Source organism: Ixodes scapularis, unplaced genomic scaffold, assembly GCF_016920785.2.
Source record: "Ixodes scapularis isolate PalLabHiFi unplaced genomic scaffold, ASM1692078v2 PGA_scaffold2__306_contigs__length_199485367, whole genome shotgun sequence".
Taxonomy (NCBI): domain Eukaryota; kingdom Metazoa; phylum Arthropoda; class Arachnida; order Ixodida; family Ixodidae; genus Ixodes; species Ixodes scapularis.
The window spans coordinates 54,949,672-55,021,077 of record NW_024609857.1 but is presented as its reverse complement, the minus strand read 5'-3'; the positions used below and the strand labels follow the sequence as shown (position 1 = coordinate 55,021,077).

Sequence of the window (71,406 nt, the reverse complement as noted above, 5' to 3'; positions counted from 1 at the left end):
TCCGGCTTGTGCATACAGTGCAACATCTTTTGCTATTCAGCCGATCATCACTTTACAGCCTGGGTATCTGTTCTTGTAAACGACATTAGTGCTACATGTTAAACGGCTCTAAAGCGATAAAGCAAACTCACATCTCATTATCTTTTAGCTGAATAAACTGTTTGTTTGGTTATGCTTGTTATCCAATTTTTGTTTTAAATTTAATTTTCTCATATAAACACCTTACATTATAGAAAAAAAATCTTTTTATAGTACGGAGGTGTCCATATTAAGAAGACATGACTGTATCATCTTTGAAACTAGTTTGCCACAGCCAGTGTTATAATATGTATTGATTTTTTATGCAGTGCCTGCCTTTCCTTGCCCCTTGTGAGGACGACTGAGAAAGCGACTTTGCGCCACAACGACGGATGGCAAGTGTCCCAAGTGTCGTCACCTATAGTGGTCATGTGCTATGTGTTCGCAGCATTGTAAGCCGACCGTGGAGCACTTTCAAAAGGGAACTTTCGCCATGTGCACAGTATGGCCGTGTACAATACGGGGCACGTACAGTCAGAAGAATTATGAGAGGGAACATGCGGGCGCGTGTCACTTGGTACAGGCAGAGCAGCCTAGCAAATGTCATGCTTGTGCACTGAGGGGCCCTGGTTTGAAGAGCCGAGGCAGAAGTTTCAGCGGCGGTGTCACCGCCCTGGCGGCTTGTCGCCGAAGCAGAAACGGGGTTAGCTAGCTTTGCTCGTGGCTGGCTTTGTGTAGTGTGTGTAGACCGGGAACGTAGGCTTATGAACTTCGGCAACAAGAATACTACACGGCTTTGGTGTTTTGGTACGAGCAACAAACGTGACACTATCTGCTACGACTAGCTACGACCACCCACCGCAGCGGTGAAGGCATCCAAGAAGCAGAACCTGTGTATTACGCCGTTGCCGTAACCCAACAGTGCTCATTTGTCATGGAGGGCTTTCCGCCCAGAGACTTTGCTCGTCACTGAGTGTTATTTCCCGTGTTTCTCTTTGTGTGCGCAGTGGCTGGACGGGCCTCATACAGCAGTTCTTCAGCCTCAAAGGTGACTAAAAGTTGAGGGTGGATGGACTTGCAGCAATCCCCTCGGTTGGTGCGTGTGACAGAACCTTTGTACGGCATCATCGGGAGGATGCTGTTGTGAGTTAGCAAGTTGTCCAATTGTATGTTCATTATGCTAATATTTGAAAAAAGCTTGTTTAAAAGGATGCTGGACCAAAATTTGGATTTCATAAAATAAGGCCGCGGAAGCTTTCGGAAACTCCGAAACATCACTCATACATTAATATCTCAAACGGATGGCCGTATTCTTGGAAAGGAAAGGGCACAATCAAACAAGAAATGTGACATCATACTTCTCCTGGTACACTTTAGAATGAGGGGAAGCGGCCTCGCTTCTCTCATTCCCGCTTCGGTTCAGCTGCTTAAGGGGATGAAGCCTAAAGGAGAGGGAATGAGAATCGCGACATCACATGTCTCGTCGGCCTTGTTGAATCCCACATGTTTCCAAAAATATGGCCATCCGTTAGCAATAATGCTGTATGTGTGATGTTTTGGGGGTTTTGCAGCGTCCCGCCTACCGCCCCAGTGTTGTTTTGCAAAATTCGATTTTCGGTTAAGCATACCTTTTAATATGAATAATTATGTCATCAGAATGTTAGAACATGTCAGTTCCACACAGCTACTCTCAAACATTTTCGAGTGGTCTCGCCTGCCAGATTCAAAGGGGGGGGGGCAACATGTACATGTTTTTATGTCTACAGCACAAATAGTTCCTATCATGCACTCTAAATAGCTGTCAATCGACAGACTGGGTAAAAGAGTGAGCACAAACAAGTCCAACTACCAACAATGCTGTCCATGGCGAATCTTGGACACCATGTCTTACGTTATGTGGCCTCAGCGGTCTTTCTATAGTTCTTTTCATTGTTGCCGGTAGAGCAGCTACCGATAAAGGGGGTTGCGAGGACGTCAACTTTGAAATGCAGTTTCTTCACATAATGTTTGCACTTTGGGAAGTTTCTACACATATACCTTGAAGTCGCTATTGTACGGATGAAACAACTTTGTAAGAGTGTCTATGAAAACTTGGGCAGGGTTCTCTTTAACGTGCCTGACTTACAACAAGGCTGTCCAACTTGAGAAATTTCACTGGTGGGAAGCTTATTTTCATATAAGAATGGTGTACTTCTTCACAGCACTGTATGTATCCAACAGAAACTCCAGATGTGTTCAATAAAAGTAGCATTTGCTAATATTGTGTTTTCTGTGTATCTGATGCACTAGGTTGTATTTGTTTTGAACGCTTGCTACGTTTAGGCTATAAAAAATAGTCTAAATTTTATGCCGACAAGCTTATTGAAAAAGAAGTGTTCGGTCTGAATAAAAGATTCCAGAAATTACACTAAAATAAATTGCTACTTGGGGTAGCAAAAATGGTGTTTTACAGTCGGCTCTCATTATTTCAAACTCCAGGGCCTGTTTGCTCGAAGTGCTAACCGTGGCTGAAGTTAGCCGCAGTACCTAGGAGAGGGACTTTCAAATCACGTGACTGGCTCAGTAGGGATGCGGGGAAGCGTGGCGGTGCCCCGCTGAGTGAGCACCGCACGCTTTGGAACTAATATGTCGTTGTAGCTGCAATACCGGGCGCGTTAGTCAGCAACGAATGGTGCAGGAGGCTTTCGCTTTGCCTTACCTCACTTCATCACAAAGCATGAGCAAGGCTCTTGCCGCATTTTTTAGATAGTCTTTCGACTCTGGCCATTCCTAAGCCTAAATGAATGTGGTAATTGTCGGCTTAGCAACATCTTTGGAAAGCGGATTGTCTTGACTCTATCGGTCGAGTATTGATTGCACACAAAAGCAAACAGCATCCCTATAGACCTTTTTCTAAATTACCGAAGCATCGAGAAGAACGCTGGAAGTATAATTCTGGCCTTCCTCTTATAAAAGGCACTCGCCTTATAAAAGCCACTGGCCTTATAAAAGGCACTGGCCTTCCTCTTATAAAAGATTCGAAGTAAATAATCATAATAAATATTTGACCAACGCACGTGCAAGACAACATTTGTTTTAGACTTTTTGCTTTAGAACAGTTACTACTTCAGACGCCAGCACGTGCAACGCGTGTAACTACACTTGTAGCATGCACCTCGGTGCTTGGGAAATTTAGAGAAAGGTCTAATATGGTCTATTGGGACGCTGTCTGCTTTTGTGTGCTATTAATACCCGGCCGACTGAGTCAAGGCAATCCACTTTCCAAAGACGTTGCCATGCTAACATTTATCGCGTTCATTTAGGCTTAGGAATGGCCAGAATCGAAAGACTATCTAAAAAATGCGGCGAGGTCATATGCTCATGCTTTGCGATTTAAATGAGGTAAGGCAAAGCGAAAGCCTCTGGCACCATTCATTGCTGACTAACGCGCCCAATATTGCAGCTACAACGACATATTAGTTTCAAAGCGAGCGGCGCTCACTCACCGGGGCACCGCCATGTTTCCCTGCATTCCTGCCGAGCCAGTCACGTGATTTCAAAATCCCTCCCCTAGGTACTGCGGTTAACTTTAGCCGCGGTTAGCGCTTGAGCAAACGGGCCCTGGAAGCCACACACTTTAGTTTGAAATATCAGAAGATTGAATTATCAAAATTCATCTAAATATTGTCACAAATAAAAACATACTTCTTTATTAAACTTAAAATCAGTGTGTAATGCGCCGAACTTGTGTTGAGAAACATAAATTAACAAAGACTTTTGATGGTGTCGAAAAGACAACTGCCTCAAGCAGCCAAGCGAAGGTACTTTTGTAAGCGCTTGGGTATCTAGAAGTTTCTGAGCTCGAACAAAAAAAATTTAGAGTCGTCTCATCATTCCAGTCACGCAAACAAAAGAAAGAAGGACATGCGCTGGCGGGGTCAGCGGCATGCGAGTCGATCACGCTGCTGACTCGGCTATTTGCACGTGGCATTACTCCCCTCTTGTGAAAGACTCATCGTCTTTATGCAACACAAAATTAAATTAACAGCTTAAACAAGACTAGGTCAAAATACAGAGTCTCGTAAATAGCAGATTTTCACAGTCCTACCGAGCATACCTAGTTCAGTTGAGTCGGAAGACGTGAATCGCCTACGGGTCGCAGAGGGCAGCGTGACAATGTTGATGTGCCATTGGCCAACGACTTACAACTTAGGTCTCATGTAGCAAATGACCTTGAGGTCGAAGCACCACTTTAACAGTTCCTTGCTGCGACGATGAATTGGTGTTTAGATTCACGGTGGGTAGCCAGGCTGAAACTGGGCGTCGTGGTGACAAAGATTGTAGCAGTCATCGTCAGGAAGTTGTGGCTTGCATCAAAATGCGACCAAGCTGGCAAACTTCCTCCGTTCGTTGAGTGACATACCAGGCGTCGTCGTCCTGTTCGTCTTCGTGACAGATACCACACTTGCCGTAGGTATTTTCATCGGGTTCATCATCAAGGTCGCCGTCAAGTTTGTAGTCGTGGTTGTCGTTAAAGGGCAACTCCGGACCATACTTTCAATTTTGGGATTATGACTGTTTTTAGTGCAGTCAGCGTCCCTGAATTGCAAGGTGTAATTTTTTCCTCGTTATTGTGCGTAGTTTTAAAGATGTGGACGCCTCAAAGTTTTGTTTGGGGCACGGCCAACAAAACCGAAACTAGCCGCTCGAGGCCCTGGCAGCACTAGAAATCAGCCGCTATGTGAACGTGACGTCAGGATCGTTCTTGTTCAACGAGTACGCAAGTTGATCAGCAGCTACTTCTGTTGCGCTAGCCGTCTAAAGGTAGGAGGTAAGCTGATTTTATTTTAATTCTGTATATGTGGTAGTTATCCAGCACATGTAGGAAGAGTTAGTGCGTATACCCAAAAGCTAGTGACTGGAAAACCCGTAAACTCGTACAGTGCCGTACTCGGCGGCCGCTGCCGCCGTGCGTGTGCCATGCTGTACTTGTCACTAGTATACCCAAAAGGTAGCGACTGGAAAACGAGTGAACTCGTTCAGTACCGTACTCAGCGGCTGTCGCCGTGTGTGCAGTCTTCCGTACTCTGTCGCTAGGCCTAAATTGTCATCGGGGCTCCGTGGATGGAGCGGCGTTGCTCTACGACGCGCTGCCAGTGAAGTACAGTACTGGGGGCCCTCTCGCTTTCGCGCTGCGGGTCAGTAACAGACACGAAGCTTTGAGGCTTTCCGGCACGGGCTGCTGCGTTAGGGCTGTACATGTCTGTTTTTGCATTCTTTTTTCCTTGGGCGCGTAAAAGCCAAAGTCCACTCGTCGAACAGCGTTTACCCACACCTTCTTCAATTTCTGGTACGTTGGAAACTTGTGAAAAAGCACCTCCGGGTTGTGCAGCGGGTTGTTTTGAGCAGCCCACAGCACTACAAGTTCTACTCGGCATCCTTCGAGGAACAGCTGGGCAGTCTTGGGCGCTACGAGTTGCTCGCTAAAACCAGTCTTTGAGTCCTCACAAGCAAATAAACAAAAGGCTATACCGAAGCTACACGGGCTACAGATAAAAGCAATGGCTAAACATGACAATCACAAGTCCAAGTAGCGGTGGTAGCGGCTCAAAGAAGCGCACTCCGCGTAACGCTTGGAGGAAAAAAAGAACGATACTGACGTCACGGCCGAATGTTGCTTTAGTGATCGGCAACCCGCTAGCCGACCGCTAAGGTGCAGCGGCTCGCGGCGGGTCACATTTTTATTATCGGCATTAGTTGAGAATGCGGCATCCCACGGACGTAATATTTTGGCTGGGGTCGTATTTTGTGTCACTACAGCGATACCAGTAGTTTCTTTAATTTCGAGTTTTGGCCGGAGTTGCCCTTTAAAGTCATCGTCCGGATTGTCCTTGGATAACTGTCAAAGCCGTAGTCGGGATCGTCTTCCATGAAATTGTTTGAGTCTTCGCCTGGGTCATCATCAGTGTCGTCATCAGTCTCGTCACCATGGTTGAAAACTGTTTGTCATCGAGGCCGTTGTCAGGTTGGTTGTTGACATTGTACCTGGGTTTGGTCTTTGGAGTTGTCGTCCGTTTCATCATCAGCGTAGAAGTCGTCATGATGTTTTCATCTAAGTGTGGTAGCCAGGGGCTTTGTCAAGTTCATTGTCCGGGTCGCTTCCGAGGCCATAGTTGAGGTCATCGTTGGTGTGAGAGTTGGAGTCGTCCTCGGATGATTTCAAGGACGTCGCCTTCACGATCGTCGTCTTCAGAGTTATCGTGTTCACAGATGGTACGCTTTATGGGCATAGACTGCGTTACCCTGCACATCCACCAATATGTCATGAACAAAAACAAACTTGATTAATAAAACTTCAGATCAATGTTAAATGCAGCGAACTTGTGCCGAGAAACATAAAGTAACAAAGGCCGCACATACTTTGACAGCGACAAAAGGACGACTGACTCGAGCAGCCATGCGAAGCTCTTTTTGTAAGCCCGTAGGTATCTAGAAGGTTCCGAGCTCGAACAAACAAGATTCTCGAGTCATCTCAAACATTCTAGGCATGCAAACAAACAAAAGATTCCACCCAACTCCATTGCAGAGACTTGGAATTTTCTAATACTAATTCCATTCCTTTGAACTCCTGGAAAGGAAAAACTGGGCCCATTCCCACTCCTGGAATAACTGAACTGCTGCATTCCATTCCTCTCAATCCCTCCCAATTGTGAAAAAGGCACTTGACAGCTAGTACTAAGTTACCGGAAAATAACGTCGGCGTAAAGCTGGCGTTGTGAAATGCGTAGACAACTGCAAATTCAAAACCCTACCCGCAATCATTGATTTTACCAAGTTGAGCTTTGGTCGCACATAGCACTAGTGGCAATTGGTATGGGGGCACTGCAGATATTGATCGCACCACCAGGTGTAAAAGCCTCGTAACAGAGAGGAAAACTAAGTCGCCCATCTTTTCCACAAAAGAACCGTATATGTCCTCCACTTTTACGAGATACATAATAAGTGAGGATCGAGTCACGTGTATTAACGAAGTGCGGGCGGTGTGACATTGTCCCTGCCTGGTGGCCTGCAACTGGTGCTGTAATCACACATGGTCCCAACAGCCTTATGGTTGCATCTCGCAGCACCAGGAACGACACTTTGGCTGTGTTCCAAATCTTACCCAAATAGATCCGAGTTACTCCCTTGGGTCGTGTCACGTGACAACACAGATTGAAAAGTGCTGGGCACGGGTAGTTTTTGGAACGCTGAGGTACAAAACCCTTACCCTGGATTAAGATCGAGTAAATTGCCCTTGTCAGCCTACAACTCTACAGTTTGGGTTGCTTCACTGGGGTTGCCACTTTCAACCTCGAAGGAACATAAGCAGTCAGATAACCAAACCGTCAGTTACCTAAGTGCAATAATGCCGTTTCGAAAGCCCCTTTGACGGCATCTAAGCAGCTCGCATTAGAACAAAGCCTATTCCATTCCTACTCTATTCTGGGCAAAATGTAACTACTAATTTCATTCCCATTCCATTCCAGTGCTGCCACCATTTTATTTGCATTCGATTCCAGGGTTGTGGAAGTGCGGAATCGTTCCAACTCTGGAGTGGCAACTCCTCAACACTGGTGATAGTCACCAAGGCATTCAGTTCAGTGTGAATGCTGTCCTCACAGCCCATCCAAAGCTGCTATTACTGTAACAAACTCCAGTATGACGAAGTAGTTGAATTCGGAAGCCTGTTGTGCAGATTTGTACCTTGCATTGTTTCCGGTATTTTTTATTTCTTTTGTATTTTATAATGGACAACAACCGTTGTAATCTCGGTATTGTTGCCAAACCTGAAGGTTTTATCATCGGTGCACTTTTAAATAAATACATATATGCCACAGCCGCAGCTCAGCGATGAGCACTTACACTGCGAATTAGGTGTTTCGTAAGTATTCATTTTGATTGCGCGATAATGATGTTTGTCTTCTGTTAGAATTAAAAAAACCAAAACAATATTCAACATGATGGATAATTTTGGACACCCGCGGCATGTGTGATCTGAGCATTTGTTCTTTTCATCTGAAGTGTGTCTCTTGCTTACTACCTATAGTGTATACGATGTTGTGGACGGAAAAGATGCTGCGACCGACTCCGAGCAATAAAAACATTCTGTTTATTCTCATGTCGTTGAGCTCGTGGTGACGAGTATGAGTAGCACTGTCATCTTTGGCGATGCCAAGGCTGAACCGATAGACTGCCGCAGAGCTATCGCCCTCAGCTCTGCACTGTGAGGAATGGCACGATTTTGTTGAAGTGATTGCGGCTCCAGAGAGGTGTCGTTGCTGTTGACATGTACTGCAAGCAGGATGACATACTAGAGAGCAGGAAAGAGAGTGTTTGGAAGCCGTGCATGGTAGTTGACGCCGAGGTCAGGAAATGAGGCAGCAGACGGGGGAAATCGACCCTGTCGTGCTTTCAGTCCGGCTCAATCAGTTTGGAGTGTACAGCCTCGGACTGAAAGGGGGATGCCGGCCGACTGCGGGGCCGATGCAACATCCCCTAAGATGAGGAACCGAACTGAGAGCGAATGCCTGACATGGCAACGATGAGGAGACCCTGGTCGGCTAGCAACATGCCTTGTGAACAGTGTGAAGATGTCGATGAATATTCACTTGCCAAGCCGGTGGGGCAAGCAAGGTGGTCGCAGCCCATTGCTGGGAGATGCCGGTGCTAGATGCGACAGAGCAGAGGTGGTTGCGGAGGCGCTGCAGATGTGGAGGCTGAGAAAGTTGAATATGTGCCTATTGCATTTTCATCCGAAAAGGCAGAGCCATTGCCGTGCCCTTGGCCACGAAGAACATTCCCCTGGATAGCAGGTGCTCGGAGTCAATCATCATGTCCAGGTCACCAATCTGTAGCACTTTCGATCTTGAGGACGGAAGAGACGGTGCAACAGACTCTGAGTTTAACTGTGAAAACATTCTCTTTATTCTCGTACCGTCAAGCTCGTTCCGACGAGTAGCTTGCTTTTATACACTGCAGTCATTAGTATTATAGTTGATCTAAGTATTTTGCAACACTATTAATACGGCAGATTGGGCGAGTTGGTACGGCATAATTACGAACCAGCGCACAGGTAGACCAGTTACTCAAAATCCAAATACACAAAAATATACACTCGCACAGCGCTGATGTGAGTTTTTTGTGTTTGGATTTTTGGTAACTGTCTACCTGTGCGCTGGTTCGTAATATTGCAACACTGCCGTCTTTAGGCGGTGTGGAGGCTGAACCGATGGACCGCCAGAGGCCCGTATCTGTTTCATATACTGAATGCCTTTTTGCACGGCTCTGTGTTTACTTTTGTCGTCCAGATTTTTACTGCTCACTTGTGTTTTTCATTTTATTTAGAGGATACTACTGGCCATTGTAGGCCCAAGTAGGAGTGGGGTACAACATATGCATTCACACACCTACAACAACAAACAAATAACACGACATTAAGAGGTTTACAACAACCAACCCGCAAATATGCAGGATATATATATTTAAAAGGGGGGGGGGGGGGGGCACAGCATGCATCAAGCAGCATGTAATGCAATCATTTGTAATAATAGATGTGAAATTTAAAACTCATATTTAAGATTGAACATTATCAAACAAATGTGAATTTAATTAAGCTATAAATTTTATATAGACTGTTACTTTTTATACAATTTTGTCTAGATTTGTCAGGATACAATCTGCAAGTACGCATAAAGTAACTGGAAAGTTGAAAGAAGCAAATTAGAGATTGCAAAACCTACTTCTCAATAGATATTTTTTTCCCAAAGTATTTACGTGATAGTGCAGCTGAAATAAGGCTCCTTTTTCAGTTTTTTTTATTTGAAACACCTTAAAAATACATTGTTTTCTAAGATTTTTTTTTATTATTATGCTTGGAAAATTAAGTTACCGATTGTGTTCAGTTTATTCTAAACTATTTATATGAAATTCCAGAGTGCTTTTGTGCATAACAGTGGCTAGATAAGGTTTTTATAATTTCTGATAAAACAAACTGACTAGTTTCTCTTTAGTGACCGTTTCGCCAAGGTGACAGCAGAACAAGTAACGGATCCCGACGTCAAACTGTAGGAATTTGAGATATATGTTTTCTTAGCGAATGCAATCCACTGTTGTGACATATTTGAATATCCTTATCGCTTGCTTTAGCGAGCGACGGCGATAGCGACGAGTCAGCGACGTATTACGAAGATTTCTTACTATCGCTCGTCGCGTCACTCGGTTTTTGGATTTCTAGAAAACATCGTTCCGCTTTCACGCGGCTTGCGTCGTCGCGCGAGTGACCGAGCGTCAGCGAAGCGGGTCGCCGTCGCTGTTCTCGTCGCTCGCAAAATCGTTTACATTCGGTTTATACTTCACGCTGTCAATAATATCGACTCGAGCGCGCATAATTCCATTTCCACGGAGCGCGTGTAAATCAAACCCTAAACCAAGACGGGGGCTGCAGCCAGCAGCTTTGAGAGCGTCATACAATGGATTATAGTTTGACAGAAGCAAGCACACACTTCGCTAGCGCATTCCAGCCTTGAGCGCTCGAACTTCCGAAAACGAAACCAGATTTTGCTACATTTTGGCTAGCTCGAAACATTTTCTTTTTTAATATAGGGTGTCTTTTAGCTATAATCTAGACTAAGAGAAATGTGTACCTTCCCAAATTATATTTATGTCGCCGTACTATATAAGTAATAATTGTGTAATATCGTTACGTTCATATAAAATACGGGGGGTGTCACCGGACCTTCGTCTGAAACAAAAAGTCTGCTATATATACCGAGCGGGTTTCTATAGACCTTTTCTGCAAGTGCGCCGCCATGTTGAATTGACGTCACTTCCAGTATGGGCGAAAACATTGTTTTGCCTTTGCCACGCCAAGAGAAAGCATTTAGGATATAAGCGTAACCGTCACACATTATCGTTTTGCTTCCCCCTTATTTTTTTACTAGTTACAGGTTGAAACGTTTTAGTATTTTTTCATCGCCCATACCGGATACGCCTATTAGGTGGCTGGGGACGAGAGTACACAGAAAAGGTCTATTGCGATTGAGAAGGGAGGAAGTGGCCGAGTGGGCTAACGCGTCTCAGCTCGGAGCGTGGAGCGAAAGCTTGCGCTGGGAACCTCCTGGGTTCGATCCCCGCCGCCCCCGCCCGTTTCGATCTGGATGAGTTTCGTACCGGCACGCGTTCGTGTGATCACTACTGCGTGATGCACGTTAAAAATCCCAGGTTAGCGGTTGTACCGCACTGGCTAAATTTCTCATCTACAGCTAAGAGACCGATTACCCGTTGAGGCGCATCTCCATCAAGGCTGTATAAACATAAAGAGCAAGCCAAATTTATATTGCGATTGAGTAGGAGTGTCGGGTTGTTAGTGCCTCTGTTCGTTGTTTGTGTATGTAGATGCTTGTATGTTGATCTTGTGGTATGTGCTGTGCTGTGATGTGTGTGTTGGTATGCTGCCGTCCGTGTTCGAGCGTGTCACTTCCCCAAATGCCGAAATGTCCTTCATTTTTGTAGTTTTCCGCATACTCACTAGGTGGCGCAAGCAGCCGCCCAATTTTATTTTAGCTTTGTTTGTACGTAGTCCATTTATGTGTAAGGAACCACACCACATAGCTACAGTCTAGTAGAAAAGTAACCGCGTGTTTAAATGGCGCATAGCGCCGGCGTTCAGTTCGTCTTCGTTCGCTGGCCGTTTCGGTAGCCGACTCGTACCCGGAAAGCCGCAAAATTTGCGTACACACGAGATATGAGTGGATACGTCGAAACGTCGCGTACAACTTTGCTCGCGGTAAAGAGGTGAGCGGGACGTCGGTAACGCCGGTCGGGTAGGGTCGGGTCGGTGTCGGAGCTATTCGTCGTCGCTCGCGGCAAACGGGCTTTTTCAATAAAGTTCATGTCTGTGGTCGCGAAAAGATAACTGCTGTGGAAATTACCCGGCGTCGGTGACAATGCAACCGGCTTGAGGCCTCGGCGATCGGCTGAACCGCCACGCGAACGAGACCTGCTCGATGGGGAAGCACGCTGCTGGATGCAGTCGATGGTCGCTCCCACTGTCGCGTAATCGCCGTAATGGATACGGCGTCGGCGCTTGGGGGTGAATGCTTGCAGTAGTTCAGCACGTATGGACGATTACGAACGAACACGTGCAAACTACGCTTTCGCTGCGGCGAAAAGCCGTGTAAAGCGCTGGGCCTCGCTCGTCGAACCCGTCTTGCGTCAAACGGCCGCCATTGTAAAAAAACACCCCTAGACGTGTGATCGCAGAACGAAGTACACGTTCAAAGATGTTCATTTTACACGAGACCTCGGGTGCAAAAGAAATACACCGAGCCTCGCGTGTAAAACGAACACCATTTGGGGAGTCCGCCCTGGGACAACGGTTTACACGTCCAGGGGTGTACTTTTTCGCTGTGTGTGTAGGTCACAGCGGCTCAATGAGCAAACAGGATGTAGCTGACGCTTTGGGCGCCGAACGGGTGGGAGAGGTCTTGCGCGTGCCTGAAGCGCCCGGTCGCATACCAAAAACGAGAGCACAATAAAGTACAATTATGAAAATATGGCAACAAATTGACCGATTCCTAAACATGTAGGAGCCCTACGTTTCGAACCGACTTGGTCCTTCGTCAGGGGCGACTGTGGCCGTTGAGGAGCGGCGTTTTTCGGTCCTCTTTTTCTTCTCTCAGCGATGTGGCGCATTTCCCGGTCTTCTTTCACGAATGTGGCGAAGCCCGTTCACGTACAGGGTGTCACAAAAGAAAATTTACACGGTCTTTTTTACCGCAAAAATAAACTAGGCATCGCCGAACGCTCATTCTCCGCCCAAAGGTAGAGCTAGAGGTCACAACCAGATGCCAAAGTTTCAGCCCGATCCGATAACTTAATCAAAAGTTATAAGTGATTTTCTGAAAATTTCAATGGGAAAATGGAGCCCGTTTTTGCCCGTTTTCGGTTTCTGGGGCCATAGAGCCCCATGTATTTGAAAACTCGGTCGGCCGCCATTTTCCCATTGCAATTTTTAGAAAATCCCTTATAACTTTTGATTAAGTTATCGGATCGGGCTGAAACTTTGTCATCTGGTTGTGACCTCTAGCGCTACCTTTGGGCGGAGAATGAGCGTTCGGCGATGCCCAGTTTATTTTTGCGGTAAAAAAGACCGTGTAAATTTTCTTTTGTGACGCCCTGTACATTGTTGGTAAAGCACCAAGTCACCTATTTTTGTTGCCTGGCGTCGTTTGAATGTGATAGGACTCGATGAAAAGCTTATGTCGGTTGTTAGTCTCTGCGTCGATAATGCTGGTGTTGTCGAAATCAATCCGGTGGTCTTTGACTTCGCAGTGCTCAGCGACTGCGCTGCGCTCGTGGTCGAGCTTGCGAACGTCGTTTTAGGGGTGAAGCTAGCCATGTCCGCATGTCCGTCCGCCGTCGGGTGCACGTGCTCCTGCTCGTGAGCTCACGCACTCACGAGCACGTGAGCACGTGCTCCCGTGCTCGTGTAGGGTAAAAAACAAACAAACCGCATCTCCACGTGGTGAATGATGTTGATTGGGGCGAAGCTCTGGTGGTGCTTGTCTGCGTAGACGGTGAGCTGCAGCATGCCGAGCCTTTCGTTCGTTTTCATCCATGTCAGAAAGAGAATGTGTGTTTTAAAACGTTGTTATATACGCATTTGAGCATTTGACCGCAGCGTGACGTGGATGAAAACGAACGAAAGGCTTGGCATGCTGCGGCTCACGGTCTACGCAGACAAACACCACCAGAGCTTCGCCCCAATCAAAATCATTCAACACGTGGAGATGCATTTTCTTTTTTGTGTGTGTGTTGGCGTATTTTTTCCTTAAAGACAATCTGCACAATCTGCACAAGGGATCTTATAAACCACGCCCTGCGTTTTTTCTTTCGGAGGACGATCTTTTGGGCGGGGCATGAGTAACCCAAGCGTGGACATCGGCTTGCGGGCCACGCTGATTCCTTCTTTGGCTAACACGCGTGGAAGCGCCCCACTTGTTCCTTTGATGTAGGGTACGCAGATACGCGAGGTTGAGCGTAGCTGTGTAGAGGCTTGTGGTTGCTGGTGTCTGTGATCTCGAGCTTGACGACGGGCAACGCACTGGATAAAGGTGCTCGTTTATCCGTTCTTTTTAAAATCAGCACAAACGGTTTTTTCCTTCTTTCTTCTGTCAGCCTCAGACGAGAATGTAATCTTCGCCCTAGACAGCAGTGTGCTAACCACCGATGCTTTGTGGCAGGCTGGGTGATTGGAATCAAACTGGAGATAACGTCCAGTATACAAGAAACGTCTACACGCTTCCTGTAGACTGAAAACTTCAACTCTTCCTTTTCTCTTCTCACGAGCACGTCGAGAAAAGGCAAGGAATTGTCTTTTTCAAGTTCCGCTGTGAATTGGATAGCCGGTTCGATGGGGTTGAGATGTGAAAGGAATTTGTCCGCTTCAGATCTTTGAAGAATGCAGAAGCAGTCGTCTACATGCCGCACAAATATTTTGGGTGCAGTGTCGAATGACTGCAGGGCGTCTTCCTCAGTGGCTTCCATGCACAGGTTAGCTGTGGTAACGGAGACGGATGCGCCCATGGCGGAAGGGCGGTCCTGTTGCGCAGATCTTTGTCTTTATCGAGAGCCTTCCTGGCAGCTGTAACTGCCAGGGGAACCGGCACACTTGTGAAAAGTGAGATTACGTCGAAAGAGACTAGGCTTTCCTCAGCGCTTACCTTCAATTTCGAGATGCGCTCCGCGAAGTCGCTGGAGTTGCTGATGTAAGTCGCCGTTTTTCCCACGAGAGGAGAGAGGGTGTGGTGAAGATAGCGCGACACGGCTCGAAGTGGTGAGGCTCTAAAGTCCACAATGGGGCCGGGGAGCAAGACTAGGCTTGTGGATCTTGGGAAGGCCGTAGAAACCGGGCGCAGATCCATTCCTACAAAGGAGGGCAGGTGGAGGCCCCTCGAGTCTGGATTTTTTTTTTTTTAGTTTAAATTAGGATTTTGTTCAGCGTTGCCTGGATTCGCGGTGTCGGATCCTTTTTTAGTTTTTCATAAGCAGAGGGTCAAGCAGGTCTTGTATCTTCTGGTCGTAGACATCCCGGTCAAGGACAACGGTCGAATTGCCCTTATCTGCAGGAAGAAGCACGATCTTTTTATCATCGTAAAGCGCCCGGAGCGCACTTTCTTCTATAAAGCACAGAAAGTGGCCTTGTTCCCACCCAAGCCGACATTGGCGTGCGGGCTCCCAGCAAGACCAGCTTGACCAGCACGATTTGAAGTTTTACCATCTTAACCAGCTTGTCTCCCACCTTGACTACATTGGCTCCATGGAAGACCAGTTTGACTAGTTAGGACCAGGTTGGTTCCCAGCTACACCAGATTGAATCTTGTGGGAGACAACGAGCCACGCTGAACGTGGATGGACGGCCCCGTGAGCGGCGAGGAAGAAGAGAAAGGGACGCTCGTGGTAGGTGCGCGTGGACAGAGTTCGAGGGGCCGTGACGAACGAAAGAGGCGGTGCGGAACGAGCCCAGGGAAGACCCGGACCACAAGGCAGCCTTAGCCTCCGCAGCACAACTTAAGTATCGATAAAGTGTTTGTCTATCATAGCGCTCCTTGTGTGACTTCCTCGGAGCGAGTAGAACTCGGCCTGATCGGGAATTGTCAGGTGACCCACATAACTGGCGCCTAACGTGGGGCACGAACCCACGACCCTGAGATTAAGAGTCTCATGCTCTACCGACTGAGCTAGCCGGGCTGACCACCACAGTTATGTGGGTCGCCTGACAATTCCCGATCAGGCCGAGTTCTACTCGCTCCGAGGAAGTCACACAAGGAGCGCTATGATAGACAAACACTTTATCGATACTTCAGTTGTGCTGCGGAGGCCAAGGCTGCCTTGTGGTCCGGGTCTTCCCTGGGCTCGTTCCGCACCACCTCTTTCGTTCGTCACGGCCCCTCGAACTCTGTCCACGCGCACCTACCACGAGCGTCCCTTTCTCTTCTTCCTCGCCGCTCACGGGGCCGTCCATCCACGTTCAGCGTGGCTCGTTGTCTCCCACACTCCCCACTCCTCAAGCCTCAAACTCCGGGGGGGTCCGGAGCATCCGGAGTCCCTGGACCGAGTCACTGGACTCCAAGTCGCCCATCTCCGCCTTGCTGGTGGCGGTGGACGTGCATCAGGTGATTGGTGAGCTCCTGGTGGGGGGACTTGATGAGCTCTCGCTCCCGCAACAGGTCCGGGGTCAGGCAGCTGTACGTCTGCTGGATGGCCAGGTAGGTGGTCTCGGCAAAGTTGCCCAGCGTGGCCGTCGAGACGCGGGCCGAGGTGTAGCAGACCTCGATGCCCGCCATGTGCAGCAGCTTCTTGGGCACTGGGGCGGACACGATGCTTGTGCCGCGGGGCGCCGGATTAGCCGCATCAGCACGCACCTTGCAGGGTACGGTGTGGCGCTTTCCACTCTTGTTTCCCCAATAGCCGTTACGGACGGGGATGACGCACAGCTAGGCCAGGATGATGGCTTGAAGGATGGCCGTGGCCACCTCTTTGGAGCACTTGGCAGGACTGGCACCTCTTTGGAGCTCTTGGAGCACTGGCCGTTGAAGTCCACAATGGCCACAAAGGCCTTGAAGCGGGTGCGCTGGCCGGCACGCGTCTGCTTCTGCACCGGCATAATCTTCAGCACCTCGTCCTTCGGCGACGATGCGGGAACGACTCTTTCCCTAATCGGCGACAGAGTCTACGAAGACTGTCGCCGACGAGCACTTCACGTGCGGGAAGTTTCCACCACGCTGCGTTTAGCAGCAGGATCTGCTAGGGCACAAAGCGCTATACGCCTTCACCTTAGCCTCGACGGCAGTCGAAGGAGGCAGCGTTTTCTGTATCTGCCAGGCATGCAAATCCCTGTGATCTTAGGACAGGACTTCGTCTGCCGGGAGGGGATTATCATAGACTTGAAGAATAACGGGTACCACTATAATCCGTTGACTCCCCTTATCCCCTTTGCCGTCCCACCGAGTTTCGGCCAGGACACAGAAAGCTCACTCGTCGGATCACGAGAGGAGCAAACATTAGCTGCGCGAGTCGTATCGGGAAACGTTGAAGCGATTGTCGCTTCTTGCAACGGGCCGGGCGCCGTCCATCCACGTTCAGCGTGGCTCGTTGTCTCCCACAATCTAAAACCAGATTCTAGTTAGACCATGCTGGGTTTTACTTAAACCAGACTGACCACCTCAAATTCTAGCTTGCCCAGCTTAAACCAGCTTGATTGCCAGTTAAACCAGTTTATTTACCACACTGACAGTTTGACCAGCTTAATAGACTACTTCCATAAAGCCCTGCATGCAACACGGCGCGCGTTGCACTCTGGGAACTAGTTGGCGAGGGAAAAGAGTGCCACGGTTTCGGTTTCGATCGACACGTCGACAAGATATTATACACAGAGCGTGGACTATAAACGGCCGTTATTTTATGTTTTCTGGTCCCGCGAGCGTCATTTTTGGTCTCTAAACTAACCTAAATGGCCAGACCTCAAAGCTTTAGCACAAGCCCGAGACGTATCGTTTGTCTTAACGCATGCTTGTTGTATTTTTGTACTTGAGCCTTTCTGTTAGCGTTTCGAAGTATGTGAACTAGCCAGTGCTGGGAATCTCAACGCTGCGAAGCTCGGGGACCTTGCTTGTGTACGAATCAACAAGCTGTAGACTCCAGTAAGTATGCATACATCGAGCTCGCGCCTTTACATTAGTGTTGTTGATCAGGAAGTTAGTTTGTTTCGTGCGTCCATGGACGAAATATAACTTTTTGCAATTACTGTTTTTCTTCATACACATACGCGAGGTAAAACTCGGAGACGCCATTGAAAAGCTCCATTTGAACACACTTCTCATCGCTTATCTGTACTGCCCCGCAGCACCGCACGAATTAGTGAAGTTTCCACCCGCTTGCATTTCACTAATATTCAATATCGCGTATACGCATAAAGTAATCCTGCAATTATATAGGCACATTCGCACATAGAAACCGTTTAAAGAAAGCAAAAGTCGAGCACTTGTGTGAAGAATGTCGCACCATTCAGTGGAAGCTCGCCGGACCGGCATGAACCCCGGTGCGCCAAACGAACGAAATTATACAAAGCGCATTTGACAGTTGCTAATAGCCATAATATTTGTTATGTGTTTGCTTTCCGTTCAGGCACAGACCTTGGGCGTCAGTAAAAGGTCGTCCAAAAAGGCTTAGCGAGGAGTAGGGGACGCATCTTAGGGCCTCCGTCGTAGTTAACCGATCTCAGCGTTTACGAAAACTTAATCTTATATCTGCGTAGAATTTTAGTGTAAGATATGTGATGACGCGAGGAAGACATCATAGTAACTTTTGTGCAGTAGTGAGGTCGAATTTATGGCGTTTCCTCAAAGGGTAACTGCAAAGAAAAAAAGTGTATATATAAACAGCCTAATTGGGGCCAGCATGCCACAAAACAATTTTTCCAACAAAAACAAATTTTTTTACTGCAATATTTATCGCGCGGGACTGATTTTAGTTTGCTGCTATTTCGTTCGTTTTAAAATGCGCGCCACAAAGTTGGTATTTACGTCACGGAGTGGCTGCTCTACGTGACGGAGTGACGTATTCCAGCCACTCCGCGCGCGTCGAAAGAGCGGGAGTTTCAAATGTGGATAGGTTGTGACTCCGACTAAATTACGTCCTGTGGCGTAAATATTGCTAAAAAAATTGTTTTTTTCGCGGAAGATTTGTTTTGTGACATGCTTGTCCCAATTAGGCTGTTTACAAAAACACTTTTTTTTTCCTTTGCAGTTAGCCTTTAAAAGTTAATGCGCCAACGCTGGCTCAACGTTGATACTCCTGTGAGGATGCGGCTTGCTCTTCGCCCAATGAAGTAACAAGAAGCGGACGTTTGTCAAACAAAATACGTGTAGGGCTCAAGGTGACCAAATTTCATTTGTAGTTCACTGGTACTAGACGGTATTACTGACACGAGCTCAAAGATGCACTGGTGGGTGAGGTGACTAAGTCACGTCATACTGCGTTTCCATACGCACGCACAATATCCGGTGTTTCGGAAACCAAGGAAAGTGCCGCGGTCTTCGTTTTTGTATCGCTCGAGACTGAGTGTATTGTACATTCGTGAAAAGTCAGGTAGTCGAAAACGCAAGCAGCGCGTTCGGTCGCGGCGTGATAGCATGAGATCAGGGATGGGCAGTATTTCAAATAGAAGTATTTGAAATACGTATTTCAAATACTTTGTGTATTTTGCATTTGTATTTAATTACAAATTGGGTAATGTATTTGACGTGTGTATTTAAATACTAAAACGTGGGTATTTCAAATACAATTGTAATTAAATACAATTTTGTGGTGGAAAATACATCCCTCAAATTTATTGTCACTGTCCAGAGCAGGAAGAAAACTACGTTCTGCACCGAATGCAGTGTCTCTCAATCAAGCACAAGCGTTTAGTGACTTTGTGGTTACGGTGCTAGTCCAGGGCAAAAATAGTGACGAAATCGACGTTCTCAGGCAGACTGGCTAAATAAGTGCCTGTGACAACTCGTTATGCTTTCCAGCCTGATTTCCATCCATATTTTTGCTTGGAACATTCTAAAGGCGGGGGTCGTCCAGATTTTCGTAACTGGTGCGAGTTGCAACAATAAAAAATTCTCTAGCTATTGCTGCGCGTCTTGGTCATCTCGGTTCTTTGTTGGTCTATACCAAAATGTTATCGACAAAAAAAGCTGCTTGAAGCTCTGTACTTTTTTTTACCTACTGCGTCCAAGCTGATCACATTTTTTTTAAAATTATATTTCTATTACGTTACTAGAGCCTCGCACACTAACTCCCGAGTGTGCGATGCAAGATTAAAATGAGATATCCAGAAACCCGTTGCAGGTGCCCTGAAGTCGCTGACGCAAATTTTGAGGAATGGATTTGAAAAAGTATTTGGGAGGAGACCAAATACATTTGGTTGTATTTGTATCTTGCACTTAAATACTTTTTTGGAAATGTAATTAGATTTGTAATTAAATACATTTTTGACGAAGTATTTTGTATTTGTATTTCGATACATATTTGCATGTATTTTGCCCATCCCTGCATGAGATGAAGCTGCTCAGTCGAAACCGAAACTGAGTGGCCAACTAGTTCCCAGAGTGCACTGCGTGCGTGGTATTTCGCCGCGATGGGGCGCGTCGGTTTTGGAAGAAGTCTATTGCCAGCTTGACCAGTTAGATTTTCTTGCTGGTTTTTTCAATTGGTTTGCGAGCATATAAGATAAGAGTCAGGCGAGCAATCAGCCGCCTCCCTTTTATCACCTGACCGGCTCTCCGCGAGTGGCTATGGCCGGGAGCGTGATGACGTCGCGCTCTACTTGTCTAAAAAGCTCATAAGCTTCTACTGCAGTTTCAGCTTATGAGGGGACGGAGCATATACATGGCCGCGGCCTCAGCGTTTCGTCACGCTTTAACTTCGTGGCGCTGCACAAAGTTTTTTTTTTTTCTAGGATATTCGCATATCAATCGAAGGCGCGCAAGGCGCGGCGGCCTTATCTGGTTCTGACCTGCTTGCCTAGCGGACCTCGCGGGATCTCGTCCTCATTCGTCACGAGAGGCGCCGGCTGCCAGCAGTGGCTATTTATGGGAGATCCGAGAACGCGCCTTATTTCGACGATGGCGCAAGAACATTCGGGACTAAAAAACGCCCTTGCGCTTCCATGCCTGAGAAACGCGCTCTTTTGGTCCAAGCAAACATGCGAGCGATGCATCCTGTTGCGTGCTGCTGCTGAAGCCTGCTGGCGCCACGCTACGGTCGGTACCTGTTCCCGAAGAACATAAGAAAAGATATCACCAGCCGCGCGCCGTGCGGTCCGTGCGGACCATTCGCTAGACAGTCTGTCAACCGTGTTTGGGTCGCAGAAAAGATAAAACCCCTTTATCCTGGGGAAAAAAAAACAAAAAAAAAACAACAACAACAACAGCAAAACAACAACCGCATCTCCACGTGGTGAATGATGTTGATTGGGGCGAAGCTCTGGTGGTGCTTGTCTGCGTAGACGCTGAGCCGCAGCATGCCGAGCCTTTCGTTCCTTTTCATCCATGTCACGCTGCGGTCAAATGCTCAAATGCGTATATAACCACGTTCCATACCACACATTCTCTTTCTGACATGGATGAAAACGAACGAAAGGCTCGGCATGCTGCGGCTCACTGTCTACGCAGGCAAGCACCACCAGAGCTTCGCCCCAATCAACATCATTCACCACGTGGAGATGCGGTTATTTCTTGTTTTTTTTAGGGGCGAAGCTAGGAACACTGTAGGGGCTAGCTAGAGCCACTCTATATGGCAGCGTAGCTGCCAGAGTAGCGACACGGCGCATAATTCTCTAGATACACGACGTCAGAAGCGTCTATCGCCATTTTGGGCCTGAGAGGTTTCTATGGTAACCGTACTGCTAGCGACACCGGGCGGCAACCTTTATCTAGTTGATATCTCTATTCGTTAATTGAAAAGTGGTAAAAGACCTAAAAGACGCTTTGCATGGCGGTACGGCACGGGCCTCTGGAGGAGCGGTGTCTCTTTCTTCTGTGAAATGAGACGATTTGCAGCGTGCACGGACAAGGCGAGTGGTTTTCCGCGCCGCCGGGATGGCGGCGGCTTCGTGGGATGAACGTACCGTCCCTGTGCTTTCGGACTTCGCTCCAATGGAACAAAATCCGATTACGCCGGCCACCACAGGACGATTGCCTTGACACATGACTGCTGCTCGACTGCCCCATAATAAGAGAATGTGTGCTTAGCACCATACTTCTTCAAGACCCAATCATTCATTCAAGATGAGATTATCTCACCGACTGGCGGGGAGCGACGTCGACGACGGTATCACCCTCGTTTTGGGCGATGAACAGTCAACGGGGTTAAACCAAGCAGGACAGCACGGTGGTCTACAGAGGATTGTTAACGCCATCAAAAGAGACGGACGCCGGATATGAGGTGTTCTTGCCGACAGGCCAAGTGGTCGTCCGGAAGTTTACCGGCATGCAAAATGTCAATATCTTTATCTGATGTAGCGCGCATACAAGTGTTAAAGGGGCGATGAAATGATGGTCATGAAATGATTCTTTAACTTCTTCTTCCTTAGCTTTAATCCTCAACTCAAAAGAGAACAGTGGAATCACGCGGTCGTGACATGCTAGGGCACTGGTGCGATGACCCCAAGCTTCCACCGTGCTTTTTAAGCACACCATAGAACTTGTCATTCGCAAGTGCACCCATGTGCACTCATTCGCCACGAACGCGAATCCAAATATTCATCGACGAACTGATTGTTGACGAGCGCATACGTCTGAGTAACGCAGTTTTCGTGCCAAATGCGGGACCTGGGTTCGGCTGACGTCATTTTTTTTCTTTTGTAGGCATTGCAAAGAGGATATTTAGAACCATACACGCATGATGATAGCATCGTGGCACACGGACATTAATGAGTACAAAACGGGCCCAGCTACAGAAAATAAATATTACAGTCGTAAAAAATAATTGTCTGTAAATTGTTAATTACAAAGACGAACACACCACTGAGCATATAAATTTAATAGTGTGTTAATGCATTCTTATAGAGCAGGTCATTTCGTATACGTCATTCGAGCAAACGCCAGCTTGTCACTTGAAAAAAAAAAAAAAAAACACTGCGATCAAATGCAAGCTACTGCAACGCAAGGACGTTCATCAAAGTCTTTAGAACTGTCAATTCGTAAAATCGTCGATTATTACAAAAGGTTAAAGGTCGCAGGCGCTTCCTCGCTTAAAGTGGCTGTGATTATTCGGTGACCCAGGGCTGAAACAACTTCCCCTAGGCTCTACGCACGACGTATACCTCTCGCTTCGGCGCTCAGAAATTTCCAACATTCAAAGGAAGCTAGAAAATACGAAAATATTATCCTAAAAGCTATGTCGCAAGATCGTTGATTAGTACAAGACGTAAAGATCGCAGGAGCTTCCTCGCTAAAAGTTTCTGATTACGCGGTTACCTGGGGCTGAAACAACTTCCCCAAGGTCCAACATGCGACGCATACAATTCGCATTGATTCTCAGACATTCCAACGTTCAAACAAGGCTAGGAGTATGCGAAAATTACATGCAAAATGTCTTATCGATCCTCGAACACATCCAGGAATACGAGCACCGCTACGGCGATATGACTGATGCTGTCGCACAGGTGCTAATATTCAGAGCGATCTTACACAGAAAAGGTATAAAGTCACATTCTTTCAGATCTTCACGTTATACCTGCGTCAGAGAGCACGAAGAAGTCCGTAATCGTCGGCAAGCAGCGGCACATTACGACTACCGCGCACCGAACAAACTCGTATCCACCAGCTCTGGGCGCTGCCATCTTACCGGTGACATCACGGCTCTTGCGAGGTCACGTGACGAGTAGTCACTTGGTTGCTAAGGAAACAGAGCCAGCTCAGCTCGTTGCTATAGTACCGCGTGTGACCAATCACGGTGAGAGGCGGCACAGGGAAAAGCGTGGCGCTACTCTGGCAGCTACGCTGCCATATCGAGTGGCTCTAGGGCTAGCCATGCCTGTATGTCCGTCCGCCGTCCGGCGTGCCCCAGCTCGTGAGCTCACGGGCAGGAGCTCACGTGCTCCTGCTCGTGAGTTTAGCAGCGAGAGCAAGAAAAAAAAAAAAAAGTCCGGCGTGCCCCTGCTCGTGAGCTCACGAGCAGGAGCTCACGAGCTCCTGCTCATGAGTTCAGCAACGAGAGCAAAAAAAAAAAAGAAGAAAAAAAAAAAATAGGGGGCTCTGAGATGCCATCCTATCTTTCTTCTTAAAAAAAGAAAGAGAAGAAAACCACACATTTTTCTACTGACATGAATGAAAACGGCACCATCAGCACTACCTATGACCAAAATCAGTATCAAGAAAAAAAAAAAAAAAAAAGAGTAGGGGGTTCTGAGTTGCCATCCCATCTGTCTCCTTACAAAAAGAAAAAGAAGAAAACCACACATTATTTTGCTGACATTAGTGGCTGACATGAATGAAAACGGCACCATCAGCACCACCTATGACCAAAATCAGTATCAAGATAAGAAGAAAAAAAAAAAAAGAGTGAGGGGTTCTGAGTTGCCATCCCATCTGTCTTCTTAAAAAAAGAAAAAGAAGAAAACCACACATTCTCCTACTGACATGAATGAAAACGGCACCATCAGCACTACCTATGACCAAAATCAGTATCATCAGCACCACCCGAGCTTCGCCCCAATCAACATCATTTACCACGTGGAGATGCGGTAATTTTTTGCCCTACACGAGCACGGGAGCACGTGCTCACGTGTTCGCGACGGCGGACGAACATACGGACATGGCTAGACCTAGTGCCACTAAATAAGCTACGCTTCAGAGTAACTAGAGCCACTAAATAAGCTGCGCTTAGAGTATCGGCACTCCTTTCCCCGACATTGTTGTGGGCGCCGCCATTTTGGCTCGTATGCAGAACAGACGCAACGGCCGATCGTCATGATTCAAAAGTGCGACTTCCTCAGCATTAGATTCGGTGTTAGGAAGGTCATGTAATATTGCTTTGCTCTGTCGCGAACGGTTTAAACATTTGTGGAGGGCGGAAAAGCATTTCCTGTGATTTCAGATAAAGCTTCAGATAACTGGCAACCATGATTTTAAGCCACAATTTGGCCAAGTGTCGTTACTCTGAAGCGTAGCTTATTTAGTGGCACTAAGAGTAACGACACTTGGCCATATTGTGGCTTAAAATCATGGTTGCCAGTTATCTGAAGCTTTATCTGAAATCACAGGAAATGCTTTTCCGCCCTCCACAAATGTTTAAACCGTTCGCGACAGAGCAAAGCAACATTACATGACCTTCCTAACACCGAATCTAATGCTGAGGAAGTCGCACTTTTGAATCATGACGATCGGCCGTTGCGTCTGTTCTGCATACGAGCCAAAATGGCGGCGCCCACAACAATGTCGGGGAACGGAGTGCCGATACTCTAAGCGCAGCTTATTTAGTGGCTCTAGCTAGGCCCTAAAGGGGTATTCACACGAGGGAGAAATCCCGGGGATTTCTCCCGGCACGCGCATCCCACGACGAAAACGTCAGGCTTTGCGATGTGCAAAAGCCTCGCGTTTTTATCTCGTGATTCGTGCGTGCCGGGGAGAGTCCCCGGGATTTCTCCCTCGTGTGGATACCCCTTAAGGAGCTTCGCCCCTAAAAGTGGCACCATTCATTGATGTGGAAATGCTCGAGACACGTGCCGCGCGCTACTTCTGGGAAAAACATAGCGTCTGAAATCTAGCTCAGTGCTGCGCTGTGCCGCCATGATTTTCCTAAGGGCTGCGCGTTGCACGTGCCTCTTGCATCGACGCACCTTGTGCAACTTTTAAAACATGAAGGGGCTTTAAAAAATCCTTTACTGAGCGTTCAATTGGCAAAGCGAGGTGCACCTTCATCGGTGACAACGTCTTCTATAGGGAGCCGTTCTGTGGGCAGGTCACGATTGCAGTAGCTCGTGTTTTTGACAACGGGTGCTTTCGTGCACCACCCCTTTGAGCTATGGGTGCACTAACATTCGGGAACCAATCCTGAAGAGTCGCCAAAACACCGAACGCCTGTGTATATTGTCTGCAAGGTAACGAGGAAGAAGATGTTTTAATGAGTTTTCGGCCGCCATTTGCTGTGGCCTATGCGCTACACCAACCACCGAGAAAAGAACGGAGAATGAATTCCCTTACACCTCGTCCACCGATGCGCTTACCTACCGGAAACGTCATCAGGGGCGGTCAGCGCCTTCAGAGGCTTGTCGCACCTTTCAACCCGAACCATCCCACGGTAACTATCAGCCCACGCTCTTTAACTGGCCGTTCAGCAACCAGCTTTTCGCCGACTCAAAGGCATCCTGCGAACATGCCTACCGGATACTTAAAACGTGATCTACCTGCCCGAGATAGAAGAAACAAGCCATTGGAAACGTTGATGCCAGTGGCAAAGCCGTCTGTCTCATCGAGGTCATACCTTTCCTCACCGGCACCATCCCTCACGACGACCAAACCATCTAACCTTAGCCTTGCATTCAAACTACCGTACGTCGCAAGACCAATTCAGCAGGGAGATCCGTCGCCGCCGGCCGAAGAGCTACCCGGGAGCCGCAAAGATATACTTCTTTCAAGTGCTTCGCTTAGGCGTAACTTTTTAGACAAACAGATAGTTGCCACGGTTCGAGGGCGGAAGGCTTACTCGGCGCCTGCAAGCTTCATTTGTGCCATTTGCTCAATGGTGATTGTGTTCTGCGTGATTTTCGCTGCGATCTACGTCTTAAAGTCCACCGAAGAAGGAAGAGCTGTTGTCAGGAAGGCTAGATGGTTCCTGTTTCAAGGTACCACGAGTCATCGACGTTCCGCTAACTCTACAGAAGACGACGCGGTAAGGGTTGGAGTGGAGCTTCTCACATACTCTACGGACGGTTCTTTGGAACGTCACGGAAATGCAAGCGGCCGACGGCTTAAAATTGGGGAAACCAGGCCATCAACCGCAAGGACTGTGTCGCCATGCAAACGGGTCCTTTGCTCATATCAGACATCGAGGTGGAGGCTCAACCCTGCAGTCCATCCATGCGACGACTTCTACTCATACGTCTGCGGCAGCTGGTCAGAGAGGAGTTCCAACGATTCAGCCTCGTTTGAAGCCGACCAACACAAGGAAACTGAGGCGATCCTTCAGGCCCTATTGCAACCGGGAACAATAGCGCACGACGATATTGCTTCATCTCTCTTTGAAACCTGTCAAGAGCGTGTTTCGTACATAGACTCCAAGTTGTTTCTTGGTTCCCTGCTTCAGAGAGTGGGTCTCGCCAAGTGGCCCTATCGAGACAACGTTCTCAGCAAGATGCAGATGTGGCATATCCACGCTCGTATATTCAGGACGCTAGGCGTTTCTCCTCTTGTCGCTGTGTCTCTCGTTAAAGATCCGCAGAATGCTTCACGGTCCGTGATCACACTCGGCGCTCCGCAGCTCTTCGTGAAAACCGTTAACCAAGTTCGCCTCCCTCGCTGGTACCTCCCGTCGCTGTATCGCGCGACCAGCATATTCGATCCTGAGTTTTACGAAGACGTCTCCCAAAGGGTCCTGCAGTTCGTCGGTAAGTTAGCGGGCCTTTTATCGCAGTATAAAGATAGGCCTCGCACATCCAGCGTCGGAAGTCACCCATTCTACGCGGCTCTCCTCAAGTACAGCTTTGAAGGAATATTCCAAATACTCACAGACACACGGATTATACTCAGGAACCAGGCGTACTTAAAAGCTCTGAAGTCTCTCATCGGTAGCACGAAAAGCTCTAACGTGTACAATTACCTCGGCTTTCGCGTCCTGATTCACATGTCCCCTCTACTTTCTGAAGAGTTTTCTGTCATGGGCCGCGCCAAGATGGCTTGGTTAACTGGACGCTGGCAGTCCGACTGGCCTCTATGGCAGAAGTGTCTCTGGTTTATAGACGACATGGATTCAACGCTGCTATTATCGGCCTACCTCAAGTTTGCTTCGCCTCATCTCACACCAGTCAACATCCCTTCTCAGCTGGAGAAGATAATGAACGCCTTTCGGGAACACGTGAGCGAGATCGAATGGTGCGCGGCAAATAAGCTTTCTCATTGCTCGGGCTTCGTAAACAAAATGTCTATCAGCATCGTGAACTCCACCGCGATGCATCTGACGCCTCTTTTTGGGAACCTCACTTCTGGCTACTTCTTGGAAGAGTACATCACCTTCAAGCGACGAATGATGGAAGTCAACCTCGCTCGACCCCAAGCTGGTTGGAAGTCGGTGCTTTCTCCGTTTAGTCGATCGCCAAGTTTCCACGTCCCAACCAAGACGCTTTACTTGCCCATCGTTCCGCTCTTCACCATATATCACGACAGCGATGACGACTTGTTTGTTCGGAATGTCAACCTACTTCACGACACGTACTGGGCACTCCTAGAAGCTCTTCGTGTTTTTCTCTTTTCTCCGACGGGACATACGTCTTTGCCGCCGAAGTGTGACATCCGTCGGATACTGAACAAGGACGGAAAAACAATCGAAGAATTGGTGCAAGAGACTGCGGCCTGGGAGCTCACATTTAAGCACTTTAAGAAAGAGAACTGGACAGCTCACAGCCTAATAGACGATCTAAGCGCCGAGAAAAGCATGTTCGTGCTTTCGGCTATAGGGAAGTGCCAGAACGACGCTGCAGCATCGTTGTCGGCTCAAATGGCGATATCCTCTCATTCAACTGCCCAGGAACTGATCAACGTACCTATCTCAAACTCATTGTCGTTTGGTCGTGTTTGGCCCTGTCGTAGTGGCACAGTCATGAACACGGTGAAGAAATGCACCCTCTGGCGATCATCATAATAGACCGAATTCGGCAACGATATATTGGGTGCAGTGATCATGGCCATGGTCGTGGGAATCCTGTGGAACACGGGAAGCAACAGAGTTTCTAAAGGTCATAGACTTGGATAAGAAACCTGGTCTACGTAAATCTACCCCAATCGTTCTAGAACTTAATTTGTACGTATAATTGTGCTGTTATATAGCAACTCGACCTCTTTGTTGTATATAGTATTGTAATCGGCGTCGTCGAAACGTTAATGTTAGCTGTATGCGATGAGGGAGCCACGAAACAGACTTAAATGTACATGAACTCGGTCAGTTTTTTGTCGCTCATGTTCATTGTTTAATGTCACTATAACAGTAACGACAAGGGTTAGGTATAAGTGCAGCATAATGTTTTTTACTGATTGATAAATTGAATGGAAACGAAGTGAAAAAAGGTAAACGTTCATGCTGAGAAACTTATGTGTCTCGGAACATTTTCTCGGAAGTATAGATCACTGGCGGCCATAGCCGTGTGCGCGACTGCTGAGCGCGTGCTCATGGCGAGCTTCCACAGTTCTTTTGCAACTTGCATTCCACACCATCTAGATTGCCGGTCTTAGCAACCTAGTAATGTGAGTTCGTTCTGGGCATGCGCTCTAAACAGCACCCACAAATATGGCGTCCAGTAAATACTCCTTATAGCAAGGAACTGCATATTCTTGGACATCAATGCCTCGGTGCACGCACTAAAATGGGAATTTCAACTGAACAACACAAACACCGCAATGTTCCCCTGGAATATATTAGATGCCAGTCATAAAATATCAATAAGCAGTAATTAAACTATTGGGCGCGTGTATTTTATTCCAAGGCTTTACAATTTTGTTTTGCATTGAATCCTGTGGGTCATTTTTTGACAAAATTGGCGATTTCTGCTTTTCTTTAACAAAACATTGTAGTGTTACTGAGGTCTGTAATTGCCCGGGTATCATACAACGGAAATCAGTTAGAATTTGTATATTTTCTTGAAAAAGTTTTATTCCACAGAATGTCCCAGAATGTTGGCCATGTACGTCCTTAAGCCTTGACACTTTCACAGGCGTCGTAAAAGGCCATTCAGCTTTCTATTTGTTATGTCATTGCTATATACACTGGTCCCAACGTTGCTAGAACCCTCAGTTGGGAAACGCACCGTCGAAACTTGGGCCGCTGGCGTCCACCTAGACCGAGCTAAATACGACAACAGCGCCACTCTCCATCGCCATTCTCCAACCATCAATAAGTACAGATGCAACATTCGTGTGATTCAAAATACCGAAAACAACCTGATGTGATACAGGGTCAAAAGCTTTCGCGAGGTCTAGCTGCAGCATTGCAACTCGACCTGTGAAGGTGTCACAGCATTGAAGAATACTTTTGGCAACGTTTATATTGGTACAAATAGAGCGTCTCTTTATACCGCATGTTTGGTGCGGCCTGACTAGAGATTAAATGACATTCTGCAAACGCCTGGCCAAAACCTTCATGAATATTTTATAGTCAACATTTGTCAAACTAATGTGTTTGTAGTTAGTAACGTACTGAAGTTTTATTTAATCATCAGACTTCGGGATAAGAACAATGTGGCTTTTCAGTAAGGACAACGGCAACCTACAGTGCTTATACGCCTCGATAAGCACCTCGTTTAGGGCACCGGCTGCCTCCCTTTTAAACTTTATAAAGAAATCTGCTCCTAGACCGACCGGCCCCGGCGTCTTGCCTGGGCTCAGTTCATCATTAGCTCTTTCTGTTTCGTTGACAGTAATCGGCGCTTCTAGCCCTACCAGGAAGTCCTCCTCTAGCGTGGGCATCAGCGATACAAACTCTCTTTTAAAATCAATACTCAGGAATGCTTTGTCCTAGCAGATCGCTATAGGAAGTATTCACAGGCGGCCATAGCAGTGCGTGCCAGAGCCGTTTATACTGAGAGAGTTTGGCCTTCTTAAGGAGATTTTGGCAGTCTGACAACCACAGCAGCGTAGTCTGACAACCGGGGGATGACTACTTCCGTCCGCCATATTGTGGATCTGACTCATAGGAACTCTACGCGATTTCACAGGAATGAACAAGACAAAGAAGTAACGCCATATTGTGTTATCGCGAAATCCGCTGGTTCTAGCGGCCAACAAGCTCCGCCCATCGGCCAAACTCTCTCAGTATAAACGGCTCTGGTGCGTGCGATTGCAAAGCGCGCGCTGACGGTGAGCTTCCATAGTTCTTTTGCAACGTGCTTTCCGTACCACCAACAGCGCCGGTGTTAGCAGCCTATTAATGTGAGCTCGTTCTGAGCATGCGTACTAGACATCGCCCTCAAATATGGCGTCCAATGAATACCCCCTATAGTACTCAAAGAAGGCGCGCTCGATTATTTTCTTATAAAATGTCACAATGTTTTGTAGCATATCTCCTTCATCTCATATCGTTGAGCGTATCTGTTTTTCATTGCCCAGCGCGCTCTTCGTTGGCATTTCACTTGTCCGAAGCTTTTCCGCTCGCGCCGGTATATTGGCCCCTTTGTATCTTTCTGCAGTCAGCATTTTCAATTAGTTCTTAATGTCTGTTATTTCCTCCTTGGACTCGCCGAGTCTTAGGCTTTCCTCAGTTAAAATGCTGTTCAATTGGTGCCGCACATACTTCTCTTTCGTCTGTTTCTGATAGCTTATAATGCTACTTCTTTCTATCGCGTTCATGTTCAGCTGTTTGGGAAGTTCCCATCCTGCTCCCCACATTATTTGTTCGTTTTCATAAAATGTTTTAAAAGAATCGCTATTTAACGAATAGTAGATAAAGTGTACGGATTCACGCAATAGAAATAACGGATATCAAAACTAGATACCCGAAGTGTACGGACTCGAACAATAGAAGTATCGGGTGTCAGAAACTTGCTACCCGGATTTCGGCAAGATATCGCAGATAGGATTGATGTCAGGAACCGGATACCTCTGAAACATGTTTCTTATAAGAATCTATGTTTCTAATATCGATATGTTTCCGATATCCGGGTATCTAGTTTCTGACATCGATCCTATATAATTGGCTAACTGGCCGCACGCAGCTAGGTCTGACGTAGGAGCGCGCGACCAATTAGCCAATCCTATTCTATCCTATTCAGATATCAGGCATATGTTTCTGATATCTAAAAAAATGATTTTTGATAATCGATATTTGATAATCGATCAATAAATTTATCATCGACCGATGATCGATCATCAGTCGATGATAAATATATTGATCGATTATCAATTATCGAATATTAAAAATCAGAATTTTTGTCAGACATCAGAAACCTCTGTTTCTGTTATTTGAATAGGTTAGGAGCCCTGCATATCCGCGGGTTATCCGCGGATATCCGCAGTAAACGGGCGGATGCAGATAAAAATTAGACAAATTTTGGCGAGTGTCGGATCGGATGTGGATGTCAGCGGCTGCCGGATGAGGATATCCGCGAATCCGGATCTAAATTTTTGCCCGGTGGCATTCGGTTCGTCGACTGACGTTTCATCTACCGATCGTTTCGTCGACATGCGACGTTTGATCGAAAGGCTTGTCGTGTTCGTTTCATCGAAAAAACCTGAGACGTTTCGTCGCGCACAACCCTGCTATTTTCGTAACAAACTTTTTGCGCCTCGCCTGGATTACTGGTTGGAGGGGGGTATGGTTTTGTTAAGCTCGCTTAGTGAATCGCGAGCTAGCTTTTAGCAGCTTAGAGTAAAGAAATGCGCTGTCAACAGAACGTCGCAGGGGCATGTGCCCACAAAACGTACAGCGTCGACGCAGCGTGTGTCTATGAAATGTATGTCCATGAAAAGTTGTCTACGAAACGTATTTCCACAAAATGCGTTTCGAAGGAACAATAGGGATCCTAAGAAAGATCTGATTCTCACTGAAGATCGCTTCAGTTAGAGCGTTGCCTCTCGTCGAAAATGCCATCTCTAGAAAAAAGTGGAGATTGCAGGGCATCAATCGTCCCGAGAAAGCTAGTACATTGGCAGGGAAAGAGCGGAAACTTTTTCCGAGCAAGGAAAACCTCAAACGTACAAGTCACAAGAAAGTAGAAGAAACGACCCCCTCTCCCCGCAAAGAGTAGTGTGGTCATAATTCCAAAAGCAAAACAAGTGCCTCGACATTCTTTTGGTGCACTTCTTCTGAGCAGAGTGTCGAGGACTCCTAGGACGATCTCATAACTGAGGTAATTTTTCCTTCGAGGCGCAGTGTCTCGGGAAGGCTGATCGCTTTTAATATAAATACGATGAAACAGATAATGATAAAATGGCATCCCCTTTGAATGGTGACCGAAGATCTCTTTGTATAAAGGTAAGCAAACTTAAAAATGCTATTTGTATATTTTTTTTTTCATTCTCGCTTGATGTTATGATATACAACGAATGCCTGGATTGTGAGTCGGATCTGGTTCCACATTTTGCGGATGTGGTTCGGATACGGATACAAAGTATGCGGGTCGGATACGGATACGATAATGTAAAAAGTAGTGATGGACCGAATCTGCCGAACCTCAGATTCGGCAAAGTTCGGGAAATGCGGAAATTTTGCAGGAAAGTTCGGCAAAGATTCGGCAAAAATTCGGCAAATGTCTGCGTACGCGCGAGAACGCGACACGGAGCCTTGGATTGCAAATGGACGCCGTGCAGTCGTGCGGTTACCATCGTGCAGTGTAGTAGAACCAGCGGTTACGGCGCGGTGTGGGGTAGGCAACACGGTAACTCTGCGTTTGTGAGAGAGTGTGGTTCTCTTCAATATTTTCTGCTTCAAGAATAGAAGATCGACCAGTAATTTACGCAGTCTACTGTGCAAGTGACAAATGATGCGGTGCTATCTGAAACATTGGCCGACAATTACTTTAAGCCACTCCTCGCAATTATAACAATTCTGTTTTCGGCTCAGGAGTAGTGTGTTCCAAAACAAAATAATATTGTTTTTTCAATTAGTATTATTTCGCGATTTTCATGTATCTGCATAAAACTGAATACAGAACTATAATGCTCGACGTTGCATATCCGACATTCACTCCCCCTATCTTCCGAAACGTTCGTGTGTGTCCTAATACCAGAAACAGGCATTTTAAAGGTTAAAAACGAGACGTTCCGAATATGGGACGCACACTTTCATGCAAAGCTGACGTCAAGTGACTCAAATCGAAGAACATATTTTCAATATTATTATTCTCTTTTCTGGTGAAGGCTGAGCAACCGTTGCATTCGTTTTCGCGCATAAATCGGGGACTCCAAAAGGAAGCAAGAACGCAGCGTTATTGCCTTCATTTTAGCAATGTGCATACACACACATGCAGGATTGCGCTGATGGTGACTCAAAACCGAAACTGTCGTAGCGCTATTCGTGATTGCGCCACGCTCGCTTCTACCCAACCTTGTTGTCACGCCACTTCTGCAAGGAGTCACTAAAACCGCCAGTAAACTCACAAAAACGACACCGATACAATTATCTTGTAGAATATCACCTTATTTAGTGAGCATGTTGCATTTAAGTTAAGAAAAAAGAAACATAAAACCTTTTTTTCGCCAGAAAAAAACAAAACAAAATATCAACGAGTCTGGTAACAATGTATTTTTGCCAAATCTTTGCCGAATCTTTAGAAAAGTTCGGCAAGAGTTCGTCTTTGCCGAATCTCAAGATTCGGCACCGAACTTTCGATTCGGCAAAAGTTCGGCCCATCACTATTAAAAAGTTTGTGGATGCAGTTCGGGTGCGGATACAAAGCCTGCGGATGCTGATCTGATGCGGATAATCAAACTGTTCCCCGCGCAGGGCTCTAAGGATAGGATTGGCTAATTGGTCGCGCACTCCTACGTCAGACCTATAGCTGCGCGCGACCAGTTATCCAATTAGTGATCCGAATAGATAGGATCGATGTCAGAAACTAGATACCCGGATATCGGAAACATATCGATATCAGAGACATATGTTCTTATCGGAAACACATGTTTCAGAGGTATTCAGTTTCTGGCATCGATCTTATCTGCGATATGTTTCTGATATCCGGGTATCAGGTTTCTGACATCCCATACTTCTATTGTTCGAATCCGTACACTTCCGGATATCTAGTTTTGACATCCGATACTTCTATTGTGTGAATCTGTACACTTCCGGGTATCTAGTTTTGACATCCGGTACTTCTTTTGTGTGAATCCGTACACTTTATCTACTACTATCCAAAGATATCAGAAACATGTTTCGATTATCGGGGTGTCTATAGTTTCTGGGGTGCTATATTGGCGCTTTTTGGACTCCCAGGAGACTAGGGAGAAGGAAGTGACGTCAACGATACAGCAAACGCAGATTGGATGTTGACAGAAGAAAACAAAATCAACATCCAATCTGCATTCGCTGCGTTGCTGACGTCACTTCCTTCTCCCTAGCCTCCTGGGAGTCCTAAAAGCGCAACATAGCACCCCTGGCATTCATTCTATCTATTCGGATATCTAATTGGCTAACTGGTCGCGCGCTGCTAGGTCTGACGTAGGAGCGCGCGACCAATTAGCCAATCCTATCTTAACCTATTCAGATATCAGGAACATCTGTTCCTAATATTTGGAAAAAAATTAGTATTTCGATAGTCGATCAGTAAATTAATCATCGACATGTCGCGTGACATGACGTCACAAAGATTGGCAACTACCAAATGATCTATCCTTTGAGTGATGCTCGACTATCGTCCGATGATCGACTATCGTCCGATGATCGATCATCGGTCGATGATAAATTTATTGATCAATAGTCAATTATCGATTATCAATAATTGGTCGCGCGCTCCTACGTCAGATTAGCGGACGTTAGCCAATTAGATATCCGAATAGATAGGATCGATGTCGGAAACTATAGATATCCGGATATTGGAAATATCAGAAGCATGTGTTCTCATCGGAAACACGTTTCAGTGGTATCCGGTTTTTAGACATCGATCCTATCTACGATACGTTTCCGATATCTGGGTATCAGGTTCCTGACATCCGATACTTCTATTGTGTGAATACGTACACTTGCTCTACAACTCTAACGCTTGAAAAACTTCATCCTTAACTAGGCTATTGTTCAATTCCATAGAGGCCGATTTCAATTTTGTGTTTTAACCTTGTTACCAAGGGTGAATATAACTAAGGCGTTGTCACTGAAAGACACTGGCTGCACCGCATAGTGACGGCATAATGGGACAAGGTCAAGTGAAATGTACACCCTATCAAGTCGCGCATGGCTACGCCCCTGAAAAGGAGTGCACTGTACATTCCCTTTAAACATTACGCAAGCCACATCCTCTAGTGCGTTTTGCGCTATAAGATCATTTAAATAAAAGGAACATTGATCCCGAAGACGAGCTTGACCTGAACGATCCTCTGGCAAGCAAACACAATTAAAGTTTCCAAGAAAAATAATAGCTCTTTCATATACAAGGTACTTAAACTTTGAAAGAGCTCTCTTCGCCCTCTCTCGCAAACTGGCGCGTATATACAAATCACATGCCAGTTAACATTTGAAAATGAAAAATCGCAAATCAAAAAGCGGCCAGCGGCACAAAAACTGACAACGGTCTCGACGATACCCACTGATTTGCGGATAAACAAGCAACAGCCCCCCCGACATCCCATCTGAGTGAGAAACACAAATATTAATGAGTTCAAAAAGGATACACCATGCGGTCCGCCGGTTCTTGACTTTTTTTTTTTTGTTTCTTGTACGCCAATAATGTCAAGCTCATTATCTGCCAACAACCGACTAATTTGTACTGCCGGCGTCTCCCCGCTAGCCCACGCACCTTAATTGAGGCAACACGTAGGGCTGGTTCTAGCGTTATAGTCATACTGGGAAAGAAAAACCGCATGGTGTTTACCTTCGGTCACATGACCGTCTGTTTCGCGTCGAAGGGCTCTCGACCGTTCTTCGCACGCACACACAGGTGGCCCAGAGGCTCCTCCCGGCCCCTTCACAGCAGTGTCCGCAGTGGCGTCGTCCCTACATCTCTTTGAGGCAGGGCCACCCGCAAGAACCTCGGCATCACCCATGGGCAAGTCTTCGTCCTCTTTAGAAACATCGACGTGGGCCTTGGTTTCCGTAATGCTCTGCGCAGGACTTTCTGCTGGTGGAGGATCGCGCACCTCCGCGATCCGCTCCTCATCTGCCTTTGGCACCTCAACGCCTGAGCTCGACACCGCGGCGCCTCCGAGCACACCTGTGGTGGTCTTCGCACGACTGGCATTGTCGTTGTTCAAACCCCTCGCGGCCTACTCGGCTTCCGCCTTGTCCATGAGATGCTCTACTTTCTCGTCGTCGCATACAAGGGCCGCAGCCAGCGCGTACGTCCGAACGCATTCTGCGCTCTAGTGGCCGAACCGTCGGCACTCCTTTCGAATGGGACCCGTCCGATTGCAGCGTAAACAGAAAGGCGACCTGCCAGGCACCATGACGAGGGCCATCTCGCCTGCAATTCCCAGCTGGTACAATATATCGTCTACGATGGCACCCCTCTTCAACCTCAGGACCGCCGTATGCGTCACGGTGCCGATGCTGGTGCAACCGTCGACACGCCACTTTTCCTTAGCCACTTCAGTGACAGTCCCGTATGGCACCACGGCCGCTTTGACGTCGTCGCCACGTTTAATAGCAGCCAGTGGAGCTTGACCCTGACATCCTGGTTGCTCGGGTCAACGACGATGCACCGTCGGCCTTTGCCTTGGCATTCTTGAAGGTCGCTCCCCTCTATGATTCATTTGATGTGCCCCTAAAGCAATGACATCGGCCAGCAGGGGCTGGCGACGCAGTTCGTCTCGAAAATCTTCGACGCGATATGGCCTCACCTTCACGTCAGCATGCAGAAAGACAGTATTTAAAAAGACTGACCCGGTTGGCAGTGATGGCAGCATTATGGTGTAATCCTGTGACTCCTCCTCAGACCTTTTACCGCGGCCCCTGAGGGCCGCTGAAGCCGCTCCTGTGCAGCCTAGACATTCCACATGAGTTCACCTCAGCGTTCGAAAAGAGAATGCTCCGGCCACCAATCCTTCAATGCGTCACATCACTAAGTTTCTGTGAAGCGACCCGTAGCGTTGCAGCAGAAGCTGGCTTGCTACATTATAGTGTCCCATGGCGGCGAATCGAAACAGTGACGATGATAGTGACGGCACACGTATCACGTGACAGCAGCCGTCCAATCCTGCTGTAGAAAATCAAAACATACTTGGCTAGAGTAAGAATTTTGTTGGGAAAGCATTAAAGAATGGGAACGCGGTACTCTGACACAGTATTCAGTGCTACTTGTTTCATCTATTCAGGAGAGCAGGTTGGAACACAACGTCAGCTCTTCGTACAGCGTGCAGGTAACGATTCTTCAGCAAGCTTTCTGTGTCTTGCCATACGTCATGGAAAGTCAAGCTTACAGCCCGGAAACGACAGACAGTATGGAGTAAGTATATCCCGCCTGGGCAGGACATGCTGCTTCACTGATATTTCGTATTTCACGTGGCATCGTTCCACTAGGCATACTGGACTGCGCAGTTTTCGTTTGGCGAAGTAACAGTGATTCTACTGCCTGTCCTCCCTAATATGTATTTACTGTTCGCCACGGCTGTGTTTGTTGAAACCTGTAATGCGTGCTCAGTCAAAAGCATTGTTCACTGTGAATTTGACTGCGTTAGGTTTACCGTTTTTGACACGACAAAAAGAAACGCACAAGCAGCACGAGCTCACCAGAAAAAAACACATACAAAAGCCACATATTAACTGATATATGTCATTTAGTTGGGCACAAGAAAACTAACACATCTATGTAGGGAGTAAAAATAGGCATCTCGCTTTGAAAAACCCTTCGCCAAACTACCAAACAACAAGGAGAATGTTGGAAACGTAAGTATACGCGTGGCAGCACGCGCTTGCCCTTTCTGCATAAAAATATTAATGTAAAGAACCAAGATAGGGCGTTAAGAAAGGCACGTGCAAAGTGCCATTTGTTTTAGATTTCTGCTTTAGAACTCTTACTGCTTCAGAAGCCAGCACGTGTAGCGGATGTAACTATAACCTGTTTGTAACTAAAAAAAGTAAAAGATTTATTTGCCATTAATCATGGCGGGAGCTGAAGAAAAAAGCTGTACAAGCAGCTTGACGGGTCTTCTGTCCCCTCAGAGGCACAGGAGATAAACAAAAATGCACAATAAATTATATAAATCTAATACTTAACTAAACGCGCCCACAAAATCTACTGGGCGATGTTTAGAACGTATGCTCAGAACGAGCTCACATCAAAGGGGTCATGAAACGATATCGGGTTGGAATGTTCATGACTTTGCAGAGGCGTACTGCAGGTAACTAGTCTGGCCCAGGTATACTCGCCCAGACCGCCACTGATTCAGAAGCTTCTTTGTCGCGGTGAGATTGCGAAGATAAAAGGGGACTATTTCTTTCAGTCTTTCCTTCACAGAAGCTTGATGATATAATTCTGGGATTGAAACTTGGACTGAAACCACCCGCCTGATGAGAGTCGAGCGCGGCTTATGGACTGGATACAAGAAATGCGTGAGCACTCGACTTCGGCTCGTAACAATTAATGCCTCGGCGGACACTCGGGGAATGGCTCGTGTCCAACCATGCACTGCGGTGATAAAAGTAGTCAAACTCTAACAATAGACCGATCTCACAGCTAGTTTGAGTACGCCACCGCTGCCGCCAAGCATCGTAGGAGCTGTAGTCTTTCTGCACGCGCGACAACCCTGCTGGAGGTGTGCGCGAGAAGAGCACGAGGCGGCATGAGCTCTCTCGTAAACTGGCGTCTGCCTCCTATGAACTACAGTTATGGCGGCGTCACGCATGTGTGGAACGCTTGGTGAGATCGGTCTATTCCTGGAGCTCAGCACGTGTTTTCTCTTTGCCAACCCTAGCGCGTAGCTATGATTAACGTTAACGGCATAGAATAGGCACCAGGCCACGTGGCCGCCTGTTCTGGCTCCGGGTTGAGGGGGTGAACAGATAAACGATGCTCACATTTCTGTACTCTTTTTCCTTGGCGACTGTTATTGCCTAGAAAGAAAAACTAAGGCAAGTTTATGCAGTTATTAAGGTTAGGGAGTGATTCTAAGTAGTATTTAGCGAAAGTAGAAAAATCGCTTCATGGTTCCTTAAATAGCCTGCTAAGACTGCCAACCTTGGTTGTGCGGAATGGAGGTTGCAAAAGAACCACGGGAGATCGCCGTCGGCACGAGCTCAGCAGCCGCACACAGCTATGGCCGCCGGCGAATACTTTCTATAGGGAGTATTCACTGGCAGCCATAGCTGTGCGCGCGACTGCTGAGCGCGTGCTGATGACGAGCTTCCACAGTTACTTTGCAACGTGCATTCCACACCGTCGAGAGTGACGGTCTTAGCAGCCTACTAGTGTGAGCTTGCTCTGAGCATGGCACTACACAGGCTCCAGACTCGGACTACGGTGACTCCCTTTTGGAGTTCTACAAGTCAACAGATGTGAATGACACAGGTCCTGACCCTGGATGTCCACACTGCGGTGTTTCTGCGACTTGCTGCCATCTTTTATGGTCGTGTGAAGGGACGTAACTCGAACGGATAGCGGCAATTAACACCTTACCACCGCACCTTAGACCAATGACCCCTCGGGAATGAACGCATCCGAGAGCCTCAGCACCCGCAGAACGAGATCTCATCTTCACATCAATGACCTCCTACCTCCGGTCCTCCGGGATCGGACGGTACGTCTAATCCATCACCATCATCACTACCCCTCTCCCACTCCCCCTTCCCCCATGCCACATGAGGTTCCATAGACCAGAGGCATGGAAATTAAATAAACGTTTCAATCAATCATGCGCTCTAAACTGCACCCACAAATATGGCGTCCAGTGAATACTCCCTATATCAAAATGAAAGCGTATATAAAAGGGTTCGATAATGTTGGTAGTGTTCTTGCGATCGTTTCAAGCCTATAATATGTTCACACTTAGTGTACAACGCTGTCAAAGCTGCTGGCGCGAGCATGAAGATTGCTCTTACAGATCATTTGCACGCGTTCTTGTGCAAACGAAACCATAGACGAAGTCACGCGCTGGCGCCAGTAGCTTTGCCAGCGTTGTATGCTAAGCATGAAACGGAGTGTATAGGTACACCCTTTTACTGGTCACGATAATGACCCACTGTTCGCGTCCTAAGCGATTTCCGGTCTCTCACTCTTTGCAAGCCTTTCGAACTCGCTTATGTCACCAGTGATATAACGCATAAATGCTACACGCCGCTGGGATAACAAGGTTGGATATCGAGCGAGGGCCTTCGGCTATGCGATTTTACTTCTTGGAGGAGACAAGTTCATCATCATCATCATCATCATAAACTTTATTAATTGATAAAGTGAAAGGACCTTGCGGTCTCTGGTCGGTGCCCTTTGTCCAGGGCTCCGTTGGCCGCCCAGATTCGGCGGGCTCGCTCAACCAGTCGCTGCTGGTCATGGAGCTCTGTGCCGGAAAGGGCCGCCTCCCAGGAGGAAAAGGTGGGGGAAGGAATGGGGGTGATACCCTCACCGAGGGGGTGACGGCATTCCCAGATGGAGTGGTTGGTTTACAAAAATATTCGAAAAATTCGAACAGATCTCGGACTTCTTGGTTCTTTTTTTCGTTCGCCTAAAGAATTGGTAGTTCAATGTCTCATTTACGTTTCGAGCACATCTGTTAAGGTAGGCTTTGTTCATTATTTTTGTGCTGGGATATCAAAGACTGGAGCGCAGCCTGGTGGCGTTTGGAAAGAGAAGGGTCTGTGTATACATTGGCAGCATGCTCCTTGGTGCTTGAGTAGCTTAGAAAGAAATGAAAGACGTTTACAAATGTCTGTAATGTGAAACTAGAGCGCAGCTCTTGAGGAGGAGGAGGGGAGGGTATGCCCTCCTCTTCCTCCGTACCCTCTCCTCCTCTCCTCCTGCCACTGAATTTGTTCATCGATGATGTGACACAAAGTTGTGACGTCATTTTCCCCACTAAATTCAGCGGGGAAACTGATTTGATGCTAACGTCAGGTGACGTCAATTTTCCCGCTAAATTTAGCGGGTAAACGTCCCATAATGCAACGTGCGTGAATTCGAATATTCGTCAACTTTGAGTCTACCCAGTAATCATTCCAGTTAGAGCTCGGTCCCCCACCTTCCCCGCGAGCTCTCGTCTCCTCCATCTTCCTCCCGAAGAGGAGATAACTGAACAGGAGCGGCGACGTGCTGAAGTATGGCCGTATGACTGCTCGACTGGCTCCACGTGCCAAAGAGATGCTGGAGAGAAGCAAGCCTTCTTGGAAGACTACCAACGTCATTGCTACCGCATTTGGACGGAGTATGCGGCGAAGCACCGCACAAACACAGCACCGCTTTTTCTTCTGCACAGCACATTGAAACGAAAACAGATTCGTTTTGTAGTTTCTATGAAAGTTGAGAATCTATTAATGAGTATAACGTAAGGGCGCAAGTGAGCTGGTGTATATTAAACATTCTCTTCCTTGTCGTCGTCTGTTTTACCTCAGTCTCGGGTTTTTCACTAAAATGTTTGAGAATCTATTACTTGGCCACCATTTAGCGAAAATGTATATATCTTTAACACCGCGGAAGGTCTCAAAAACTGACATCTGGAGACATAAAAAAAAAAATAATAATAAAAAAATGCCTACGTTTTTTTGTTTTTTTTTGTTTTGTTTTTGGGACATCCCTCCTTGATCATGTGGACCTTTTTGGTTTTTGATTTCCGAAATCTCTGTTACAGAAGCCTGGAGGAGGAACAAAGTGAAACGGAAAGTGAGGCAGAAAGCGGGAGAACGGTTCCGAAATGGTACGTGTGTGCGAAATCTACGTGTGCTCTAAGACTATCGCAACTTGGTTGTTAATATGAACAATTACAAAGTAAATGATGATTTATCAGGATTCGATAGGATTAATTATTGCCAAGTATGCTTTCTATGTTTTGTCATGGTCGGCTGTGGGAGCTGTGAATGCTCTACGTTTCATTGGCCTGCGTGTAATTTTCGATAAACTCGATACGTATAACGCGATATTTGCACGAAATCCGGCCAATAAACAGATTTCGTGTAAAAAAAAATCCCATGCAGAGGTGTCGCCTAATAAAACGCTGTAATCTTTCTCGCCAAAGAGCAACAATAAAATATAGATAAAAAAACAACAACAGCAACAACCCAACAACAACAGGAGGTTTAAAGAAGTCAGTGAGGTTTCTTAAGCATTTTCTTCTTATCCATGAACTTTGCGGTTGCCGGGGGTTCGGGAATAAGGGCGTGTTTATATAAAAACTTGAACAAGTGTTCCTTTTCTGTTGCTAAAAGTTGTTTTCAAAGACTAAACCGAGAATTGAAATGTCTATATTCTTCCTGTCTTTATGACTAGTCGCATGATTTTGGATCACTCACTCGGCTGAAGAAACACCGCTGAATAATTGTTGTAAAATGTTTTCCAGGCGGCTGTAAGTAGGATACAGCACGTGCTCCGCGAAATCATGTTTCTGACGTCACGCCAGAACGCAGGCTATTGGATAGAAGTCGCTAGCTGCAGCGCTAGCCACTTGGCGAGTTTGTTCTGTCCGATAGCTGATAGCCACTCAGTCAGCTTTTTCTCGAAGTAAAAATACAAGCTCGCGCATATCTTTTTCTATGTATTGCTGCAGTCAAACTAGATTTATTATATAACCAAATAAGAATCTAGATTTTTAGATTATATATTTTTTCTCTCAGCGGACCTAAGTTCTCTATTGACGCCCCGAAAGATTTTTTTTGTTAGGCAATTTAATGCGTCAGAAGACTACCCAATCGATATTTTGCTTCAGAGTTGCGTATATTTCTAATAAAGTCAAAATAACTCAACGTCGAAACCGAAACACGAGTACGGAAGCTCATGGCCGGAAGTCACGTGGCTATACCCGACCACGTTTTTCTTTCTCCGCTTTTTCGGTATTTGAAGCAGACGACGACGAATACGAGTTGCCTTCATCATTTGTTGTGCAATTCTTTCGCACTGACAGTTATGGCTCCGTGTTTTCGAATAAATCTGAAAAAAAAAAAAAAAATCCGAAAAACACTTGCCGCTAAATTCTCCTTCGATTCGTATTTATCCTAAAACTCCAAATTTCAAAGTCATAAAAAAAAAACAACACAAATGGTGTTTTACAGATAAAATTTAAAAGAGGACAAGGTCCGTGGTCCTGAGGTGGGGACATTTTAGTTTCCTTTAAAATCTCTAGCTCCTGACAAGAGGAGTTTGCCTTTTTAGTACCTCAAGTTTTTTTTTTTTTGTACAATGGGTCATTGTCCCCGGACCTCATTGATTTTGTTTTTGAAGTTTTAAAAATTGGGAACACCGTAAGCTTCAATTTCAAATTCTAGAAAACTGGGAATTAAAAAAAAAACAAAAAAACTCGATAACCTTAAATTTGTAGTGAAAAATAAACTCCGAACAACACCTTTCGAATTACACGAGAAATAAACTCCGAAAACACGAAATCCGTACTTATGTCCCTTCCGCTCGATGTACTGCGCTTGAAGACCGAATGGCCGGTGCCACGCACGACAGTTCCGATGTAACGGTATGGTGCCTGGATCGCGTCTTCGACTGGTGTGTTTAGCGTCCTATCCCGCCCATACATCAAAAGTGGTCCCAATGTGGCAACAAATGACGTGAGTGTCATGCTGTTGCCTGTCGCGATCCTGGCGGTTGGCCGTAGAAATGCTGGCGAAAAGCACGAGCGAACGCGAGTGTCGCTTTCGTCATGGCGTCCCTTTAGGCGTCCCAACTTCCGGCTGCTCCAGCTTCCGTGAACTGTCACAGTGGAAAGCGACCTGCAGCAGAACAGGCGTCTGCCACTTATACCACAACTGTTGGGGCGCCGCCAGGGTCGCAACAGGCGACAACATGACACTTCTATGACGTCATCAGGTGGAAATCGAGGGACCACTTTTTTGAACCCGGTAAACACACCAGTCGGAGACGCGTTCCAGGCACCATAGTAACGGTCCCACATCCGTCGCAAATTTGGTCCGTCGTGCGCCGCCGTCGCGTCACCCAGCCCACAGTACGTCGCCATATTGGGGAGGACGTCTACATGTACTTGTAATCTGTGTAACTTTTGTTTTTTCGATCAACGTATTTGCAGTTTTTTGGGGACCACCAAAGTGGTGGTTCATATCGTTTTTCATTTTTAATATTGAATGTGTGCCTTAGAAGATCGACGACTTTGAATATATTTAGTACGCATCGCTTGAACGCCACGTGACCATGGAAAAGAGAGCAAGCGGGAATGAAACCGGCCCACTCCCGACCAGCTCTTTTCGGGCGGAAAAAAAAAAAAAAAAAACGAATTTCGAGCCAAAAATTGTGTTTTGGGCAGTTGGGCTCTAATTGGGCATGTACAAATAAAAGCCTCGGCAAGCGTAAATACCCTGTCAGTGTAACACAGACTTGTACAAGACACACAAACAAAAGTATTTAAGATAAGTTTCTGAATACCAGCCTAAAAAGTAACTGAGTAGAGTACTAAATACACAAATTTAAAGAAATATTTGAGTTTAGTACTAAATACTTAGGAAAGTAACTCGTTACTTCCAAGTTACTCTCAAGTTATAAATGGTTAGGACAATCAGTCACAGAGCTGTTTGAAAATAAAATAAAATAGAAAAAACGCCTTTACCAAAAAGGTTTATTCACTCGAAGGAACAGCTGATTCTTGAAGTTTTCGTCGGACAGCCTGCTCCCGCCCCTGCTTTCGTCGGAGGATTATCTTTGGTGTAATGAATAAAATCATGAGCCATTCCACTTTGTAAGGGGGATGACCAGCGAAGCTGTTTAGCACACGACACAGACGTGACACAGAATTTTGAACAAAGGTACGAACAGATTTATTGTCTTGATTGGTGGTCATCGATCACGTGCAAGTGGTGACCGACAACACTTGCAGCGCACGAGTCCGCTTTGCAGGATTCCGCAGATTGCCGATGTTGGTCAAGTCGCCGTCGAACCACAGCCGATCACACACCCTACAACTACACATAAAACTGTCTGCCCAGAGAGTCCCTTTTGAATTTAGCGTATGCTCCAATAAAGTTGTCCAGTTTAGCAGCATGGTACCCGCGTCTCCGCCCCGCGACTTTCGTCGTCTTGTCTGGTTTGCCGCATGCGCTTGGCGTTTTGTTCACGATCTTCATCGGTGGTCCGCCTGCCGCCGCCGCTAACATTCTCGTTGCCGTTCCCGCCGTTGCTCTTCGTAGGCGCGCTGCTCTTCGGGAGTCCGGACTATACGCGGCCTCCTGATTACGACGAGAGAAGTGAAATTGAAAACGGAAAACGGCAGCTTGTCTTTCTGTTTTTTTTTATATTGTCACGAATGAAAAGGCGATGAAACAAAGAATAACCGAGGAAACTGAAACGTTTAATGGGGTGAACTTGTGCCCAAAACAAAAAAGTGAAAGCCGTTTTCAACTCCCTGTAGCACCAAATTAGAGCGCAGCTCTTGAGGAGGAGGAGGGAAAGGTAATGAGGGGAGGGTATACCCCTCCTCCTCCTTCTCCTCCTCCCCTCATACTTAAATTTCCTCCCCTCCTCCTCCCCGTCCTTCTCCTTCACCTCCTCCCCCTGCCCTCACCCTGCAACCTTCTTTCCTCGTCTCCTCCTCCTTTTCCCTGAAAAATGTGATACTTGACAGTGTAGCAAATTATAAGTACCTGGGAGTTCATTTGTCATCCAGCTTGAAGTGGAAGGATCACGTGGATAACACTGTTGCTAAGGCTAGTAAAATGTTGTATTTTATCCGCAGGAATTCTAAAACTATGTCTCGCAGTGTAAAACAAACATTATATTTTTCTTTCATTCGACCAATTTTAGAATCTGCTTGTGTCATATGGGACCCGCCACAAAGTTACCTTGAACTAAAGTTGGAACGGGTTCAAAACCAGGCATTACGGTTAGTTCCAGGTGACTACAACCCTTATACAAGTTGTACAAAAATGAAAAACAGTTTTGTTTAGGATTTAATGAAAGAGCGAAGAAAGTGCTTGAGACTGAAATTCTTTTACAGCATATACTACGGGCGGACTGGTATTGAAAAAAGTTACATTTTTGAACCACACCATGCATCTGCAAGACGAGATCATTCTAAAAAAGCCGAGGAATTTTGTTACAATACTGACTGTTTTTCATTTTCATTTTTTGTTCAAACCATTATAGAGTGGAATACACTTAGAAAAGAAATTGTATCTATTACTGATAATGATCTCTTTTATAATAAACTGCAAATCTGTCTCCGCGATTAATGATGTATGTTTTATTGTTGTTCTGTTTATCTATTGTATGAATACGCATTGTTATTGCATAATATTTTCCTGTACCCCACTGCATAAAGCCTAACGGCACTGCAGGTATTCATGTAAATAAATAAAAAAAAATCGATGGAATATTTGAACGGGAGCACTCCGGGCTCCCGCTGCAGAGCGAAGAAACTGAAGTTAGCTTTTTTTTTTTTTACCTTCTTTTGACAAAAAAGGTGGAAGCAACTTAAAGGTAGCTTTACAAGTGAGTACAAGTTACTCCCGAAAAGTATCTAAGTTAAAAGTCCGGTGTAACCTAAACCAATCCTTTTTTTTTCTTTTTATAGGTTTCTGGTTTTGACGGTTACTGAGATGATGTGGCCGATGCAACTGAATTTCTATTACCTAATATATCGTTGCGGGAAATGAAATGATTTGTCATATTAATGGAGTGTTCGATAATAACGGGTTTAGCAAAACAAAACAAATATTTGTGGTCGCTTTCATTTTCAGGGTGCTGTTCATCCCCATGATGTCATCAGTGGTCTTGATGTTCATATTCTTCACGAGCAAACGTTCCTCACAAATTCAGGTTCAGTCAAACATGCGGCGAAGCCTCTTAGACGTTAATTTTGAAGACGAAATTCCACACGTTAATGTGCGCCTGCAAGACCGAATCTTCAGTGGCCGCGTGCTCACCGTCGGTTCGCGCAAGCTGCACGCCTTCTACGGCATCCCGTACGCTGAGCCTCCTGTCAAAGACTTACGTTTCAAGAAACCCGTGCCAATTAGACAACATGTCTCTTCGGACTCAACAGACGACGTTATCATGGCGTTTCGCAAGAACTTCCCCTGTCCGCAGCGCCAGCCTTGGAACAATCCACAGGAACCGTCGCTCGACGTCAATGTAAGCGAAGACTGCCTTCACATCAACATCTGGACCCCTTCGGACAGTTCGCAACAGAGAACGGTGCTCGTGTTCCTTCACGGTGGTTACTTCGAAACTGGAGGCAACGATCGACCTTTCAATGACGGCCAGCGATTGAGCGCCGAGGGAGATGTGGTGGTCGTGGTGCCTAACTATCGCCTGAACGCATTCGGCTTCCTCAAGGGACATATACCAAGCGCGCCTGGAAACGTTGGTGCTCATGATGTCCTGTTGTCTCTCCAGTGGGTATACCACAACATCGTGCACTTCGGAGGCAGTCCTGAGCAGATTGTCCTAGTCGGGCGGGATGCCGGAGCCGTCCTTGCAGGATACGTCATGGTATCACCCTTGGCTCGAGGTCTGGTCAAGCGCTACATCCTTCTGAGTGGATCGCCCTTCTGGATTTTGCCTAGTAACCGTGGCTTTGAGAGCCTAGTAAACTTTAAAACATTAGCCCAAAGGATGAACTGCCAGCGAGGCGACGTCGTTCAAATGACCCACTGCTTGGTTCGTGCAGAGATGTATGATTACGTCAACATGAACAACATGGCACAGTATAGGATGCTTCCAAGTGACGAGGATGAGCTGTTGCCGTTTCCGATGCCGGTCGGTCTTACCCAGTCTGCGACGTACGCGGCGCGTGATGTTTTGCTCGGCAGTGAGCTGGACGTTGGCGAGGATCTCTTGCATTCGTCGTTGAGAGTATCCTTAGACGGTGTCATGAACAGCACGATGCGTTCTTTCGGCTCTAGAATCCTGCGGATGTACGGCGTTCCGAACCCTCTTGCCGCTATGGCAGCGTATGACGTCTTCAGCGCTGTGAACAGGAGCGTCGCCATGGCCAACCTTGTAGGAGACTTCGTCGTCCGATGTCCTCTACAGTTCCTGGCGGATGAGTTGTCCAAAAGACATCGTCGAGTCTTTTATTTCCTCTTAAAGAAAGATCCCAGATGGCCGCGGTTCGGCGACGCTGAACTGGATCAAAGCCTTCTTTTCGGTTTGCCCTTTGAGTTGGCTACCTCACCAAAACAAATGCTGAAGCTAAGCAAGAAAATCATCTACGCTTGGACTACCTTCGCCAAGACAGGGTCAGTCTCGACATTTTACCTTTTATTCACCATCGGAATTATAGTTTTACGTGATCACTGCTTGCATACGTTGATCTACTTTATGGTCGATTAATAAGACAACAGGCACATAAATGTTATCACGACGTATAACATATTTTAATAGTACGATCAAAATATTTAGAACATATAGGTGTATGATGGCATTACCTTTTATATCGTACAAGTCAAGAACATCTCTGTTTTTTTTTTTATTTCTACGTTATGGGTTTTATGGCTTTTTTTATATGTCAATAACAGATTTACATTCATATGGTTTCTAAACGACAGGAGGCTTTCGCTCTCAAACAAGACTTCATGGCCAGCGTACTCAGCTTCCAAGAGGGCCTTTGTGCTTCTTGGGAAGGACAGCGAAGAGGTTCTCAACAGCTACCGCGAACGTTTCTGCGCCCGTTGGAGCAGCCAACCGGTGCGCACTTCACTTTCAACCACAACATGATCAGGTGTCTGTGCGTCTGCGGGCGATGATTATAAGTAACACTTGGCTTGCCATGAATATTGACCTATGTGTTGAGCAATATAAAAAAATTATATATTCATGCTTATTCTGGCTTCATCAGTCAAACGCTTTTCAAGTTAAGGAACAATTAAATCTTGGTGTGCACTTTATTATTATACAATAAAATAATATCTTAATATTTTGTGGAGGGTAGTTCATGTTACTCAGCACAGTTAGTTCGCGTTACTCTAGTTTAAAAAAATCACAAATCGATACGCCATTTCGTTTTGAAAAGAATATTACAGAGGCCACAACAGTGAGATGCGTGCTTTGTTTCGGCTTCGCTCTTCCTTGGGATGAAACGTACTATAATAACGGATATTCTTCAAAAGGAACTTCCTAATTAAACCTATCTATTGGCATATTCTCCCTGCCAAAGAAATAGACGTTTGGTTTTCGTTAGCTGTAGCTAAATATGATTATGCTGGGAGGATGGGCGGTCCTACACTCTTTCAAGTTTAAGAGGACATAGCTCGTGAAATTAGCCCGCGGAAGCTCTAAAGTTGCGCGTGGATGAAGATTGACTCACGCAGATCATTCTGAACAGTCTCCAGACTTTATTAGCTCTCTTCCCTCTGACCAGACTGGGAAGCCAACGAGAGACGCCACCCATTCTGCTAGCCACATCGGCTCCCTCATCGTCCCGAGCGTCGACGAGACCGCGGCGTTTCTGAGGATTCTTTCTTTGAAAGCAGTTCGAGCGAATACGTTTAAAGGACACTGAAGAGAACTTTAAACTCACTTTCGTAATGATCGTGTTTCAAGATATATATATATATAAAATGGAAGACTAGAGCGCTTTTTTATTTTTCTCGAAAGCTTTACACATGTATTTTTATGCTAATTCTGCGTGGTTTGCTATACCTCATGACTCGTCGAATGATTTTTACAACAATCACTCGACTGTGACGCCCGGGTCGCTAAACTCGTCAAGCACAACGTTGGGGCCGAAGTTCGCGGAACGTGATGATTAACCTTCCGCGACGACGGCGTCACGCGGGACGACATGTCAATCATCTAAACACTCTCGCTGCTCAAATCCCATCGAAATTGGGAAATACGAAGTCGCAGCGAGCTCCATCGGAGATCGCGCGAGCAACACCATGGGGCCAGCCGATTGAACGTCTGCACTGATGACGTTGCGCCCATGTGTTCCTACATCCCTACGCCGCGTTAGAGCCGATGCTGTTTAGCTTTCCCCTAGGCGGGCCTTGAATACTCTACATTTTCTCGTCGCAAGATCGTCGTTTGTGGAAGCTGTCGGTGACGAAGAAGAGCCGTTTCGCAACTTTGGCAGGGAGCTATTTGAGGCCGAAGTCGCCTTGGAATCGAGGCGATGATTGTACTTCGTGATATTGTGAAGCCGTGCGCGGTGTACGCAGGTTTGGAGCTCATCTTCCGCCACTGTCAACAACGCTACCGGGGATACCGTAAAACAATAAAAAAATAGTAAAGCAAATAAACAATTAGGGCTCAGGAAGTACCGTAGAAATAGTTCGGGAGGAGGGGGGAGGAGGGGGGTGATTGTAGAAAAGAAGGGGGATAGGCTTCCCCCGAATTTTTATTATATGGTCTGGGGGTGAGGCCATTGGCCTCTCTCTTTTGTGGCCTTTAGTCCCCTTGCCCCTCTTTTCACGATTCTTGGGGGAAGGGGAGGGAGGGGTTGATAGTAGAAAAGAAGAGGGATAGGCTTCCCCCGAATTTTTATTATATGGTCTGGGGTTGAGGCCATTGGCCTCTCTCTTTTGTGGCCTTTATGCCCCTTGCCCCTCTTTTCACGATTTTTGGGGGAAAGGGGGGGGGGGGAGGGGTTGATAGTAGAAAAGAAGGATAGGCTTCCCTCGAATTTTTATTATATGGTCTAGGGTTGAGGCCATTGGCCTCTCTCTTTTGTGGCCTTTATGCCCCTTGCCCCTCTTTTCGCGATTTTTGGGGGAAAGGGGGGGGGGGAGGGGGTGATAGTAGAAAAGAAGGGGGATAGGCTTCCCCCGAATTTTTATTATATGGTCTGGGGTTGAGGCCATTGGCCTCTCTCTTTTGTGGCCTTTATTCCCCTTGCCCCTCTTATCACGATTTTTGGGGGAAAGGGGGGGGGGGAGGGGGTGATAGTAGAAAAGAAGGGGGATAGGCTTCCCCCGAATTTTTATTATATGGTCTGGGGTTGAGGCCATTGGCCTCTCTCTTTTGTGGCCTTTATGCCCCTTGCCCCTCTTTTCACGATTTTTGGGGGAAAGGGGGGGGAGGGGGTGATAGTAGAAAAGAAGGGGAATAGGCTTCCCCCGATTTTTATTATATGGTCTGGGGGTGAGGCCCTTTCCTCTCTCTTTTGTGGCCTTTAGTCCCCTTGCCCCTGTTTTCACGATTCTTGGGGGAAGGGGAGGGAGGGGGTGATAGTAGAAAAGAAGAGGGATAGGCTTCCCCCGAATTTTTATTATATGGTCTGGGGTTGAGGCCATTTCTTCTCTCTTTTGTGGCCTTTAGTCCCCTTGCCCCTCTTTTCACGATTTTAGGGGAGGGAGGGTGTGATAGTAGAAAAGAAGAAGGATAGGCTTCCCCCGAATTTTTATTATATGGTCTGGGGTTGAGGCCATTGGCCTCTCTCTTTTGTGGCCTTTATGCCCCTTGCCCCTCTTTTCGCGATTTTTGGGGGAAAGGGGGGGGGGGAGGGGGTGATAGTACAAAAGAAGGGGGATAGGCTTCCCCCGAATTTTTATTATATGGTCTGGGGTTGAGGCCATTGGCCTCTCTCTTTTGTGGCCTTTATGCCCCTTGCCCCTCTTTTCACGATTTTTGGGGGAAAGGGGGGGGGGGAGGGGGTGATAGTAGAAAAGAAGGGGGATAGGCTTCCCCCGAATTTTTATTATATGGTCTGGGGTTGAGGCTGTAGCAGCCGTGCCAGCTGTACCACTGGAGCGAGAGAAAAGAAGCTGAGATGCACGGGAACAGACCACGAGACACGAGCTTTGCGGTTCGGCGACCGAGCGGACCGGCGGCTAGATCGGACGATGTTTTCTACTGTTACGGTTTTCTTGTAAATATTGTATATAAAATATGTTGAGTGCCACCTGACTGGTACCCACATAACTGGTGACCCGGACGTGATCGGCAATGAACAGGTGGGCCGGTTGTCACTATATGGTGCGTGACGTCATGCTTAGGCATCTCGCTGATGTTGCGTGGCTTGGTGAGGTCTGGATAGTTCTCGAGCAGGCTGGCAAATGTATTGGAAGGAGGCTTGATGTAGGTGGGGCTAAGAGTTGGAGTTCGGGACGCCACACCGGAAACTTGTAGGTGAGTGGTCGCGTCAACCAGCCTCTTGTGTGCCATAGCCACCAAGATGTTGGTTGACGCGACCACTCACCTACATTTTTACACCTGTAAAAATTTATCAACCCCAGGAATCGCCGGAGGGCACGCTTTGTTGTAGGCTGTGGACAATCAGTGATAACTTTGACCTTGTCTGGAAGTGGCCGGATACCTTTCGGTCTCTTCGAGTTTGTCACAATGCCATTTGGTCTACGTAATGCGGCCCAAACCTTTCAACGATTTATTGACCAGGTCCTCCGTGGTTTACCTTTCTGTTTTGCCTACCTGGATGACCTCCTCGTAGCAAGCAAAAATCCGGAGGAACATAAGAACCACCTGATCACGCTGTTCGACAGGCTGCGAGAGTATGGCATCGTCATTAACGTTGATAAATGCCAGTTTGGAGTACCGGAGTTAACATTCCTTGGTCACCACATCGACTCTCAAGGTATCCGGCCACTTCCAGACAAGGTCAAAGTTATCACTGATTGTCCACAGCCTACAACAAAGCATGCCCTCCGGCGATTCGTGGGGTTGATAAATTTTTACAGGCGTTTCCTTCCCCACTGCGCCAACCTTCTACAGCCGTTAGAGGCACTGCTTTCTACCTCCAAAGGCGAGAAGTCAAAATTATCATGGTCCCCGGAGGCAATGCTTGCGTTTGAGGACGTGAAGAAAGAGCTCACCAGCGCCACACTCCTCGTGCATCCGTCTCAAGATGCCCCAACGTGCCTCATGGTCGACGCCTCGGACATCGCTGTCGGAGGAGTGTTGCAGCAGAAGATCAGTGATGTATGGTCTCCCATATCGTTCTTCTCACGTAAACTTCAAGATTCCGAGAGGAAGTACAGCACCTTCGGAAGAGAGCTGCTAGCGGCTTATTTAGCCGTCAAACACTTCCGACACTTCCTCGAAGGACGTACCTTCTTCATCGCCACAGACCACAAACCGCTGGTCTATGCCATGCAGTCATCACACCAGAACCATTCCCCACGTGAACTGCGACATCTTTCATTCATAGCGGAATTTACTTCTGACGTCCGCCATGTGAAAGGAAAAGAAAACACCGTCGCAGACACGTTATCACGCCTCGAGCTGAATGCTTTGAACACAGAAAAAGAACAGTTCACCTACACTGAACTGGCAGCAGCTCAAGCTCAGGACGAAGAACTCGAATCCCTCAGGAAGACCGGCACATCCCTCGTCCTTGAAGAAGTTACCCTCTCCGATCACGGCATCAGCTTAGTATGCGATACATCGACAGGAAAACCCCGACCCTTTGTTCCACGACAACTACGTCATGCGGTGTGCACCTCACTTCACTCCCTCTGCCACCCAGGCATACGCGCGACACAAAAGCTTGTAACGAACCGTTTCGTATGGCCCAAGATCAACGACGACATTCGGGACTTCGTTCGCTCTTGTATAGCCTGCCAGAAGTCAAAGGTGCAACGCCACACGCACACACCACTCGGAAAGTTTCCCCTACCATCCTCACGCTTTGTGAACGTCCACCTGGACATCGTTGGCCCACTTCCAACTTCACGGAATTTCACGTACTTGTTGACCTGTGTGGGCAGATTTTCTCGCTGGCCAGAGGTGATGCCTCTAGAAAACATCACCGCGGAAACAGTGGCTCGAGCTTTCGTTTTCACCTGGGTCAGCCGCTTCGGCGTGCCTGCCACGGTCACCACCGATCGCGGCCGCCAGTTCGAGTACGCACTATTCCACGAGCTAACATCTCTTCTAGGCTCAATACGGACGCGTACAACAGGATACCACCCTGCTGCAAATGGCCTCGTCGAGCGACTCCACAGACAGCTGAAGTCTGCGCTCCGAGCACAGCCACTCCCCGACGCATGGGTCGACAACCTACCTGTTGTGTTGCTCGGACTACGTTCAACTCTAAAACCAGATTTGGGTTGTACCGTGGCAGAACTCGTGTACGGTTCTCCCCTTCGTCTACCTGCTGACATGGTCGAACCATCAACGACACAAGGGGTAATGGATCCATCATCTTATGTCCAACGACTCCGAGAAGCAATGAGCTCCTTACGCCCAGTACAAACACGAAAACCTAGTGCTCGGCAAGTCTTCATTCACCCTGCTCTCGCCCAATCTTCACATGTATTTGTCCGTCGAGATGCGGTCAGAAAGCCCCTCAGACCTCTCTACGATGGTCCATATCTCGTCGTAGCCAGAACACCGAAGTTTTACACTGTTCTCATACAGGGACGTCGTGAAACAGTTTCCCTGGATCGTCTAAAACCCGCTTTCACCGCCGCTCTCGACAGTGCTACCACTCCGCTCTCCCATAACAATTTCCCCACCCAATCTACACTTCCGACGCAAGTGGCCAAGGCCACTTGTCTAAGGGGGGGCATCTGTAGCAGCCGTGCCAGCTGTACCACTGGAGCGAGAGAAAAGAAGCTGAGATGCACGGGAACAGACCACGAGACACGAGCTTTGCGATTCGGCGACCGAGCGGACCGGCGGCTAGATCGGACGATGTTTTCTACTGTTACGGTTTTCTTGTAAATATTGTATATAAAATATGTTGAGTGCCACCTGACTGGTACCCACAAGGCCATTGGCCTCTCTCTTTTGTGGCCTTTATGCCCCTTGCCCCTCTTTTCACGATTTTTGGGGGAAAGGGGGGGGGGGAGGGGGTGATAGTAGAAAAGAAGGGGAATAGGCTTCCCCCGATTTTTATTACATGGTCTGGGGGTGAGGCCCTTTCCTCTCTCTTTTGTGGCCTTTAGTCCCCTTGCCCCTCTTTTCACGATTTTTGGGGGAAAGGGGGGGGGGGAGGGGGTGATAGTAGAAAAGAAGGGGAATAGGCTTCCCCCGATTTTTATTATATGGTCTGGGGGTGAGGCCCTTTCCTCTCTCTTTTGTGGCCTTTAGTCCCCTTGCCCCTCTTTTCACGATTCTTGGGGGAAGGGGAGGGAGGGGGTGATAGTAGAAAAGAAGAGGGATAGGCTTCCCCCGAATTTTTATTATATGGTCTGGGGTTGAGGCCATTTCTTCTCTCTTTTGTGGCCTTTAGTCCCCTTGCCCCTCTTTTCACGATTCTTAGGGGAAGGGGAGGGAGGGGGTGATAGTAGAAAAGAAGAAGGATAGGCTTCCCCCGAATTTTTATTATATGGTCTGGGGTTGAGGCCATTGGCCTCTCTATTTTGTGGCCTTTATGCCCCTTGCCCCTCTTTTCGCGATTTTTGGGGGAAAGGGGGGGGGGGAGGGGGTGATAGTAGAAAAGAAGGGGGATAGGCTTCCCCCGAATTTTTATTATATGGTCTGGGGTTGAGGCCATTGGCCTCTCTCTTTTGTGGCCTTTATGCCCCTTGCCCCTCTTTTCACGATTTTTGGGGGAAAGGGGGGGGGGGGAGGGGGTGATAGTAGAAAAGAAGGGGGATAGGCTTCCCCCGAATTTTTATTATATGGTCTGGGGTTGAGGCCATTGGCCTCTCTCTTTTGTGGCCTTTATGCCCCTTGCCCCTCTTTTCACGATTTTTGGGGGAAAAGGGGGGGGGGGGGAGGGGGGTGATAGTAGAAAAGAAGGGGGATAGGCTTCCCCCGATTTTTATTATATGGTCTGGGGGTGAGGCCATTTCTTCTCTCTTTTGTGGCCTTTAGTCCCCTTGCCCCTCTTTTCACGATTCTTAGGGGAAGGGGAGGGAGGGGGTGATAGTAGAAAAGAAGAAGGATAGGCTTCCCCCGAATTTTTATTATATGGTCTGGGGTTGAGGCCATTGGCCTCTCTCTTTTGTGGCCTTTATGCCCGTTGCCCCTCTTTTCGCGATTTTTGGGGGAAAGGGGGGGAGAGGGGGTGATAGTAGAAAAGAAGGGGAATAGGCTTCCCCCGATTTTTATTATATGGTCAGGGGGTGAGGCCCTTTCCTCTCTTTTGTGGCCTTTAGTCCCCTTGCCCCTCTTTTCACGATTCTTAGGGGAAGGGGAGGGAGGGGGTGATAGTAGAAAAGAAGAGGGATAGGCTTCCCCCGAATTTTTATTATATGGTCTGGGGTTGAGGCCATTTCTTCTCTCTTTTGTGGCCTTTAGTCCCCTTGTCCCTCTTTTCACGATTCTTAGGGGAAGCGGAGGGAGGGGGTGATAGTAGAAAAGAAGAAGGATAGGCTTCCCCCGAATTTTTATTATATGGTCTGGGGTTGAGGCCATTTCTTCTCTCTTTTGTGGCCTTTAGTCCCCTTGCCCCTCTTTTCACGATTCTTAGGGGAAGGGGAGGGAGGGGGTGATAGTAGAAAAGAAGAAGGATAGGCTTCCCCCGAATTTTTATTATATGGTCTGGGGTTGAGGCCATTGGCCTCTCTATTTTGTGGCCTTTATGCCCCTTGCCCCTCTTTTCGCGATTTTTGGGGGAAAGGGGGGGGGGAGGGGGTGATAGTAGAAAAGAAGGGGGATAGGCTTCCCCCGAATTTTTATTATATGGTCTGGGGTTGAGGCCATTGGCCTCTCTCTTTTGTGGCCTTTATGCCCCTTGCCCCTCTTTTCACGATTTTTGGGGGAAAGGGGGGGGGGAGGGGGGTGATAGTAGAAAAGAAAGGGGATAGGCTTCCCCCGAATTTTTATTATATGGTCTGGGGTTGAGGCCATTGGCCTCTCTCTTTTGTGGCCTTTATGCCCCTTGCCCCTCTTTTCACGATTTTTGGGGGAAAAGGGGGGGGAGGGGGTGATAGTAGAAAAGAAGGGGGATAGGCTTCCCCCGATTTTTATTATATGGTCTGGGGGTGAGGCCCTTTCCTCTCTCTTTTGTGGCCTTTAGTCCCCTTGCCCCTCTTTTCACGATTCTTGGGGGAAGGGGAGGGAGGGGGTGATAGTAGAAAAGAAGAGGGATAGGCTTCCCCCGAATTTTTATTATATGGTCTGGGGTTGAGGCCATTTCTTCTCTCTTTTGTGGCCTTTAGTCCCCTTGCCCCTCTTTTCACGATTCTTAGGGGAAGGGGAGGGAGGGGGTGATAGTAAAAAAGAAGAAGGATAGGCTTCCCCCGAATTTTTATTATATGGTCTGGGGTTGAGGCCATTGGCCTCTCTCTTTTGTGGCCTTTATGCCCGTTGCCCCTCTTTTCGCGATTTTTGGGGGAAAGGGGGGGAGAGGGGGTGATAGTAGAAAAGAAGGGGAATAGGCTTCCCCCGATTTTTATTATATGGTCAGGGGGTGAGGCCCTTTCCTCTCTTTTGTGGCCTTTAGTCCCCTTGCCCCTCTTTTCACGATTCTTAGGGGAAGGGGAGGGAGGGGGTGATAGTAGAAAAGAAGAGGGATAGGCTTCCCCCGAATTTTTATTATATGGTCTGGGGTTGAGGCCATTTCTTCTCTCTTTTGTGGCCTTTAGTCCCCTTGTCCCTCTTTTCACGATTCTTAGGGGAAGGGGAGGGAGGGGGTGATAGTAGAAAAGAAGAAGGATAGGCTTCCCCCGAATTTTTATTATATGGTCTGGGGTTGAGGCCATTTCTTCTCTCTTTTGTGGCCTTTAGTCCCCTTGTCCCTCTTTTCACGATTCTTAGGGGAAGGGGAGGGAGGGGGTGATAGTAGAAAAGAAGAAGGATAGGCTTCCCCCGAATTTTTATTATATGGTCTGGGGTTGAGGCCATTGGCCTCTCTCTTTTGTGGCCTTTAGTCCCCTTGCCCCTCTTTTCACGATTTTTGGGGGAAAGGGGGGGGGGGAGGGGGTGATAGTAGAAAAGAAGGGGAATAGGCTTCCCCCGATTTTTATTATATGGTCTGGGGGTGAGGCCCTTTCCTCTCTCTTTTGTGGCCTTTAGTCCCCTTGCCCCTCTTTTCACGATTCTTAGGGGAAGGGGAGGGAGGGGGTGATAGTAGAAAAGAAGAAGGATAGGCTTCCCCCGAATTTTTATTATATGGTCTGGGGTTGAGGCCATTGGCCTCTCTCTTTTGTGGCCTTTATGCCCCTTGCCCCTCTTTTCGCGATTTTTGGGGGAAAGGGGGGGGGGGAGGGGGTGATAGTAGAAAAGAAGGGGGATAGGCTTCCCCCGAATATTTATTATATGGTCTGGGGTTGAGGCCATTGGCCTCTCTCTTTTGTGGCCTTTAGTCCCCTTGCCCCTCTTTTCACGATTCTTGGGGGAAGGGGAGGGAGGGGGGTGATAGTAGAAAAGAAGAGGGATAGGCTTCCCCCGAATTTTTATTATATGGTCTGGGGTTGAGGCCATTTCTTCTCTCTTTTGTGGCCTTTAGTCCCCTTGCCCCTCTTTTCACGATTCTTAGGGGAAGGGGAGGGAGGGGGTGATAGTAGAAAAGAAGAAGGATAGGCTTCCCCCGAATTTTTATTATATGGTCTGGGGTTGAGGCCATTGGCCTCTCTCTTTTGTGGCCTTTAGTCCCCTTGCCCCTCTTTTCACGATTCTTGGGGGAAGGGGAGGGAGGGGGTGATAGTAGAAAAGAAGAAGGATAGGCTTCCCCCGAATATTTATTATATGGTCTGGGGTTGAGGCCATTGGCCTCTCTCTTTTGTGGCCTTTAGTCCCCTTGCCCCTCTTTTCACGATTCTTAGGGGAAGGGGAGGGAGGGGGTGATAGTAGAAAAGAAGAAGGATAGGCTTCCCCCGAATATTTATTATATGGTCTGGGGTTGAGGCCATTGGCCTCTCTCTTTTGTGGCCTTTAGTCCCCTTGCCCCTCTTTTCACGATTCTTGGGGGAAGGGGAGGGAGGGGGTGATAGTAGAAAAGAAGAGGGATAGGCTTCCCCCGAATTTTTATTATATGGTCTGGGGTTGAGGCCATTTCTTCTCTCTTTTGTGGCCTTTAGTCCCCTTGCCCCTCTTTTCACGATTCTTAGGGGAAGGGGAGGGAGGGGGGTGATAGTAGAAAAGAAGAAGGATAGGCTTCCCCCGAATTTTTATTATATGGTCTGGGGTTGAGGCCATTTCTTCTCTCTTTTGTGGCCTTTAGTCCCCTTGCCCCTCTTTTCACGATTCTTAGGGGAAGGGGAGGGAGGGGGTGATAGTAGAAAAGAAGAGGGATAGGCTTCCCCCGAATTTTTATTATATGGTCTGGGGTTGAGGCCATTTCTTCTCTCTTTTGTGGCCTTTAGTCCCCTTGTCCCTCTTTTCACGATTCTTAGGGGAAGGGGAGGGAGGGGGTGATAGTAGAAAAGAAGAAGGATAGGCTTCCCCCGAATTTTTATTATATGGTCTGGGGTTGAGGCCATTGGCCTCTCTCTTTTGTGTCCTTTACTCCCCTTTCCCCTCTTTTCACGATTTTTGGGGGAAAGGGGGGGAGAGGGGGTGATAGTAGAAAAGAAGGGGAATAGGCTTCCCCCGATTTTTATTATATGGTCTGGGGGTGAGGCCATTTCCTCTCTCTTTTGTGGCCTTTAGTCCCCTTGCCCCTCTTTTCACGATTTTTGGGGGGAAGGGGAGGGAGGGGGTGATAGTAGAAAAGAAGAGGGATAGGCTTCCCCCGAATTTTTATTACATGGTCTGTTGAGGCCATTGGCCTCTCTCTTTTGTGGCCTTTATGCCCCTTGCCCCTCTTTTCACGATTCTTAGGGGAAGGGGAGGGAGGGGGTGATAGTAGAAAAGAAGAAGGATAGGCTTCCCCCGAATATTTATTATATGGTCTGGGGGTGAGGCCCCTTCCTCTGTTTTGTGGCCTTTAGTCCCCTTGCCCCTCTTTTCACGATTCTTGGGGGAAGGGGAGGGAGGGGGTGATAGTAGAAAAGAAGAGGGATAGGCTTCCCCCGAATTTTTATTATATGGTCTGGGGTTGAGGCCATTTCTTCTCTCTTTTGTGGCCTTTAGTCCCCTTGCCCCTCTTTTCACGATTCTTAGGGGAAGGGGAGGGAGGGGGTGATAGTAGAAAAGAAGAAGGATAGGCTTCCCCCGAATTTTTATTATATGGTCTGGGGTTGAGGCCATTGGCCTCTCTCTTTTGTGGCCTTTATGCCCCTTGCCCCTCTTTTCGCGATTTTTGGGGGAAAGGGGGGGAGGGGGTGATAGTAGAAAAGAAGGGGGATAGGCTTCCCCCGAATTTTTATTATATGGTCTGGGGTTGAGGCCATTGGCCTCTCTCTTTTGTGGCCTTTATGCCCCTTGCCCCTCTTTTCACGATTTTTGGGGGAAAGGGGGGGGGAGGGGGTGATAGTAGAAAAGAAGGAAGATAGGCTTCCCCCGAATTTTTATTATATGGTCTGGGGTTGAGGCCATTTCCTTTCTCTTTTGTGGCCTTTAGTCCCCTTGCCCCTCTTTTCACGATTTTTGGGGGGAAGGGGAGGGAGGGGGTGAAAGTAGAAAAGAAGAGGGATAGGCTTCCCCCGAATTTTTATTATATGGTCTGGGGTTGAGGCCATTGGCCTCTCTCTTTTGTGGCCTTTATTCCCCTTGCCCCTCTTTTCACGATTTTTGGGGGAAAGGGGGGGGGAAGGGGTGATAGTAGAAAAGAAGGGGAATAGGCTTCCCCCGAATTTTTATTATATGGTCTGGGGGTGAGGCCATTTCCTCTCTCTTTTGTGGCCTTTAGTCCCCTTGCCCCTCTTTTCACGATTTTTGGGGGGAAGGGGAGGGAGGGGGTGATAGTAGAAAAGAAGAGGGATAGGCTTCCCCCGAATTTTTATTACATGGTCTGTTGAGGCCATTGGCCTCTCTCTTTTGTGGCCTTTATGCCCCTTGCCCCTCTTTTCACGATTCTTAGGGGAAGGGGAGGGAGGGGGTGATAGTAGAAAAGAAGAGGGATAGGCTTCCCCCGAATTTTTATTATATGGTCTGGGGTTGAGGCCATTTCTTCTCTCTTTTGTGGCCTTTAGTCCCCTTGCCCCTCTTTTCACGATTCTTAGGGGAAGGGGAGGGAGGGCGTGATAGTAGAAAAGAAGAAGGATAGGCTTCCCCCGAATTTTTATTATATGGTCTGGGGTTGAGGCCATTGGCCTCTCTCTTTTGTGGCCTTTATGCCCCTTGCCCCTCTTTTCACGATTCTTAGGGGAAGGGGAGGGAGGGGGTGATAGTAGAAAAGAAGAGGGATAGGCTTCCCCCGAATTTTTATTATATGGTCTGGGGTTGAGGCCATTGGCCTCTCTCTTTTGTGGCCTTTATGCCCCTTGCCCCTCTTTTCGCGATTTTTGGGGGAAAGGGGGGGGGCGAGGAGGTGATAGTAGAAAAGAAGGGGGATAGGCTTCCCCCGAATTTTTACTATATGGTCTGGGGTTGAGGCCATTTCCTTTCTCTTTTGTGTCCTTTATGCCCCTTGCCCCTCTTTTCACGATTTTTGGGGGAAAGGGGGAGGGAGGGGGTGATAGTAGAAAAGAAGGGGGATAGGCTTCCCCCGAATTTTAATTATATGGTCTGGGGTTGAGGCCATTGGCCTCTCTCTTTTGTGGCCTTTATGCCCCTTGCCCCTCTTTTCACGATTTTTGGGGGAAAGGGGGGGGGGGAGGGGGTGATAGTAGAAAAGAAGGGGGATAGGCTTCCCCCGAATTTTTATTATATGGTCTGGGGTTGAGGCCATTTCCTCTCTCTTTTGTGGCCTTTAGTCCCCTTGCCCCTCTTTTCACGATTTTTGGGGGAAGGGGAGGGAGGGGGTGATAGTAGAAAAGAAGAGGGATAGGCTTCCCCCGAATTTTTATTATATGGTCTGGGGTTGAGGCCATTTCCTCTCTCTTTTGTGGCCTTTAGTCCCCTTGCCCCTCTTTTCACGATTTTTGGGGGAAGGGGAGGGAGGGGGTGATAGTAGAAAAGAAGGGGGATAGGCTTCCCCCGAATTTTTATTATATGGTCTGGGGTTGAGGCCATTTCCTCTCTCTTTTGTGGCCTTTAGTCCCCTTGCCCCTCTTTTCACGATTTTTGGGGGAAGGGGAGGGAGGGGGTGATAGTAGAAAAGAAGGGGGATAGGCTTCCCCCGAATTTTTATTATATGGTCTGGGGTTGAGGCCATTGGCCTCTCTCTTTGGTGGCCTTTATGCCCCTTGCCCCTCTTTTCACGATTCTTAGGGGAAGGGGAGGGAGGGGGTGATAGTAGAAAAGAAGGGGGATAGGCTTCCCCCGAATTCTTATTATATGGTCTGGGGTTGAGGCCATTGGCCTCTCTCTTTTGTGGCCTTTATGCCCCTTGCCCCTCTTTTCACGATTTTTGGGGGAAAGGGGGGGGTGATAGTAGAAAAGAAGGGGGATAGGCTTCCCCCGAATTTTTATTATATGGTCTGGGGGTGAGGCCCTTTCCTCTCTCTTTTGTGGCCTTTAGTCCCCTTGCCCCTCTTTTCATGATTCTTGGGGGAAGGGGAGGGAGGGGGTGATAGTAGAAAAGAAGAGGGATAAGCTTCCCCCGAATTTTTATTATATGGTCTGGGGTTGAGGCCACTTCTTCTCTCTTTTGTGGCCTTTAGTCCCCTTGTCCCTCTTTTCACGATTCTAAGGGGAAGGGGAGGGAGGGGGTGATAGTAGAAAAGAAGAAGGATAGGCTTCCCCCGAATTTTTATTATATGGTCTGGGGTTGAGGCCATTGGCCTCTCTCTTTTGTGGCCTTTATGCCCCTTGCCCCTCTTTTCGCGATTTTTGGGGGAAAGGGGGGGGGGGGAGGGGGTGATAGTAGAAAAGAAGGGGGATAGGCTTCCCCCGAATTTTTATTATATGGTCTGGGGTTGAGGCCATTGGCCTCTCTTTTTTGTGGCCTTTATGCCCTTTGCCCCTCTTTTCATGATTTTTGGGGGAAAGGGGGGGGGGGAGGGGGTGATAGTAGAAAAGAAGGGGGATAGGCTTCCCCCGAATTTTTATTATATGGTCTGGGGCTGGGGCCATTGCCTTTCTCTTTGCCCCTTTACTCCCCTTGCCCCTCTTTTCACGCTTCTTGGGGGAAGGGGGGGCAAGGGGGTGATAGTAGAAAAAGGGGGATAGGCTTCCCCAGAATTTTTATTATATGGTCTGGGGCTGGGGCCATTGCCTTTCTCTTTGCCCCTTTACGCCCCTTGCCCCTCTTTTCACGCTTCTTGGGGGAAGGGGGGGGCAAGGGGGTGATAGTAGAAAAAGGGGGATAGGCTTCCCCCGAATTTTTATTATATGGTCTGGGGCTGGGGCCATTGCCTTTCTCTTTGCCCCTTTACGCCCCTTGCCCCTCTTTTCACGCTTCTTGGGGGAAGGGGGGGCAAGGGGGTGATAGTAGAAAAAGGAAGATAGGCTTCTCCCGAATTTTTATTATATGGTCTGGGGCTGGGGCCATTGCCTTTCTCTTTGCCCCTTTACGCCCCTTGCCCCTCTTTTCACGCTTCTTGTGGGAAGGGGGGGCAAGGGGGTGATAGTAGAAAAAGGAAGATAGGCTTCCCCCGAATTTTTATTATATGGTCTGGGGCTGGGGCCATTGCCTTTCTCTTTGCCCCTTTACGCTCCTTGCCCCTCTTTTCACGCTTCTTGGGGGAAGGGGGGGGGCAAGGGGGTGATAGTAGAAAAAGGGGGATAGGCTTCCCCCGAATTTTTATTATATGGTCTGGGGCTGGGGCCATTGCCTTTCTCTTTGCCCCTTTACGCTCCTTGCCCCTCTTTTCACGCTTCTTGGGGGAAGGGGGGGCAAGGGGGTGATAGTAGAAAAAGGGGGATAGGCTTCCCCCGAATTTTTATTATATGGTCTGGGGCTGGGGCCATTGCCTTTCTCTTTGCCCCTTTACGCTCCTTGCCCCTCTTTTCACGCTTCTTGGGGGAAGGGGGGGGGGGCAAGGGGGTGATAGTAGAAAAAGGGGGATAGGCTTCCCCAGAATTTTTATTATATGGTCTGGGGCTGGGGCCATTGCCTTTCTCTTTGCCCCTTTGCGCCCCTTGCCCCTCTTTTCACGCTTCTTGGGGGAAGGGGGGGGCAAGGGGGTGATAGTAGAAAAAGGGGGATAGGCTTCCCCCGAATTTTTATTATATGGTCTGGGGCTGGGGCCATTGCCTTTCTCTTTGCCCCTTTATGCCCCTTGCCCCTCTTTTCACGCTTCTTGGGGGAAGGGGGGGCAAGGGGGTGATAGTAGAAAAAGGGGGATAGGCTTCCCCCGAATTTTTATTATATGGTCTGGGGCTGGGGCCATTGCCTTTCTCTTTGCCCCTTTACGCCCCTTGCCCCTCTTTTCACGCTTCTTGGGGGAAGGGGGGGCAAGGGGGTGATAGTAGAAAAAGGGGGATAGGCTTCCCCCGAATTTTTATTATATGGTCTGGGGCTGGGGCCATTGCCTTTCTCTCTGCCCCTTTACGCCCCTTGCCCCTCTTTTCACGCTTCTTGGGGGAAGGGGGGGCAAGGGGGTGATAGTAGAAAAAGGAAGATAGGCTTCCCCCGAATTTTTATTATATGGTCTGGGGGCATTGCCTTTCTCTTTGCCCCTTTACGCCCCTTGCCCCTCTTTTCACGCTTCTTGGGGGAAGGGGGGGCAAGGGGGTGATAGTAGAAAAAGGAAGATAGGCTTCCCCCGAATTTTTATTATATGGTCTGGGGCTGGGGGCATTGCCTTTCTCTTTGCCCCTTTACGCCCCTTGCCCCTCTTTTCACGCTTCTTGGGTGAAGGGGGGCAAGGGGGTGATAGTAGAAAAAGGAAGATAGGCTTCCCCGAATTTTTATTATATGGTATGGGACTGGGGCCATTGCCTTTCTCTTTGCCCCTTTACGCCCCTTGCCCCTCTTTTCACGCTTCTTGGGGGAAGGGGGGGCAAGGGGGTGATAGTAGAAAAAGGGGGATAGGCTTCCCCCGAATTTTTATTATATGGTCTGGGGCTGGGGCCATTGCCTTTCTCTTTGCCCCTTTACGCCCCTTGCCCCTCTTTTCACGCTTCTTGGGGGAAGGGGGGGCAAGGGGGTGATAGTAGAAAAAGGGGGATAGGCTTCCCCCGAATTTTTATTATATGGTCTGGGGCTGGGGGCATTGCCTGTCTCTTTGCCCCTTTACGCTCCTTGCCCCTCTTTTCACGCTTCTTGGGGGGGGGGGGGGGGGTAGGAGGGAAAAGAAGGGAAGAAGGAAGGGAGGTGAACCGTCCCCCTCCTTCCCCATCTTCCTGTTTCGATGTCCCTGGTCAGACGGGTTCCAACTGAGCGACGACGAGGAAGAGCACAGCGTGCAATTCTCGAAATAATGGTTCTAAAGGTTTTGGAATTAAAACAATTCGCGCTCCATGACAGACTTTCAAGCGGGAGGCTCGTGCCAGGACTCCTAGTGAGCAGGCGCGTTTAGTAAAGTCCTTTTATAGTTCCTACCATTAAAAAAAACCATAAAAAGACAAAAAAAAACACTCTGGTTGGGACACGCGTGTTAAGAATTTATTTTACGCGAACAATTTTTTAAGGCAGTATTTACGGTGCAAGATTTATTTTAAATTCTGCTCGCAAAGTCCATGACGTCACGGTATGGTCATACTCTCTTTCCGCCTCAACGAGATGGTCATACTCTCTTTCCACCTCAACGAGATGGTCATTCACTCTCTCCACCTCAACGTGATGGCCAAGCCGATCCACCTGTCCTCCACGCACCCGAAATGCCGAGAGAGAAAGCAAGTGGAAAGGAGGTTACTGCCGACTAAATCGCGTCTCGCGCCGTCAATATTGCTCTATTTATTTTTTTGCGTAAAATTAATTTTTTGACACGCGCGCGTGTCCCAGATTGTTACAATATTTTTTCTTTCGGAGGCTTTAAAAAAAAAAAAAACGGAAACAAAATGTTTGCACTGATGTCTTCATTTAGATGTGGCCAATGTTATGCCGGCAGCCAAAAAACACTAGTCTAGACTAGTGTTTCTGGGCTGCCGGAAGAAAAGTCTAGAAAACAAATCTTAAAACGAGTGAACAGATTTCAAAACTGCGTTTGGTGGTGGTCTGTGAAGCTCCGTTTGAATGCTATTCGCTGAATTCAGCCACGTCGGGAGCAGGATCAACATGTCGTGCAGGAAAGGCGGCGCTAAGGGGATGAACGCGCAACTCTGGCTCCCGGAGGGAGCCTATAAGGAGTATTCACGGGACGCCATATTTGTGGGTGCTGTGTAGAGCGCATGATTGATTGATTGATTGAAACGTTTATTTGAAAGACCACACCTCTGGCTTGTGGGCCTCGTGTGGCGTGGGGGAAGGGGAAAAGGGAGCTGGCGATGACGATGGATCAGATGTACCGTCCGATCCCGGAGGACCGGAGGTAGGAGGTGATGGATGAAAAGACGGCTGTTCTATCCGCGGGTTTTGAGGACCTCGGGTGGGTCCATTCCCATAGGGTCTTCGGTCGAAGGGAAGGTGACAGGTTGTTGATCGCCGCCGCCCGTTCGTTTGACGTCTCTGGACAGAACCATACAAGGTGGTCACAAGTCGGGGGGCACCGCAGTGGGGACATCTTGGGTCAGGTCCCGTGTCCTCCTGGTGTGTTGGCCTGCGGAATTCGGCAAGCCAAACGGGAGTTAGCATAGTGCGAGTTTGCAGTCTGTGCAGGGCCACTCGTTCCCATCTTGGAAGCCCTCGAGGGATCGGATGGGGGTTAGCAGGGAGGAGCGCAGCAAGTCGCGCCTTCTGGGCATTTCTTTCTTCTTTTTTGATCTCATAGAGGTCGAAGACTTCTTTGCTTGAAACATCTCGTTGAACGGGCGAAGGGACCGGGCCTTGTGAGGGCTGAATACTTGCTTGTAGCAGTGCCCTCGCGGCCCCGTCCGCCCGCTCGTTCCCCGGAATGTTGGCGTGGCCGGGAATCCACGCGATGGTGATCTTCTGTTTAGCCCCGGCGAGGCGAACCAGTTCCCGGATGTGCGCAACCGTAATGTTGCACTTGCTCGACTGCCCAAGTGCGCGCACTGCCTCTTGGGAGTCTGTGTATATGCGGGTTTTACTGATTTCTGGGCGTGGCATGGTCGTGGCCGTTTACACTGCGAACAGAATCGCCAAAAGTTCTGCCATGCAGGTGCTTCGTGTACGTGAGGTAAGCTGGTTGCTCGTCTCGTTGCGAGTAGGTGAGTGCCATGCAATTGCAGTTCGGCCGCTATTGTCCCTCGCTGCATCCGTGTAGAAGACTTCTACGTGTTTGAGGAACTGGCTGATTTCCTTGTTATGAATGGCCGCTTGCTTGGCTCGTCTCTCGGGGCGATCAAGTTCTTCGTGACTTGGCAGGGGTTTGACAGGGGTGACTGCCTCCGCGTTCCAAAGTGGAGTTGGTGTCGGCATGAGCGGGCCGTTGATGAGGTGGGCGCGACCACTGGACGTGAGTATGATTCGACTGCGAGGAGTGCGAGACAGCCGTTGAGCTTGGCTCACCCGCAACTTATCGGCGATATCACGGATAGCATTCATTTTAGCGATGCTCTCGAGTTGGTCTACCTGCTTGAAGCGGGGAAGTTCAGTGACAACTTGCATGGCTGCTCGTAACATGGTGGTGAGTGCAGCTTCTTGTTTCTTTGTGAGACGATGATAATTAAGTCCGTACACCACCTTAGAGATCAGGATGGTACGGACGAGGCGTCGAAGGAGGTCGTCCTGTGCACCCCATGCCTTGTTTGAGATGGCCTTTAGTAAGCTTAGGCCTTCTTTCCACTGCGACTTCACCTGCCGGAGCCATATGATAGCGCCGCCTTTGCGGTCGAATGTGACTCCTAGAATTTTGATAGAGTCGGTCTGGGTAATAGGGACTCCATCCACCTGCAGTTGAATGTCTGTACGGGCGCTCCGGCGTCGGCCGGGAATGACCATATAAGTGGTGGTCTCCTTTGATAATTCGAGGCCTGATTGGAGGGCGAAGGTCGTGACGATGTTCAGCGCTTTCTGCATATAGAGTTGTTGACTTTCCGCCCCACCCGCCGTCGTCCATAGGGTGACGTCGTCCGTATAGATTGTAAAGCGAATTTGCAGGACGGCTTCGAGGGCGAGAACCAGGTCCACCATAGCGAGGTTAAAAAGAAGCGGCGACAGGACCGCTGCCTGGGGAACTGCAATGTTGTTAGTTCTCCACTGGCTTTTGGTTTGACCGATGGACACCTGAAACGTTCGGTCTTGGAGAAATGTTTTGATAAAGTTTAGGAGGCGGCCCTGAATACCTCGCCTCTTTGCTGCGTTCACAACGGTGCTGTGTAGTATGGAATCGAATGCTTTGCGTAAGTCAATGGCCACAAGCGTACGCGGTTGGCTTTTGAAGAGCCGGCGCTCGTAGAGGTCATGGTAAAGCATGAGTAGGCTGTCCTGTGTCGAGAGGTGAGAACGGAAGCCCGTTTGCATAGGATGAAAGGCCCCAGTCGACTCGAGGATCCCGAACAAACGAGCATTCACCACGCGCTCTAGAACTTTGCACAGGTTTGACGTCAAGGAGATTGGGCGAAGGTTTGCCACCATGTTGGGTGCCTTGCCAGGCTTGGGAATAGGGATCACTGTAGATCTCTCCCATTCGGGAGGTAGCTCACCCTCCTCCCAGATGGCGTTGAATATGTCAAGAAGCTCCTTCATGGCGTCCGACGGAAGGTTCCGGAGCGCGGAGATAGTAACGAGGTCCGGGCCAGGTGCCGACTTGGCTCGCGCTGTCACGAGAGCGTCCTGGAGCTCGGCGAGCGTGAAGAAAGCATCCGCCGGGTGTTCATTTTGTATGGGTTGCCGGACATAGACATCTGCTGGGGGGGCTCGGGTTGCTGCGGGAAGAAATAATCTCCCGCCTCTGTCGCGAGTTGTTCTTCGGCAATGTCGAGGCGGAGGGCCAAGTTGCTTCCGGTGTTGCAGGTTTTTGTTTTCCCGGCGAGCCCTTTATAGGCCCGCCAAAGCGCACGGTAGCCAATCCGCTCGTTAAAGGAGTCGCACAGTTTCCGCCAGTTGGTACGGCAGGCTCGATTGTGTATTTCTTGGCCTCGGCCGTGGCGTGATTCAGGCGGATCTTGTTCTGGAGGGACCTCCTGGTTCTGTAGCGCATAAGGACCTCCAGTTGCCTGTCCCACAAGTTGATGAGGTGCAACTCGGGTTGCGGTGTGTCTTTTTTCACGTTGTACTCAGTGCGGGCCTCCTGTAGAGCGTGTTGGATACGTTCCGCGAAGGGGACGCACGGCGAGGCGGGTCATGGCGGTGCGGTAGCTATCCCATTTTGTGAAAGTGACTTGTCGCCGGGACGAAGTGCGTATGAGAAGTCGTATATGAATGGGAAGGTGGTCGCTGCCCATTGGATCGGCCTGCACTTGCCACTGGACCCGTAGATTTGAAGAGGTCCAAGTTGGGTCGGGGGACGTGTCGTTTTGGTTGGAGCATTGGGCCAGCCGCGTGGGGGTGTCTGGTTCGTTGCAGAGGTGAAGACCAGCTGCGACGCAGGCTTTTTTTAGATGTTTGCCGCGGGCGTTCTTGTTCGGATATCCCCACGCGGTATGTCTGGCATTGAAATCCCCCGCAAGTATAGTACGCTTGTCCTTCTTCACCAGGTCTTTGATCCAATTGGCTTCATTTGTGCCCACGGTTGGCCTGATGTATGTGTTATGTATATCAATGGGCGTGTCCTTAATTTTGACCCTCGCGGAAACAACTTCACGGTCGTTAGAACACGCTGCCTCTGAGTTCAGTTGTGTCTGTGGGTGTATTTTCTTTACAAGAGTGGTTACAATTTCAAAATTAGAGGTTTTTCTTTGTATACTGGGGTTTATGTAAGTGTTGTAACCCCTAATCTTAATTTTCTCTACGTTAGCTTGCTGTAGAAGAATAACGTCGGGCGTCTTGTTTTTAAGTGCAGCGAGGCGCGTTTTGAGTTCACAAAGTTTCTGTTGCAAACCACCGCAGTTCTATTGGAGGATCCATGGTTGCAGTTTGCCGCGGTGTTTGTGTTGTTTGGGTTTGTGTGAGGCACTTTGGGTGCTTGTACCTTTTTTGAGGGGATTATTGTCGGTCGTTACGAGTGTCTATGAGTCTGTGGATGGCTGTCGTGAGTTCGGCCAGTTGCTTTTCCATCCGAGCAAAGCCCGCGTATTGGAGTTGTAGGACCTGTGTCGGCCATGTCCAGCCGTTGGGCCGGATACTCCGGTGATACCGTTGGTTGAGAGGCTCCCATCGTCACTGCAGCACACGACGTCCCGGCATCTTGGCTCGCCGGTCTTCCCGCTGGTGGTGGTAAAGTGGGTTTATCTATCCCTTGCGCCGAGTTTTGACCTGTTTTCTTGGCGGGGCGCCGCGGAGGAATGGCGCGCTTCGGGCACTCATTGCTGGTGGCCACGTGGGCCCCGCCACAATTTGCGCACTTCGGAATCTGCGAGCACTTCTCCATGCCATCGTGCTCAGAGCCGGAAGTTCCGCAGCGCTCCTTCTCTCGCGGGCAAACGTCCTTTTTGTGTCCGATCGCATGACAATTAAAGCATACGAGTAATCTCGGGCGGTACTCACGTACGGGGAGGACTTCGTGCATGTAACTCACCCGTTGGGGGCGAGTTGTGCCTTCAAATGTGACAAGTATCGTGTTTCCCTTCGTCCCCAATGGGCGTGCTGCCACCAGCTTGTGAGTTCTGCACTCAATATCCTCCTGGAGTTGTTCAGGAGTAACCTCGTTGTTCTGACCGAGTAAGTACACGACTCCGCGACATTGGTTCCCGGCAAGATCCTTGTAGGGTTGGAGCGCGTTAGTGTCCTCCCCTTGGCGGATTGCCTTGATTTTCAGAAGCTTCTCTGTGACGAGAGGGTCCCTGGTAGTAATGGCTAGGGCATTTGCCCTCTCATTCCGATGGACGGTGTAGTCGGCGTGGGCTTCAATGCCGGCACTTTCAATGGCTTCGCGGATTTCTTTTCCGGTGAATGCACTTCTTTCTTCCCGACGGAGCGAAGCACCACAGTTTGCACCGGGAACAACCTCGGCGTACATTCGTCGGCTTTTCGCATAGGCTGCGAGCTCAATTTTCTT

At 48.1% G+C, this 71,406-nt stretch overlaps 1 protein-coding gene, 1 non-coding gene and 1 pseudogene across 2 annotated transcripts; 1 reads left to right on the top strand and 2 right to left on the bottom strand.

Moving 5' to 3' along the window:
- Nucleotides 1–13,199: 13,199 nt before the first annotated feature.
- On the bottom strand, nucleotides 13,200–18,079 carry LOC120842078 (annotated as a pseudogene).
- Trnak-cuu lies at nucleotides 15,714–15,786 on the bottom strand. Its single transcript has one exon. It is a non-coding gene; the product is annotated as a tRNA-Lys (tRNA).
- A 24,089-nt stretch (nucleotides 18,080–42,168) lies between the features above and the next one.
- On the top strand, nucleotides 42,169–49,246 carry LOC120842079 (acetylcholinesterase-1-like). The gene is made up of 3 exons (XM_040213107.2): nucleotides 42,169–42,278; nucleotides 47,266–48,768; nucleotides 49,078–49,246. The coding sequence occupies exons 1-3, from the start codon at nucleotides 42,169–42,171 to the stop codon at nucleotides 49,244–49,246; spliced, it is 1,782 nt and encodes a 593-aa protein (XP_040069041.2).
- The last annotated feature ends 22,160 nt before the right edge of the window (nucleotides 49,247–71,406 follow it).

Excerpts from the sequence above, each read along its gene's own strand:
- LOC120842079 (XM_040213107.2), top strand. The coding sequence starts at position 42,169 with ATGTGGACCTTTTTGGTTTTTGATTTCCGAAATCTCTGTTACAGAAGC. Across the intron at positions 42,279-47,265 it reads GGGAGAACGGTTCCGAAATG|GGTGCTGTTCATCCCCATGA; the intron begins GTACGTGTGTGC and ends TTTCATTTTCAG. Across the intron at positions 48,769-49,077 it reads ACTACCTTCGCCAAGACAGG|GAGGCTTTCGCTCTCAAACA; the intron begins GTCAGTCTCGAC and ends TCTAAACGACAG.